At 40.6% G+C, this 63,188-nt stretch overlaps 1 protein-coding gene across 1 annotated transcript; it reads left to right on the top strand.

Annotated features, from left to right (window-relative positions):
* The first annotated feature begins 2,718 nt into the window (after positions 1-2,718).
* RAP2A (RAP2A, member of RAS oncogene family) lies at positions 2,719-38,694 on the top strand. The gene is made up of 2 exons (XM_019444048.2): positions 2,719-3,149; positions 34,819-38,694. The coding sequence occupies exons 1-2, from the start codon at positions 2,836-2,838 to the stop codon at positions 35,054-35,056; spliced, it is 552 nt and encodes a 183-aa protein (XP_019299593.1). The 5' UTR covers positions 2,719-2,835; the 3' UTR covers positions 35,057-38,694.
* Positions 38,695-63,188: the final 24,494 nt, after the last annotated feature.

Genomic DNA, 63,188 nt, shown 5'->3' with positions numbered 1-63,188 from the left:
ACGAACTGCCACTGGATCTTTTTTTGCTTGCAAAGTAAATGATTTTTCAGTTCCACTGTAATTAAGGTACTACACGGGTTGTAATGCTCTATACAAAGAAAAAGTTTGATGCTTCTTGGCTCCATTTAACCCTCAAAAAGCCTAGGAACTTATCACCATGATGCACAATTTGGATCTTAAAGAGACAGTCTGTCTTTGCTCTTAAAAGAGTGTGGCTGTTACTAAGCTAAAGTAATCTCAAATAAGCATACAAGTTTCACACAAAACATGAGACTTGTAAAAAGCTAGGTGCACACTGCATTCATAAACATCTTCTTGAAATATCCCTGCCAAAAAGCTCAGATATAATGCATCCATGTGAGCTCCTTTCATTTTAATTCACTTTTCCACACTACTAGTTTAGAATTCTCTTTAGTTTCGATGCTCTTAAAACGTTCCTCTGATTCTTAGTTCTTTTGCAGTTTGCTTTATCTGCAGATTCCATAAGCTCAGATATTACCTCTCATACTTTGACGATATTTAATCAAGAAATAAAGGCTGAGTTATATTTACTACACTTTTTGACAGGACACTTGCCCTCAATTATTTTAAGCCAAAACTTGGTATATGTTATACTACAGCAAGATAATGCAAACTTAAGTTCTTCATTCTAATATAATGGACAGACAGGGCAATAGAACACTGTTAAATCTGAGTACACTTTTGTAGTAGTTTGATAATTGGCAGAAAAGACGGTAAAGGAACACCTGGTTTTTCGAGAAACTCAGACCAAAATCCTCTCTACATGATGACCTTGTAGGGAAGGGAAAGGGCGAAGAGGTATGCCACGACTAAACGTAAGAACTGCAGAAATTTATTATTCCAGAGAAATGTGATTTAGCAACTTATGGGCGTAGACTAGTCTGAGAAGGACATAGTTTAAATCAAGTAAATCCAATAACCCATTATTACAAAATATAATCCATGAGTACTTGGGAATATAACTTCTCCTAAATTTAACATTATGGGCGTGAGACATTGTAACATACAAGGCTACAAAGACCTAACGGTAAGTTTTATAACTAAGTAGTTAAAAAAAAAAAAATGTTTCAGGAGGCACGCATAGAAGATCCGTGCCAACTGCTGCAGTACGTCTCCTTAAGTACCAGAAAATTTCTCACCCTAGAGACAAAAGTCCCTGTTTTCTCTATTCATCCCACGATTCAGCCCACATCGCTCAGCACCATTTCCAAGCCCATCACTTAGGCAGAATGTCAAGCAGACGACGTTAAACGTCTGAATTCATCACTCTCGCCTGCAACACACCTTGCTCCTTGCCAGCACAGGGCACAGCGACCGGTCCCTCATCCTCCGACCCCTCCCGGATCCCACCAGCGGCCCCGTCTCCATACCACCGGCTCTAGGTGGCAAGGGAATCGCGAATCCTGGTTGGCTCAGATCGAGCCTCCGTCATTCGTCAGCTCACCTACGATTGGTTGGCAGAGAGTGCTCAGGAACAAACGCCCAGCTTGGCCAGGCGAGGGGAGGTGAGTTGGTTGATCCTGCGACTAGAGTTTTCCTCATTGGCTGACGGGTGGGCATCACGTGGTATGAAGCGGCTCTCTATTGGCCGAGAATGGTACCATGGGGTACAGAAACGTGATCTGGTTGGTTGGAATGAATCCCAGCTTCCTACTAGGTGCCCCAGCTAGCTGTTGCTATGAGGTGGCCCTGGGCCTTCTTTTGCGGCTTGGAGCTCTGTTCTCCCGGTTTTCCAGGCGCCCGTAGCTGAGAGGGCGTGGGAAGAGCTCGACACCAGTCCGGCGCTGGAGAGGGGCGGGGCTGGAGGCGGTGGGCGGGACCCCGGCGACGTCACCGGGCGTGGGCCTGACTTCCGCGGACTCGCCTTTGCCGCCTAGGGCAGTGGCTTTGGGGGCTTTATGTCCTCTCCAGTGTTCTGATGCTTAAAAAAAGGCTCACTCCGTTGTATTTATCTGCGCCCTCTTAAAAAAGCTTCTCTTCATGTTTATACAAGAAAACACCAAAGCCCTCAGGGGTACAGAGAGACTGGGTGGTGTCAAGCAAAATCCCTAATACCTCCTTTTGGACCTTGCCCGTTTCTTCTTTTCACTCTCAGCCTCACGTTAAAGCCTGCAGACTGCTCTGGCCCCGCTAACATCTTGCCTCCGCCCCAATGCCGAGCGTGGGATTCTCAAGTTGACCAGGTTCCCGGCTCAGGCAGACGAACTGCGCATGCCCAGTACGCAGGCCCTGGGGTTCGACGGGGCGTGCAGGGTAAGGTGTTGTTGCGTGGCAGAGGAGGTTGTTTATCTAAGCGCGAGCCGAGGCTTCCGCACCGCGCAGTCTCCCGGGAGCGCGCGCGGCCGGCCGCCTAGGCGACGGGGAGCAGGGGCGGGGCCGCGCCGCGGAGCCCCGCCTCCTGCCGCCGGGCCCCGCCCCCGGCAGCGCTGCGGCTCCCGCTCGGGCGCGCGCTCCGGCGCCCGAGGAAGCGGCGGCGGCGGCGGGCGGGGAGCTGGGCGTGGAGGCGCGAGGGGCGGGGCGGGCGGGTGGCACTGCGGGCCCGCGGCTCGGGCGGCTCCGGTGGCTCCGGCGGCTCCCGCTCGCAGCTCGTGCTCAGTGCCTGCCGGCGCCCGCGGGCCGGATTGCCGCCCTGCTCGGCCCATGCCCAGGGCTACTGCTCCCTCCGCCGGCGCCCGGGGGGCCGCGGCGGCCGTGAGGTGGGGGCGGCCGCGGGAGGCGGCGGGGCCGGCCGCCGGCGCAGGGTCCGGGGGCGCAGCGCGGCGGGCGTAGGTCTATGTCGCGGGCGGCGGCGGCGGCGGCGGCCGCGGAGGGACGATGCGCGAGTACAAAGTGGTGGTGCTGGGCTCGGGCGGGGTCGGCAAATCCGCCCTGACCGTGCAGTTCGTGACCGGCACCTTCATCGAGAAATACGACCCCACCATCGAGGACTTCTACCGCAAGGAGATCGAGGTGGACTCGTCGCCGTCGGTGCTGGAGATCCTGGACACGGCGGGCACCGAGCAGTTCGCGTCCATGCGGGACCTGTACATCAAGAACGGCCAGGGCTTCATCCTCGTCTACAGCCTCGTCAACCAGCAGAGCTTCCAGGATATCAAGCCCATGCGGGACCAGATCATCCGAGTGAAGCGGTGAGAGGGCCGGGGGCGGGCAGGGGGCTTCGCGATGCGGCCGGCAGCCGACGTCCCGGGGCCAGCACTCCCCAGTGCTCTGGGTGGCTGTGGGCAGGGGGAGCTGTCTAGGGAGATGGCTCTGGGGTCTCATGCTCTATAATAATATGTGGGGGTTTTGCCAGCATCACCACCACCATCATCTTGAATCTTAAATTTGAGTGCTTTGTTTCACAACTCAAATTTGGCATCCCGTGAACCCACAGCCCAGCTCTTTGTCTCTTGGATATTGTTAGTAGCACTTGTACAGAACCCCAAAGGAAACAAAGTTTAAAACTTGGCAGGGGGAGAAAAGGGTTGGGTAGGTCTGTACTGGGAAGAGGGGAGCTGTGCAAGCATAGTGGAGACATTTTCAGGTTGAGCAACAACAAAAAATCTACCTTTGCAATATTTGACAGCAAAAATTGCTCACGCATATACGGCAAAAAATGTCAAGTCCAGAGGACAGAGACCTTTCTCCTCTCTTAAAAGATCGAGTGGTGCCAAGGCGTTTTACAAAAATGAACTCTGCAATTAAGATGAAACTTTGAAGACGTTATTAAATTATTTGAAGACATCGTAACAGCTCAGTGAGATTGAGAGTTATTAGCATATAGGAGCACAAATATGCCATTCACATTAAAGAATGTGGCTTAACTTTTTTTTTTAAATCCAACTGCCTTACCCCCCTAAGAAAGGAAAAGAAAGGAAGAAAGAAAAGGAAGTGAAAAAAGCATTCCTAGAAACAAAACAGAAGTTTCTTCAAAGGTGTAACTCAGGTATTAGCTAATTTAAAGTTAATGCAAGTAAGCTTTTTCCTGATATGAACTCTTTTTTTAAGCATGCATTTTGAAAATACGGTTGGTAGCTTAAATGGTTTCGAGTATTTGTTTTCTCTTATGTTAACTGACTATATATTTTCCTAGAATTTCCAGCATCAGAAAGATAATAATATCTTAGTTCAAGGTTTTAGCAAATTTTTCTAATTACTAGTTACGCATTATTATTTTGTCTGATTCTTATTAATAATTGCTAATAATTTTGATTTAGTGTAATTTTTTTCCCTACCTAATTCTAGCTGTAGCTCCACATTTGAAGACACTTACTGAAAGGTAGTTGTAAGTATACTGTAGATATAATCACATTTCAAGTAGTCTGAAAGAGCAAAGCCCAAGTCACGTGTGTTCAGTGGGTACTCAAAAATTCATTACAAGACGTGGATTTTTAATGCAACATATGAAATCACAGGGGATTTTTAATGCAACATATGTCCCCATCCCCCTGTTAACTCATTGCACATGCACTTTAATAGCTAAACTAAAATTTTGTATATTAGTTTCTTTTAAATTTCAAACTTTTGAATAAAGTGAATATTTTCATGGCTCCTCTTGCTATTCTAAGATCTTCAAATCTGATAGCTTTTTACTTCTCCAGTCTCATTTTCTTAGAGTTAATTGCTACAGGAAACAAATGAACAGTTTTGGTGCTAAATTTAATAGGTGTCTGACTCTTAAGGCGCTACGTTGAAGTGACTCAAATCCTGAATTAATACTTCCCCCATACTACTAAAAACAACAACAACAATACAGAACAGGGCAGTCTAATACATTGTCACATGGCGATCTTAAGCCATAAACATATGTCAAATAGTAAAGTAAATGCCCCAACTGCTCCATATTTAAATGTATACTACTGTATACATTTAAATGTATACCTATAACTCAGACATTGATAAAGTCACATACAAAGGACAAACTTCTTGACAAAAGCCTAGGAGACAGAATATGGTAAAATATCCTTAGTTTAGTCCACATAATTTTGTAGTTTCTTATGATTTAGTGGAGATTACTAATAGCAGGCTAGTCTAAATTTGGTATACTGAACAATTTATTTGTTTGCCTATGAAAAGAGGAAAATTCTACTTGCCCAGATGTCTTTTTACTCACTAGTCTCAGTTCTTGAGGTAAAAAGACCAGGGATCAGCTGAAGTAGAGTTCATAAACTCTTTTCACTGGAATTCATCCATTGTATCTGTGAGGGCCCCGTGGACCCTTCTGTGTCCTCACATTTTATACCTCATCCTAACTTTATCATCTGGCCCCCCAGCCTAGAACATATTCTAAATAACTTATATAGAAAGAAAGAATCTGTGTATATTATATATATTTCAGTACAGTGTATAATGCATATATTATGCTAAAGCAGGCATTAAATGTGCTAGTTATTTAACTCTTCCCACTTAAAGAGAATAAAATATGATTTTCAAATAAGTGAACTTTCTACTCTTTTGGGAAATCCATTTTTAAATTAACTAGTTGTTATAGGAAGTATTCAGTAAGTGTCCCCTCCCTTCTGCCCACTAGCTGCTTTACATAATTACATACAGCAGTTTTTTGGGGATATTTAATACCACCATAATGCCAGTGACAAAGGTGAAGTGCAGAGATGTTGGGTCTTTAACCCAAGACTAGTCATTGATGGAGGGATTTAAACCGAGTTCTGTTAGAATCCATATACTCTTTTCTTCTATACCAGGCTGCCTTTGAACTTGTTGTTTACTGACAAATTCAGTATCCAGCTTGGGCTGGCACCGTTCAATACAAGTATAATGTGAGCCACACATGTAATTTAAAAATTTCTAGTAGCTTATTTTTTTTAAAGTACAGCAGATAAAATTAATCTTAATAATGCGTTTTATGTAACACACTATGTAAAATATTGCCATTTTAACATGTAATCAATATTCAAAAATTGAGAAATCTTTTTATGCTACATTTTCGAAATCTGGTGTGTAATTTACACTCACAGCACATCTTAATTCAGACTAGCCATATTTCAGGTGCTTAGTAGCCACATGTGGCAGCAGACTACCATACTGACAACACAGGTGTAAGGTGTATATATTGTAGGGAAACAATAAGCCTCGGTTTTCTTATCTGTGAGATAGATGCGCCTTTCAAAGTCTTTATTAGGATTAAATGAGATGAGATAACCCATATTCAGGTGTCTAGCACAATACCTTGAACAGAGAAATCACTCCAAAATTCCACCTGTTCTTTTATTAATAATGTTGTCACCCAACCTTCTTGAAATTTTATCCTTGATATAAATGTAATTTTAGAGAAAATAAATTGTGAGTGCATTTTGAAATTCATTACCTGGTGTAGACAAGATGAGAACAAAAAGCAATTGGGATTAAAACAACACCTTGAAAAAGTTTTGTTGGTATATTCTCAAAATATTTTCCCTTATTAATGGTTTTATGGGAAAGGGGAAGAGAATGAAGATTTAACTTCAAGTATAGCACCAATTCATGGCCAGATAGTGAAATAGAGCTTTTTATTGGATTGTCCTTGTATGGAGTATTGGGCTTTTAGAAAATGTCAAACAAGGCTGTACTGCCTTAAGTGTTGACAGTTGCAGAGACATTCATATCCATACACTACCTCCTGTCCGAGCCGAGGGGACCAACTAAAAAATGGCCGTATTTATAAATTCACGTGCTTTCCTTTTTTGCCCTGAGTTCCCTTTTTTGACATGACTTCAGATGAGAACACACACTCCAGGAAGTGTGATAGGGATACAGAAGATGTTTCAATTGAAATAAAACTAGTAGAATTTTTTCTGATTTCAAGTTGCTTTTCCCATGCCTCCTAGGGTAAGCCATCGTCCTGACTTGAAGTATCTTGGAACATGCTGTCCCAGGCCTATTGTTCTTAGAATAAAGCCCAGGAATCCTCACATGATCTTCCCAGGTGCAGTGTGCTCCTGCCCATCCCTGCCTTTCCGGCCTCACCTTGTGCAGTCTTCCTTGTCCCTTAGCTCTCAGCACCCACACCTTCTTTTAGTTCCTTGGAAGTGCTTGCCTGGGCTTCCCTTCTACATGTAGCAATCATTTACCTTGTGCAGTTAATTCCTACTCACTTTCACCCTTACTTAAAAGATTTCTTCCTCCTCAGGGAAGCCTTCTACGTCTTCCCAAACTGAGTTAACTCCTTCACACACAAGGTTAACCTCATGCCTCACTCCTTCCCTGAGCCGTCATACTTCAGACATAAGTGGCATGCTGTACTTCCCTCTTCTCGTGGCACTCACCGAAGTCTAGCTATTTGTGTGATAATAGACATGCAATCAGTCTTTCTCATTAAACTCTCATTCTGTGTGGCCAGTGCAGCTCCTGGCACAGAGGAAACACTCAGGAAAAATGTATTGGAAAAAAACAGTATTTGGAAATAAAAGTGTTTTTATTGTCCTTTGGCCTCAGTTTCTCTAGACAGTTTTTTTTTTGTTGTTGTTTAGTTTTATTTATTTTTATTTTGAGAGAGAGAAAGAGGGCATACAGGGGAGGGGCAGAGAGAGGGAGAAAATCCCAAGGGAGAGAGAGGGCTCCCACACTGTGAGCAGAGAGCCTAACACAGGGCCCAAACTCACAGACTGTGAGATCATGACCTGAGCTGAAATCAAGAGTCGGACGCTTAACCAATTGAGCCACCCAGGCGCCCCTCCCCAAACATTTTACTTTTATAGATGGAGGAGATGATTCTTCCAAGTCCATTTTGCAGATGAAGTAGATGATCTCCCTTCAGCTCTAATATTCTGTGACGGCACTTGTATCTAGTTAGGGTGACACGGAAAGGGTGAAGTTTAATAGGAACCTTGAAGAATCAGGAGGACAAAGTCTTCCGGAAGTGGCATGTGAAATGCATAGAATATGTTTACTGGCTGTTAAATAGACTAAATTGGCTAAACTAGGAATTCATATAGAAGTGTGAAAGGAGGTAAGGCTAAAAAAAGTGTAAAGCTAAGTTACAGAAGATTGAAGACTTTGGACTTGATCTTGTAGTGAAGGACCATGATCAAAATCGGTATAAAAAATGGTAACATGGAGGTGATGTGATTGACCGCTTAGTGGCAATAGACCAGAGTCAGAAGGAATAGTCGTGCCATATTGTGATAATCTAGTTTCTGTGCCAAGTAGAAAGATTCTGTCTTTCTTTCATGGAGGGATAGCTGGGGGAGATGATTTCAACGTTGGACATGGCAGTCATCCATATAGATGCACCTAATAAGTAATTAGAATATTTGGATAAAGCCTGAAAGATCTGTTCCCGTTATCTATGAATATAAAGACTCAGGGTCATCTCTGGTTCAGATGTGGAGAGTAGATGAAACCTCCTGGGTAGAGTATACATAAAGAGAGAGAAATGAATGGATATGGCCAGGAATAGAAATTGTAAATGAATATGGCCAAGGATAGAACTTGAAACTTGTAAGATATACAGAGGAGACTGCACATTACTAGAGGCTAGAAGGTGTGGGGCGTTTTATGATTGGGAAAAAGAACGGGGAAAGGTGGTTGATTTGTACTACCCAAAGTAAATTTTTTTTCTATATTTTTACTATTTTACTACTTTTTATTATTTTACTATTATTTCTAATATTTACTAATATTTTTATATCATTTAAGTGATCGTTTTTAAGTGACCCAGCTGATAGTTTGCACTCTTCCTCTTCACAATAAGTAGCTATAAAAACCTTCTCTAAAGCAGGAGCTGGTTGTCAGTTTCTACACATAGATCTTGACCCATGACAGTTTGGTGTTATAGAGCCGAAACCAGGGATTTGGGACTTGTTTGTCCCAAGTAAGTGAAATTTCTAGAGTCTGCCACCATTCTTTACTGTACAAACACATCCTTCCCCAGTTTGATACCTCCAGTAACCAAAATTATAATTGAAAGTTTGGCCTCCAAGGTACAGAGCCTAGAAGCCATGCATCACTTTTTATAGCCCCAAGTGTTGTTTTCCTGGAAGAGAAACTTGTTTTTGCTGCATTGTAAAATTAGAACATTACAATATTGTAGTTTTCTCCTTGTCATCCCAAGACTGGAATTTTTTAAGTTCACTTTGCAGGTGGAGCAGATGATCTCCCTTTGGCTCTAACATTCTGTTGGTTCTTCTCTCTAGTGGACATGGTGAGGGAAGAGGCACAGTTTAATATGAACCTTAAAGAATCAGCAGCCCATGACCTGCAAGTCTTGTCTGGTTAAGATTTGGTGACAGTTGTGTCAATGAAATCTGTAATCAGAGAGATCATTATTATAATTTTTTTTTAAGGGAGAGGGGTCAAAAGTAATTTAAGTAGCCAGCCAACCATTCTGCACACAGACAAAAGATACCACTGTCCCTGCATATTGGTAAGTCCTCTGACAAGAACAAACGGATGATTTGACCACCGACCACTGAATGAGAAATACTCCGGTCACCAGGCAAGTGGATGATGTTGACTTTCTAGTGTTCCTTTAGGAAAAGATCAGGTAATGAATAGGGTCACTAAGGAGGAGGTGGAGGAACTGGTAAGATAGTTCTAGATGACTCAACCAATAGGCAGAGCCAACGAGGCTGGAATCTTTTTATTTGTTAAAGTTTTTCAGTTAGTAATACACTTTTCTCTGTGTCCTCTTCCAGGAAATTATATGTGGCACACTACAATGCATAGATTATACATTTACACATATTTCTAAGCAATGAACTTGACATAAAGGCATGTATATCATACTGAACTCAAGAGATTTTTTTTTCAAGGATAATTTTTATGTTACACAGTTTTTTTTCTTAGCCATTGTCTTCAAACCTAAGCCCCTGGGGAAGGATGTGTGATTCCACTCTTAAGGGGGGTTTTTTGCTTCTGTTTTGACTTTTCCTTGTTATCTGTTTCTCTCCATCTGTTCTTACCTACTATTTTCATATATACTTATATTTTTCTGGCCTACAGAATAAAAAGAATTCTAAGTATGCTACTTTTTTTTTGGAAAAATATTTCAGTTTGGATATGAGTAGATTCTAACGAGATACAAATGATAGAGACAGAATAGTTACAAAAGTATAAATGTAGAGATATTTCTGTAAGAAATGCATCATGAAATTTTAATAGCGTGCAGAAATACACCATATATATTTGCCTTTTTGTTACTTTGACAGCTGTGCTTTATTATATTAAAAATTATTCTCAGGGGCACCTGGGTGGCCCAGTTGGTTGAGAACCGACTCTTGATTTCAGCTCTGGTCATGATCTCATGGTCATGGGATAGAGACCCTGCATACGGCTCTGAGCTTTCAGTACAGAGCCTGCTTGGGATTCTCTCTCTCCCTCCCTCTCTGTCCCTCCCCTGTTCAGGCATGCTCACACATGCATGCTGTCTCCCCCCAAAAATAAATGCACTTAAAAAAATTATTGTCAGCCTGACAGAGAAGTTAAAACATACCTTTATGCTTTACCAGATCAAATTGTGCCTTTTGGGGGAATAATACCAATAATGGTAATGCTATGACTTTAGATGACTGCATTTCAATAAAGTATATAAGTTAGATATAAACATATGGGTAAAGTTTTAAGATTATCAAAATACCTAAAAATAACATATCTCTAGTCGCGAAGATTTTAACATGGTATGTACTAAATACTCTTTGAATAGATTTAACTGTAAACCTCCAAAAGATTGAAATCTCGGGGCGCCTGGGGTGGCTCAGTCAGTTAAGCGTCTAACTTCAGCTCAGGTCATGATCTTGCGGTTCATGGGTTCAAGCCCCACATCGGGCTCTGTGCTGACAGCTCGGAGCCTGGAGCCTGCTTCATATTCTGTGTCTCCCTCTCTCTCTGCCCCTCCCCTGCTTGCACTCGGTCTCTGTCTCAAAAATGAATAAAGACGTTAAAATTAAAAAAAAGAGTTTGAAATCTCTTTGGAAATATGGGACCTAATATTCCAACTATTTCACCTTTTATTCTTGTAGGAAAACCCTAAAAAAAACAAAAACAAAACACCTACATTAGCCTGATTTTTAATATATTTCAGTTTAAATTAATGATCACAGCTGTGAAATAAAATTTATTTAGGCCTGTGAATCAAAATAAGATTATTGAGTTTCTGAATCAAATATCAACAGCACGTTGTATTGAAGTCATGGTTTGGTAAGTCCAGTAACAAAGCAACATTGGAAGTCTTTGGAATCTGAAGCATTTTGACCTGATGTTGAAAATATTACACATTGCTAAAAACTGTATCTGAATAAGCTATTTTAAATAGATTACAGTGTGTAAATTAAGTACACTTTGAAATTATACATTCTTTTTACTCAAAATGCTGAAAGATATTCACTGTCAGAATTGGATAGTTTGTTGTTTTTGCTTTGTTCTGTTTTTTAGTTTCTCTAATGTCTTAATATGTTTAAGGCTTGAAAACATACTAAAATTGATTTCTTAAGGGAAAATACAGTGATTTATAATTTTTCTGTTTCTTAAAAATTTTTTATAATATATTATAATATATATAATATAATACATATAATGTAATATGACTATAATATATAATTTTATATTTATATAATATATAAATAAAATAAAAAATGAGTTATAACTGACAGTTTTTTTCACTTAGTGAAATTACACAAGAAAAACATTGTAAACTGTTATTTAAAACATTTAGAAGTGTTTGTTACTCCTTAAACATGATGATTTGATATGTGTATATATTGCAAAACAATCACTACAGTAAGTTTAATTAACATCCATCACCACATATAGCTGTAATTTTTGTGTGTGTGATGACAATTTTTACAATTTTCTCTTACCACCTTTCAAATATAGTTATTCTAACTGTAGTCACCATGCTGTTATAACTGGAAATCTGTACCTTTTGACTACCTCTCTCTCTCTCTTTTTATCATACACATACGCACACACACACACACACACACACACACATTCTGCCAACCATCAATCTGTTCTATGTATCTATGAGTTCACGTTTTTGTTTTGTTTTAAGATTCCACATATAAGTGAAATCATACATTATTTGTCTTACTCTGACATACTTCACTTAGCATAATGTCCTCAAGGTCTGTCCATGTTGTTTCAGATGTCAGGATTTCCTTCTTTTTTTGTGGCTGAATAATATTCTGTGTGTGTGTGTGTGTGTGTACATACATACATGCATACATACATACCACATTTTCCCTGTCCATTCATTCATCGGTGGACACTTGGGTTTCTCCACGTCTTGGCTATTATGCCTCAGTGACCGTGGAAGTGCAGATACCTCTTCAAGACGGTGATTTCGTTTTCTTTGTATAAATACCCAGAAGTAGAATTGCTAGATCACATGTAGTTCTACTTCTAACTTTTTGAGGAACCTCCATACTGTTTTGCATGGTGACTGTATCAGTTTGCATTCCCACCAACAGTGCACAAGGATTCTTTTTCTCCACATCCTTGCCAACATTTGTTATCTCTCGCCGTTTTGATAATTACCATTCTAACAGGTGCAAGGTGATACCTCATGGTGGTTTTGATCTGTATTTCCTTGATGATTAAAGCACCATTTCATATGTTTGTTGGCCATCTGTACATCCTCTTTGGGAAAATGTCCATTCAGATCCTTTACCCATTTTTTTTTTAATTGAGTTGTTTTGTTTCTGTCAAGTTGTATGAGTTCTTTGTATATTTTAGATATTAACCTCTTACCAGATTTATGTTTGAAAATACTTTCTCCCATTTCATAGATTGCCTTTTCACCTTGTTGATGGTTTTCTTTGCTACGCAGAAGCTTTTTAGTTTGATGTGGTCCCATTTATTTATTTATTTTTCTTCTGTTAACCTTTGCTTTGGTGTGAAATCCCAAAAATCCTTGCCAAAACCAGTCTCAGGGAGTTTACTCTCTATATTTCCTTCAAAGAATTTTATGGTTTCAGGTCTTCTGTTCAAGTCTTTAATCTATTTGAGTTGATTTTTGTGTATGGTAGAGATACTGATCCAGTGTCATTCTTCTGCATGTGGCTGTCCAGTTTTTCCAACACTATTTACTGAAGAGGCTATCCTTTCCCCACTGTATACTTGTGGCTTTTTTTGTTGTGAATTAGTTGACCATGTATGCATATGTTTATTTCTGGGTTTTCTAGTCTGTTCCATTGATCTCTGTGTCTATTTTTTATGTCAGTGCCATACAGTTTTGGTTACTGTAGCTTTGGAATGTAGTTTGAAATCAGGAAGTGTGACACCTCCAGTTTGGCTCTTTCTCAAGATTGCTTTGGCTGTTCAGGGTCTCCTGTGCTTCCACACAAATTTTAGATTTGTTCTATTTCTGTGAAAAATGGCATTGAATTTGGTAGGGATTACACTGAATCTGTAGATTGCTGTGAGCAGTACGGATATCTTAACAGTATTGTTTCAATTCACAAGCATGGAGTGTTTTCCCGTTTATTTGTGTCTTCAGTTTCTTTCATCAGTAGCTTATGTTTTGTTTTTTAATTGTTATAATCTATCAAAAAAACCAAAGTATTGAAAAAATAACACATCTCTGTATCTGCTTCCATGCATTCACTCAGCAGTGGCTGTCACATTTTCTTAATCGTGGCCCTAAGTTAAGAGATACATTTTACATTGTGACACAGCACACATGCGCGTGCACAGCATAAATATGTCTAACTAAAACCAAAGTTTCATGAAATAATAGTTAACTTTCCTGTGTTGCTTGTAATATTTTTTCTACTTTATTCTTTTTTATTTCATTGTTTTTAAATGTTCTTCTTGATCCACTCAACTGATCTCATCACACAGTTTGAAAAGGGCTGTCCTAGAATGTCTGTCCTCCAAGAAAAAATAAATACAACGATCTCAGTAATAGTTTGAAGCAACATTTATCTTTTCTTCCTGCTTTCCCAGTTTCCAGCAGCCCTACATAAATGCTACAAAAATGAAACACTTCCTAACCTGAGTTAGTAACATGCTAACCTCTGTTACAGAGAAAGATAAAGTTCAGACACTAAACAAAAACATACACAGAGTCTGCCTTTTGAAGAAGCATGTGTTTGTGCGTGTTAAAAACATGACATTTTTCTCATTTCTTGTGTAATTTTATTCATTCTGGTAAGGCAGGATAGCTCCTGCCTCATGAAGACTTAAGACAGAAAGAGATGCTGTAGTGACATTCAGACTGGAACGTGTGATTGCAGGATGGTCCAGCTTTGCCACAGGCTGCCGAAGAAGCTTTGGAAAGTGATCTTTATAAGAGGTTTGCTGCCTCTGTCCAGGATGATATTGATTCAGCTCTCCCTGTGACAGTAAAAATAGATGAAGATGACCATAATTATATATATATATCTTGATATCACTTAGGAGAAATGCCCAAGAGAAACATCATAAACCCTTACTTAAAACATTTAGGAGTGTTATCTCTCATGCTTTTCTAAGGAGCAACCCTTACAAATTAATAATTCAAATGTGGAAATACCTCATCATATTAATAATTCATTACATTTTCGTATTTTCTTCTCTATTAGGGATCTTTACAGCTTTCTGTAAATGAAATCTCAGGTGTTTTTCTCTGCCCCAGGATGGAGAATTTTGTTGTTTTGTTCTAAACTCTAAATACATCCATCCTTAGATTTCCAGGGAATATAACAACTACCGTATATATGATAATTGCTCTAATTTGGCATTTTATTTTCTTATGCAAACTGATCTTATTTATAAAGACGGTAAGTGTTAATCTGGTTAAAGCTGAGTTGCAGTACTTAGTCATGTAATTAGAGGCAAGTTAACATTATCTGCATCTCAACGGCCTCGTCTGTAATATGGGTATAATACTGATGAGGTAACGAATGTAGTGTTTCTTTACATGGTAACCCTAAAATATCAGTAGTAAAGTTTCGCCGAAAATCACACAAATAGGAATGAAGTCTAAGTATTCATCTGACTTTATAAAACAGTATACTGCCCCACGTTTTCTTCAGAGTTAGACTTGCCTTACCGTATCTAGATAGCTATATAGCTAATTTAGTATTGCATTTCCATTTCTTTCCCACTGCTTTCTCGTCTGGGTGTGAAGTCCTAGTACAGTATGTTATAGAAATTATAGCATAGACTCTGGGGGTTTTGTCTTTGCCTTCCAGTAGAGACTGTGTTGGCTATAATTGGTGACAGTATGTTTTTGTGACTCACAAAGAATTGTGATGATTTTCAGTACATATATTTTAAGTACAAAGAACACATTACAAAAAGTGATGAGGCATATAGTAAGTATTTGTTAAATAACACTTCTTGAAAATGTTGGTAGTGGTAATAGACCTTTTTATGAATACCAGAAACTATTCCTGGGGTAAAGATCATTTTAACACTCTTCAATGGCCAGTTTAGATAGGTAGGTAGGTAGGGATAGGTAGTTTAGAGACCGAGAAATGTTGACCGAGCTTTTTAATAAATTGATTCCAGAAGTTTTATTTGTCTTTGTATAAAAGTCATCACCGTCGGGGCGCCTGGGTGGCTCAGTTGGTTAAGCGTCCAACTTCGGCTCAGGTCATGATCTCGCGGTTCGTTGAGTTCGAGCCCCACATCGGGCTCTGTGCTGATGGCTCGGAGCCTGGAGCCTGCTTCGGATTCTGTGTCTCCCTCTCTCTCTGGCCCTTCCTCTCTCTCTCTCTCAAAAATAAATAAACATTAAAAAAAATTTAAAAAAAAAGTCATCACTGTCAACATTAAATACTATGCTTTAACCCGCTTCATTTGCATAACATTGCCCTGGGCATTAGGCAAAATCAGTACAAGATAGTATCTGGCCTTCTGGTATGCCAGCATGTACTGTAAGTGAATATATATTTGACAGTGTTGAACTAATTACATATATAGAGAGAGGGACAAAATGCTTTTTAAAACAATTTGATTTCCAAGTTCCAAAATATTTTTACACCAAAAAACATTGCTTTTACCAGGGCCTCCTTTTCTAAGGACTTTTTTCATGCGTTGTAACTCATCGTAGAAATGAAAACTTTGCCTGTAAGAGTAATGCCAACGATTATATATTTACTTCATTATGTTTAGTATATTTTGATCCTCCTTGGAAATGAAATCTTATTTTCTGTTTATATTTGGTTGTAAAATGGTTTGAGCAGAATTGTTATTTTAGAAAGCATTAGAAAAGTAAACTAATTTGTGGAAAATTAAGAACAGTAGATTAGCTAGTCTTCCGGGAAGATAGCTGGGGACTAGTTAAAGATACTAGCTGATTATCAAGGATAGTTGAACATAGATTAAGAAATGAAGAGTAGGGGCGCCTGAGTGACTCAGTGGGTGGAGCTTCCAGCTTCTGCTCAGGTCGTAATCTCAGGGATCGTGGTTTCAAGCCCCACATCGGGCTCACTGCTGTCAGTGCAGAGCCTGCTTGGGATCCTCTGTCCCCTCTCTCTCTGCCCCTCCCCTGCTCATACTCGCTCTCTCTTAAAAATAAATAGCCGTTAAAAAAAAAAAGAAATGAATAAGCTTTACCTTTGTATCTTTTTTGTCTTTGCATTTAACAAAACTGAAATATCCAAATACGGTATATGTAAAATTATACTATCCAGAATGTCACCCCCACCTCCACTCAAATGACCCACATACACTCAAGACTGTTCTTTATCTGCTTTTGAACCAACACTCCAAACAAACACCGGCCATCAGTACTGTCGGTACCGTGGAGGGCTGGATGCCATGGCTCAGACAGATAAATACATGTATGCGCACATGCTTCAGAGCTAACTGGAAATTGAGACAACTTTTGTCAGCATACTTTTGAAGAGCAGGAGATGAGGAAAGAATTTCTTCATGGTTAATTCAGTTTGTGCACAGTTCTAAGGACACACAACTTCTTTTTCAGTGGTCTCACGCTGAGGAACAGTAACGTTTGCATAAACTCTGTCCTTGCCCTCAAATGGTCATTAACTGGGTTCAGCGTGCTGCGGCCTTCAGTGAGGAAGGACCTGAGCTTCTGCGTGGGGCGCTGGGTGGGAAGGATCTTCTGGCTGCGTTCGGGCTCGGCAGGGACCATGCCGTGGCCACCAGCAGCAGTTGCCCAGAGGAAAGCAGCCCTCATGGCACGTTTACACCCAGGCCTAACAAGTCAGCACCCCAGTCCCAGAGGTACGTACCTTTGAAAGGCTACCCTTGATGACAGAAAACGCTTACTCCTAAGACCACCCTGAGCACGTCATCTGGTTTCGTTGAAAGAAACGCTTGGACGTTTATGGAAGAAGGGACTGTTTGGGGAAAGGAGACTGGGTCCATGGCTCTCATCAGCACATCCTGTTTAAATAATGAGTCTGGAAGCTTTTCTTTGTAGACCATACTGATTGGCTTCTCACAATCCCTTGTATCTTTTCCTTTGATTACGTATCACTGCTTTGATCTGGTCCCCTTTCTCCAAAGGGGACTACCTGGACAGTTCAGGTGTCTGCCTGTGTCCATGGCACATTATTTACAGTACCCATTTCTATCTCAGAAGTGTCTCTGGGCAATAAATTATATGCCCATTCTACACTCTTACCTCAAATTCCCTGTTTTTAGTATCACAATTTAAATAGATGTTCATGATGTCTAGTCTATGTATAGAGTCTCTTCCTTTGACCTGGCCAACATCCTTTTGTACTGCATTTGTGGATTTGGATCAACAAATACTGATGACGTTTTACTCAGTTTTTAAAGATGACATCATTTTCTCTAAGCATGCTGGATTAAAGATGGCTGCACATTCTTTGACACAACTCCCATTGAGAGGAGGATCCGTTTCCGTTCCCCTTGAATCTGGGCTGGCCTGCGACTACTTTGACCAACAGAGTATGGCCGAAGTGATGCTAAGCAAGTTTTGGGCCTAGTCACTAACAAGACTAAGCACCTTCCACGATGGTCATTGGAAGCCCTGAGCTGCCGTGCTGGAGAACGCATGAAGAGGGCTGAGACTACAGTGGAGACTATTCATGCCCACCAACATTCCAGGCCGGCGGTGAGGCCATCTCTGACCTTCCACTCAGCCCAGCCCTAACCGAGCACCACTGAGTGAGCCCCGCCAGAAGAACTGCCCAGCTGAGCTCTGCCTAAATTCCTGAAATACTAGGAAAATGGTTATGTCAAGCCATTAAGTTTTGGAGCAGGTTTTTTGTTTGGTTTTTAAATGCCACAATAATTATCTGAAACAACAAAACATGTTTAGGGAAACGTTATTTTAGAAGTTACTTTGATAGAAGAGCACTATCTTTCTCTGTGAAGGTCTTAAAATATTATTAAAGATAACAAGTGAATGAGTTGATGTTGTATCTTAACTCTTAAAAGATGGCAGGTTGATGGGAGCACCTACCACCTGCCCTCACAGCGTATGTGTCCTCACAGAGTACCTGCCCGTGTCATTTTACTGTTCCCACCTACATACAATTAACTTTGAAGAGCAGATTTGATTGTATTAAGAACATAATATATTAAAGTTTAGTTTCCACAGAAAACTCTAGGCATAGGTATATACCCTTTGACATAAACTACCATCTATGTTAACAAGAAAAGTTTCTTTCATGTATTTATTTGGTGCTAAACTGCTTCCATTCTGATATCCAGCACCTGACACTTAGAAAGTTTGCCAAATTAGTAAAGGTCCCTTCAGGTCATTACATTTCTGGAGTTTGGCCTTCTTGCTCCCAAATATCTGGAGACCCCTCCCCCCATACCACCATGAATCATGTTAAGCATTTCAGTATCTAATGCAAGGCATGATAAAGAACATAAAAGAAACTATTCTCAGTAGTATGCATCCAAAAATGCTTTTTTCAGCCTGGTGATCCTGGATATGCTTGCATTGTTTCCGTGACATTTCCACTGTAGTCTACATGCAAAAGCTGTCATCTTGGAAGATCATCATTTCATTAACTCATTCTGTTTATTTTTTATTTTTATTTTTTTCACTTTTTATTTTTTTTGAGAGAGAGACAGAGCACTAGCAGGGGAGGGGCAGAGAGAGAGGGAGACACAGAATCTGAAGCAGGCTCCAGGCTCCGACCTGTCAGCACAGAGCCCGACACGGGGCTTGAACCCATGAACCGTGAGATCATGCCCTGAGCCAAAGCCAGATGTTCAACCAGCTGAGCCACTCGGGTGCCCCTAACTCACTCTATTTTGTGTGTCTATAAGAGGATTGATTCCAGCACTGGAGGTAGAGCTATATATAGGACGTTCATAGCCCTCGTCCTTCTGAGGCCCCTGAGGTAACTGCAAAGGTAGCACAGCTGGTGTAAAGCAGAAACAAGACTTTATCTCAGAACTCCTCACTCGGCCTAGAGTTTTGTTTTGTTTTCTATTTTCTTCCATTAACTTACTAGGGCTTCAGAGCCATGGTTCATACTAACGACTTAGCGGTGTTTGGGGTGAGAAGGTGATTGGAGTAAGAAAAGAAACTTCGGTTTGGAGAAGATTGTCAGCCTTTGATATTAGAAGGAGTAGTATTTATCCTGTTTTTTTCGAAAACCAAATGGTCTTCAGTAGACGGTTAGATTTGGCCGTCCTTGCCAGGCGAATGGGAGCCAGACACAGAGGAGGTAAGATACTATGTCTGACATTTTTTGTACATTTTTACAGATAAATCACCACAATTAAGATTCTAGAACTGACTTACTGGCAGATGGTTTGAGAGAACTTAGAAAAGAGTAATTAGCATTTCTGTAGTATTTTACAGTATCCGTAATACTTTAATGGCTAATTCATGTAAAGTGCTTAGTGCAGTGCCTGGCCCCTACTAAGCCGTCTACAGATGCTAGCTATTATTAGTAAAGTCATCACCATCGTGTTCCTCAACATAATTCCTAAGTATCGTTAAAATTTCTGTCACAAATAAGGAACCTGCAGCTCAGAAAGGTCACATGACATCCAAGGGAGCAGAGCTCGGCTTTTTCTAGTTACCTGAAACCGAAATCCAGTTCTCTCTCCCTTATGATGCACTCCATGAGGATTTTAGCCGTTGACCAAATTGCGGTTGACCTTGACTCTCAGCCTAGGGATAAACTTTGTCTAGTCAAGTGGCTTGGGGGGATGGAGAGAAAACTGTGCAATGTTTTAAGATCATAGTTGTGGGAGTGGCATATAGGATAGAGTACAGAGGTGAAGAATTGGAGGTGGGACCAGTTAGGAAGCGATTACGTAGCTCAAGAATGAGTTATTTTGGAAATGGAAGGGTTGCTATAGCAGCAATGTAAATGAAGGGACAGATTGTCTCACGTCCAATAATCCTTGCTCTCCTCATCCTCTGTAATCACCACACTAGACCTACTACAGCCCCTCATCCCAAACCTGATGACTATTAAAGACTGTTGAAGACGTTTTTTGCTTACCAGCCATTCTCCCTTGCTGGCTCCCACAGAGACTTCTTAGAATGGTTTATAACTTCTTCTACTTCAGGGTTGGTTTGAATTCTGTCACAGTATCTGTAGCTCTTCATTTCCAATGGTTGCTGTCGGGCACCATAATCTCCACCAATGGTGATAGTTTCCAGCTCCTTCATTGTGCAATTTTTTAATGTTTATTTATTTTTGAGAAGGAGACAGAGCGCGAGCAGGGGAAGGGCAGAGAGAGACGGAGAGGGAGAGGTACAGTGAGAAGCAGGCCTCAGGCTCCTGGTTGTCAGCCCAGAGCACAGTGCGGGGCTCGATCCCACGAACCATGGGATCATGACCTGAAAGAAATCAAGAGTTGGACGCTTAACTGACTGAGCCACCCAGGTGTTTCTGGTGCTGTTTGTATTGTAATTTGGAAAGTAAGAAATATTTTAGTATCTTACTACAATAGTGGAACAGTCTCCCAAGGCAAATATTCTTTTATTCATAATTTGAAAGTTCCTAAAAAGTTTTAGCTCTTCATAGCTTTGCTGCATCTTTAAATCGTCTCCATTCGGAGAGATGGCTTCTGAAAAGTATTTGTAATTGAACTTTAACTGTGTACCAGCTACAGAGGAATTCTCATTCATAAACATTTTCACCAGAAATTCTAAAATGAAGAAGTGTCGAGAAGACGTATTCCATAACTTAATAAACGGAGAGTTAGGTAACCGTTCAGGCAACCTGCATGTGCCTGAGCAGCCGACTCAGTGTAGTCTTTTCAAGAACAAGAGCGGGACCTGTTTTGTGATGCACAGGTTTCGGATTTCAACTCTCACTAAAGGTAAAACGCACGTTTTATGTCTGGACACATTTGTTCCTTTGATAGATGAAAGCTGTGTGTTCTTCATTTATGTGTCTCAACGTGAACTTTCCCTGCTATTTAAATTATGTAGGAAGACCCATACTTTGTTGACAGATTTTTAAAACGATAGATTTTGATTTGGTAGACCGAATATGCATTAAAACACACACTAAAATTTAGCTACACATTAAAGTATCAAATATAGAGCAACAACTGCTTTCTAGTACCTTATTTTGGGTATCTTGGATATTACGCTTTAAAAAAAAAATAAGGCGCCTGGGTGGCTCAGTCAGTTAAGTGACCGACTTTGGCTCAGGTCATGATCTCACGGTTAATGGGTTCGAGCCCCACATTGGGCTCTGTGCTGGCAGCTTGGAGCCTGGAGCCTGCCTCAGATTGTGTGTCTCCCTCTCTTTTTGCCCCTCCCCTGCTTGTGCTCTGTCTGTCTGTCTCTGTCTCTGTCTCTCTCTCTCTCAAATATAAATAAACATAAATTTTTTTTTTTAAATAAGAGAATCAACTGGTTTATTCAGATAATTTTTTGCATTTGTAAGTGACAAGGCTTTAGGCTTCTAGTTGTGAACACTTACTTACATACGTTCCTGGGGTAGAAAATGCCCACTTCTAATAAATAAAAAGCCAGATTAAATGTAGTCATCAAGATTTTTTTTTCTTTCTAACATAGGTATTTGAAGTACTGTGGTATCTTGATATGCCCAGAAAGAACTAAGGTTAGATGGATCCAATTTATAAATCTGAGAGTGAAGAAAATGTTCAAAATTATCATTTTTATTTCCAGTGACGTGCTCTTTAGTATTAGCATTCCTTACGCTTTCAGTCCTCAGGCAATTTTGAATATAAATTAAACAGCACAGAACTTGGACAGAAATGTAAAATTGATTAGCAGTGTTCAGCTGAGTAATAAACTAACTGATCGACTGAATCCTGCACTTTCTGTGACTGAAAAACCCCGTAGCCAACATGCATGTTCGCTCAATTTGTCCTGAAGGTTATTTTCTGTTCCAATTTTAATGAGGAAATCATTTAGATAATTATCTTCTTTATTGATTTTTTTTTTCTGTTTCAATTTATTATTATTTTTTATTGAAGTATCACTTCTGTGCAGTAAAGTGCATACATCTTAGATGTCCAGCTGGATGCCTCTCCCGTATAGTCAAATCCTGGATGAACGTCCAGGACACAAATTTCGAGCAGCACAGCGGTTTCCCTTGTGTCCCACCCTGTCACTGCAGGCCCAAAGACCAGCACAGTCACGTCTGTTCCTGGGCTCCTGGCTTCTGTTGTTCCAGGTACCCTTTGTGAGATTCATCTGTGCTGCTGGTAGCAGGAGCTAATTCTTTCCTAAGCCGCAGTAGTTCCCCTCGTATGGACGTACCACGATTCCGTCATCTCTTCTGGGGGTGGGTTGGGGCCGTTACCATTAACGCTACTGTGAACATTCTAGTACATATCTGGGGTTACACGCATGTACACTTTCTCTTGGGGTATACCTTGGAGTGGGATTACTGGGTACGAATGCGTATTTGCAGCATGAGTAAATACTGCCAAATGAGGGGCGCCTGGGTGGCACAGTCGGTTAAGCGTCCGACTTCAGCCAGGTCACGATCTCGCACTCCGTGAGTTCGAGCCCCGCGTCAGGCTCTGGGCTGATGGCTCGGAGCCTGGAGCCTGTTTCCGATTCTGTGTCTCCCTCTCTCTCTGCCCCTCCCCCGTTCATGATCTGTCTCTCTCTGTCCCAAAAATAAATTAAAAAACGTTGAAAAAAAAAAAAATTTAAAAAAAAAAATACTGCCAAATGATTTTCCAAAGTATTTGTACCAACTTAATCTTGCGCTCACATTGTCAGTCGTCTTAATCTTAGCTAACCTGGGAAGATTCCCATGGTACCTCGTTGTGAGTTTAGTTTTTGTTTCCCTGGTGTGTAATGGTGTTGCGCGCCTTTTCATTTGCTTCATGATGATTTGGGTGTCTTCTCCTAAGAAATACCTACTCCAGTGCTTTGTCCATTTAAAAATTGTATTGTTGTTTTCTTCTCTTTTGTAGAAGTCCTTTATACATTCTGGATAGAAGTCCTGTGTTAGATACATGTATTGCAAATACCTTTTCCCAATTTTTGGCTTACCTTTTCACTTGCTTAATAGTTTCTTTACATGAGCATAAATTCTTAATTTTAGGGGCGCCTGGGTGGCTCAGTCAGTTAAGCGTCCGACTTCAGCTCAGGTCACGATCTCGCGGTCCGTGAGTTCAAGCCCCGCGTCGGGCTCTGGGCTGAGGGCTCAGAGCCTGAAGCCTGCTTCCGATTCTGTGTCTCCCTCTCTCTCTGCCCCTCCCCCGTTCATGCTCTGTCTCTCTCTGTCTCAAAAATAAATAAACGTTAAAAAAAAAATTAAAAAAAAAAATTCTTAATTTTAATGAAGCCCAGTTTATTAACCTTTCCTTTTGTGGTTAGTTCTTTTTTCATATCCTATTTAATATATTTTTAAGACTTTTAAGACTTCATTAAAGCAATAATTTAGGAGGAGCTTTAAAAATAGTACACTTAACAGTGTTGCATGATTATCATTCACAGATTTTCAGAAGTAAACAAAATGTCCAACTGGTAAGAGTTGAAGGCTAAAATATCATTCTCTTTTTATTAATAGTAAGTTGAGAGTATATGGGAAGACCTTTAATAAGGTAAAATTTGAGTGGCAAATGATTGTTACCTTACCCAGTAAGATAACATGTCACATATGGAAAAAACATACAGGCCTTTAAAGAGACTCCCAGGTATAATCAGTGAAGGATGGGTGGAAATCTAGAGTAATATTAATAGAAACATGACGTGAATAACCTGAGTAGGATATTTTAAAAATAAAAATTTTGTAGGAAAAGGAAGTAGCCAGTTCTATGGGAAAATCATCATTTTGTAAACTCTACGCTAAGAGGAGGTGGTCTTTAATGCTCATTAAGAACTCCATGATATACCAGAATCTTCTTTGTAAGAAGTAGTGATTTGGATAGCCAGGATCATTTTAAACACGGTCACAGTGAAAGTGTATTAGAAACAGGGTAATAGAAGGCATATGGTAGTTACCTTTGTGGTCTTATATTCTTAGTCATAAGATAAAACTATACTTATAAAAACAATAGTTTACCTATGAGTCATTTCTGATTTCTCTTTTTTTGTCAAAACCACTACCTGCTCTGTGTCTTGCAACCAGCCCTTAGTATGTCTTGTTGGTGCAATTTCCAAATATATTTTATGTCTTTTTTTTTTTTTCTACTGCCATTGCCATCATCCCAGTTCAAGTCCTTGCTGTCTCCTGCCTAGACCACTTCAGGTGTCTTTTATCTTCCTGCTACTTTTGTGACCCTAAAATCCATTTTCTGTATGTTAGCCACACTGATCTCTTAACACATAACGCCATGTAACTTCCCTGCCTAAAGTCCTTCAGTAGCTTTCTCCTCTTTCTCCTGTCCTTAGAATAGTAGCCATCGGTCCTCTTCATCCCTCCTGCTCTTCTCTCCCCTTGCTCTTTATGATGTAACCATGCTAGTCTCCTTTTTGTTCCTTGAATAAGCCTACTACTTTCCTACTGCCTATCTTTAAAATCTTTTTCTGCCTAAAAGGTTTCATTCCTGGTTTTTCCCATGGCTCATTCAACTCTCAATCCTCAAGCTTGTGCTTAGATTTCATCTTCCTGGAAATGCCATCTTTGATCACCCAGTGTAATTAATATTGGCCTACGCAGGTTATTACATAGTAATATTGATTTTCTTTGTAACAGCCATCACAGTCTTTCGTTATATTGTCTGTTTGTGTATAGTGTTTCCTCCAATTTTTGAATGTAAACTTCAGGGACTTCATTTGTCGTATATCTCCAGTGCCTCACACAATGCCTAGTGGGTACTCAAGAGATGTATTCATGAAAACCTATGCACCCCAAGTTCTTTTTTTTAATGTTTTATTCATTTTTGAGAGAGAGAGCTTAAGCATGGGAGGGGCAGAGAGAAGGGGACAGAGGATCCAAAGCAGACTCCATGCTGACAGCAGTGAGCCCAATGCGGGACTCAAACTCACCAACTGTGAAATCATGACCTGAGCTAAAGTCAGATGCTCAACAAAGAGAGACCACCCAGCACTCCTATGCTCAATATAAAATGTAAATAAGAGTTCAGACAACCGAACTAATTCGTTACAAAAGTAAGGGAAGATTTTAAAAGAGATGAAATTTGACCTGAGCTTTGAATGGCAGTTAGAATTTGACTGGTAGGAAGTAATGAATCACTAAATTCTACACCTGAAACTCATATTACACTGTATGTTAACTAATTGGAATTTAAATAAAACCTTGAAAATAACTTGATTGGTGAGGACCACTATAGTTAGATGACCACCATGAACAAGGAGACAGAATTAAGAGCAGAAGATTCTCTTTGGAAAGTTGTAGGAAATAAGGTTGAATTAGATATGAAGGGCAAGAGTTTGGATAGCTGAAGAACTAAACAGGAAAGTTTATATATGACATGGTTAACAGTGGAAAGCTGTTGTCAGCCCCTGAGTAGGGGAGCATGGATGACATCATGTAAGTTAATCATTGCAAGGAATTGGTGCATTTCACCTAAGTTTCTCTTTCAGGAGCATATTCTTCCAAGGTCTGTAGGGTCTGTAGTGATTTTTCCTATTTCATTCTGATATCATTAATTTGTGTCCTTGTTTTCTTAGTGTGGCTAGAGGTTTGTCAATTCTACTGATGTGGAACTAGTTTTTTTAGTTTTCTATTTAGGTCTATTTCTATTTAGATTTACTATATTGTTTATCTGTCTTTGATTTATTTGATTTTTCCTATTTCTTATTTTTACTTTCTGCTTAATTTGGATTTATTTTGTGCTTTTTCTAGTTTCTTAATGTAGAAGCATAGATCACTGGCTTGAGACATTTCTTCTTTTCAAATATAGACATTTAATGCTATGATAGTTCTCTGTGACCTGCTTTAACTGTGTCCCACAAATTTGGGTATATTTTTATTTTCTTTCCATTAAATCTTTCCTAGTTTTCCTTGTGATGTCTCCTTTAAGCCGTGGGTTATTTAGAAGTATATGGTTCAGTTTCCAAACATTTGTAGATTTTCTCATATCTTCCTGTTACTAATTTTCCATGTAATTCCATTATGGTCTGAGAACATATTTTGTATCATTTCAATTCTTTGACATTTGTTACAGTTTTTATAGCCCAAACATGGTCTATCCTAGTGAATGTTCCAGGAGCACTTGGGAAGAATATATTCTGCTTTTGTTGCATGGAGTGTTTTATAAATGTTAGATAAATGGTTTAATAGCCTTTTGCACTGCTACACAGTTTCTACAGTTGTGGTCATCTTCCCAGCAAAGTGGGCAGAAGATAGAAAGGAGAAAAGAAAAAGAGAGGAACATACAGAGATTTCCCATATAATCCCTGCCTACACATGCATAGCCTCCCCCATTATCAACATCTCCCACCACAGTAGTACATTTGTGACAATTGATGAACCTGCATTGACACATCGTAATCACCCAAAGTCCACAGTTTACCTTAGAGTTTACTCTTGGTGTTGTACATTCTGTGGATTTGGACGAATGTTTAATAACATACATCCATCATTATGGTATCCTGCAGAGTATTTTCACTGCCCTAAAAATACTGTGTTGCACCTGTTCATCCCTTCCCATCTCCCACCCCAACTCCTGGCAACCTTTGATCTGTTAACTTGTCTCCATAGTTTTGTCTTTTGCAGAATATCATATAGCTGAAATCGTACAGTCTGTAGTCTTTCCAGATTGGTTTCTTTCACTTAGTAATGTACATTTAGGGTTCCTCCCTGTCTTTTCATGGCTTGATAGCTGACTCCTTTTTACTGCTGAATGAAATCCCATTGTCTGGACGGACCACAGTTTATTTATCCATTCACCTACTGAAGGATATTGTGGTTGCTTCCAAATCTTGGCAATTATGTGTGAGGTTGCTATAAACATCCATGTGCAGGTTTTTATGTGGACACAAGTTTTCAGCTCCTTTGGGTAAATACTTGGGATTGCTAGACTGCGTGGTAAGAGTATGTGTAGGAAACCACCCAAGTGGCTAAACATTTTGCATTCCCACCAGAAGCGAATGAGAGTTCCTGTAGCTTCACATCCTTCAGCATTTGGTGGTGTCAGTGTTCTGGATTTTGGCCACTCTAGTAGGAGTGTAGCAGTATCTCATTGCTTTAATTTGCATTTCCCTGATGACATATGATGGTAGAGCATCTTTTCATATGTTTATTTGCCACCTGTATATCTTCTTTGATGAGGTGTCTGTTAAGGTCTTTGACTGATTTTTTATTGGGTTGATGGTTTTCTTATTGTTGAGTTTCAAGACTCCTTTGTATGTTTTGGATAATAAATCCTTTATCAGATGTAAAAATATTTTCTCCCTCAGTTGGTTTTTAATACAACATTTAAAATGCCTCAGTTGCATTGTCATGATCAATTGGTCCCTCACAAACTACGAGGAACCGATTCTTCTGATACAGTGCCAGCTCTTAATTTCTAGGAAAGCAGATTATGTTTATTAACCTTGGTATGGAGTATCCCTGATAGCTTTGAATGTCTTTTTAGTGTCATTATTCTCCACGCTTAATTTTTGTATTACATTTACAGATTTCTCTCTCTTCTTCAGGATGCATTCTGAAACCAGCAGAAAGTCAGAGCAGAGGACTGTGGTTTCATTACTCAAGCTAAATTACCAGAAGTGCCCTTTTAAGATGAAATATTTAGTCACTTCAAAACAAGTCAGTCTAGAGGAAGAGAGCAGCCTTACTTAGCTCATGGTTTCCATCCTTACAAGAAGTATTGATATTTCGTGCTAGCAAGCTGTGGTAGAAGCTGTCACCTCCTAGCCAAAAACAATCCTTTTTCTTCAGGACTGCCACAATACTTTACTGAAAGATTAAAATTATCAGTCCCACGGTTGCAGAAACAGGCACTCTTAACTTACACACTACTGGTTGTAATACAACTTTTGGGATGCCAGTTAAGACTCTGTGTGTGTGCACAACAATCTGATGAACTTAGAAATGTGATTTTTCTGGCCCACCTACACACATATTACATATACCTTTGAGACAGAAATCACACTTCTAAGTGTAGCTCATCAGACTGCTGTTTATGTTAGTAAAAAAAATGAATCAGTAAAAAAAATGCATTAATGGGGAAGAAGTAATTAAATTATGGTACAGTTAGAGTATAGAGTCTATAAAATGTAATACTACTTAGCCATTAATAAAACTTATATCATTTATTGAAATGGAAATTTCAAATATAATTGGTACAGTCTCCTTTTACAAAAACTAATATCTATGTTTATATAGATTCGTATAGGAAAATAGTCTGGAAGGATATATACCAGAAAGTTAGATTATTCTCATGGAAATGGGATTAAAAATGTCTTTCATTTTCCTCCTTACCTATTTAAATATCGCTGGGATTTTTATCATTATTATGGCTGACCCTTGAACAGCATGGGTTTGAACAGTGCAGATCCACTTATATGCAGATTTTTTTCAATAAATAATAAATAAATTTTTTTCAATAAATTTATTTCAAATAAATAAATTCAAAAAAAATTCAATAAATGTTTTTCTATTTTTTCAATAAATAGAAAAAAATAAATTTTTTTCAATAAATAAATACAGTACTGTAAACGTGTTTTCTCTTTCTTAGGATTTTCTTTTTTTTTTTTTTAATTTTTTTAACGTTTATTTATTTCTGAAACAGAGAGAGACAGAGCATGAGCAGGGGAGGGGCAGAGAGAGAGGGAGACACAGAATCTGAAACAGGCTCCAGGCTCTGAGCTGTCTGCACAGAGCCCGACACGGGGCTTGAACCCACGGACCGCAAGATCATGACCTGAGCCGAAGTCGGACACTTAACCGACTGAGCCACCCAGGTGCCCCTCTTTCTTGGGATTTTCTTAACATTTTCTTTTTTTAGCTTACTTTATTATAAGAATACAGTATATAATACATATAACAAAGTATGTGTTAAATGACTGCTTTTGTTACCAGTAAGGCTTCCAGTCAACAGGAGGCTACTAGCAGTTAAGTTTTGGGGGAGTCTATATGCTGTCAGCGCCCCAATTCCCACATTGTTCAGGGTCGACTGTACTTATTTAATTTGAGCAGGGAGAGGAGAAAGAAAACCTATTTGCATTCTGGAGAAACAGATTTCTATATTCTAAAGGGTACAAGAACTAGGACCTATGGGAAGGGCCAAGATGTTACAAATGACAGCTCACGAGACAGGGATAAACCTTTTAACACCGGCTTTTTAACACTAACGTTTAACAGAACTGACAGAAAGGACAGAATGGGTTGTTTGAGATATGAGTTCCGCATCACTAATGATGTTCAAATATAGCCATTTGGTGAGGTTGTCATGGAAGTGGTTGGAGCCTCGAGTGGTTTGACATTTTGCCTTGAGACTCTCTTGGTAGATGAGATTTTTAACATGAGGGGAAGGTTGACTAAGGGGATCTATAAAAATCTTCCTGATTTTCATTCCTGAATTCAGAGACAATTGTACTTCAACATGCTTGTGCAAAAGTGACTTAGAAGAATGCAGCATGACACAAACCATGAGATCGTGACCTGAGCTGAATTCAAGAGTGGTAAGAGCCTAACCGCTTAACCGACTGAGCCACCCAGGCGCCCCCGCACGGCCTTCTTTTCATACGCTGCAATACAGCACCCTCCAAAGGAAGTTAAAGGCGCTGACCGTAGTGGTTTCTGTCTACAGCTTATCACTGGTGAATAAACGAAGGGAAGAAGGAATTGATTCCGGATTTGCCGCAGTGGAAAACTGTGAACTATGTCAACACAGTATGGTTTGAGGTCACGAAGCAACAGATTAGGCCAGTGTCTTCAAAACCCTGCTGACCCGCACGAGTAGTCTTCAGAGCTTACACATGTAGATATATATATTTTTTAATAGCCTCTTTGTGGGTCTCTGGTCCCATAAGTTCAGATCCAGTAGGTCTGGAGTAGTGCCTGGGGATCAGTACTTTTTTTAATTCCCCAGTTATTTTGGCAATTGGCCAAGTTTAGGCACAACCAGAAGTAAAACATACATACACACATACATATGCATACACACATATCAGGAAAGTTACCAAAAAAGAGAAAACAACATGAGACTATTGGAAAGCCATTAAAAAACCACTGGAATCCATTGGCAAGCATCAAATATTGTGAACTCTGTGAAGCTACCTCACTGAGAAGCCTGTCGGCATTCTACAGCCAAGTGATGCTCAAGCCTGAGTGTCTGATGATCTATTCAGTGCATTAGGCAGAGCTAGTTTTATTCATCAATACATCATGTAATCATGCTCATGAGTACAATAAACACTGTAAAAATCATGTCGATAAAACAACTGTTTGCAGACTATAAACAAATATAAGATTATTTGAGCTGCATGACCATAAGCCTGCTCACGTTCTTAAAAGAAATACCAAGGAGGGGCGCCTGGGTGGCTGAGTCGGTTAAGTGTCTGACTCTTGATTTCAGCTCAGGTCATGATCTCATGGTTCGTGGGTTCGAGTCCCGCATTGGGCTCTGTGCTAACAGCTCAGAGCCTGGAGCCTGCTTCGGATGCTGCGTATCCCTCCCTCTGCCCCTCCCCCATTCTCTCTCTCTCTCTCTCTCTCTCAAAAATAAACACTAAAAAAAAAAAAAAAAAAAAAAAGATCATCCTGTTGGGTGCTGTGCCAAGAACAGTGCTAAGCTGTCAGCCATCACTTGGTCAGTGATATGTACTGATTGTGGGAATGGCCCACTAGGTCCTGATTTTTAACTTCGAAGCTGAAGCGCGCCTTGGAAACCTAGTCCAGCTCACTTTATAGTTCAAGAAACTGGGAAGCAAGAGATGAAGTTAATTTGCTAAATTCACAGAACTAGCTAGAGGCAGTTCAGGGACCGGAGTCCTGGTCTGGCTTTGTTGGTTTTTCAACACACCCTTGCTGGAGCAGGGAGCAGGGTTTCCCCACGCTCCCCCTCTGTTGTGTCAACTCAGGGCTTTTTTGCTTTTTTCCCTTTGCCTTCTCACCCGCCCACCTTGAGGAGGATCCTGGTTTCTCCAAATCTTACCTCCTCCACACAGGACCCGTCCCGTCAGCCCAACCCAAAGCCTCACCTCCCCTTCCGCACAGGTAGCTGTATCTGGAGAATGAAGGCTTTCCTTCTCTGCTTGCTCCTCTTCCCCTCCTGCTCAGCCCAGGGGACTGGAGAAGGTGAAGGCTGGCGGCAGGTGGCTGCTTCGTTCCTTGACTCGGGGTCAGTCTCTCCTGCCTGTCTGTCCTCAGGAGCTCCTCACCTCCCTTTTGACACTTCGAGAAGCTGTGTCCTCGCAGCAGCGGGCAGGTGGGACAGGAAAGAAGCACCGCCCCGCGTTTCCCCAGCACTCGGGGCTTTCTAGGGCATCCTGTGAGCTTTACAGCGACCTGTGCGTTCAGTGGGAACAGATCCCCTGACTCCCTTTTTACCAACAAGGAAGTGACTACAGGTGACTACGGTGCAAGGTTTGCTCAGTCTTGCAGCCTCAGTGGCCGGGCTGGAAGCCGAGCCTCCAAATCCCAGTTTCGAATCTCTTCTGCGGTGTCATGTATTAATGTTAACAGCAAGAGACACAATTTCTCACCGTCTGCTATTCCGAGATGTAGAGAATACTTCCTTTCCCCGAAGACCTTTGAAAGTCTTCTGAGGACATCAGTCTGAATTGCTCCAGCCTTTTTAGCATCTCGGTCTTAGAGAAGACCGCTGACCATTCAGATAGTGATGTAATGGCCAGGTTCTCTGCTGCTAAACTGTCACCTTCACTCGACAGTTAACTAAATGCTGTTACATACGGACTTATGTTTGCAGTGTTCTTGTTGCCCTTTTGAGAATCCGTTGGCAACATTTATTCAGATTCTTGATTCAAACGGTGCGTGATACAACTGCTAATGATTTGATACGTTTGCAAGTTTTGAAAATCCACACAGCTGTAGCGTTTAGTTAGAAGTGTAAGAACTATTTCTTTACCTATAAAACATGATTTCATACTTTATTTAAACTAAAAACATAGTCTCTAAAACACTGCTTAACTAATAAGAGAAAGTGATGTCATCACTTTCCCTGTTAAGGATGGTCCACAGAGATTGAAATTAATTTTTAACCCGATTAAATTCAACCAATACATTTTTCGGGATTGCATTCATGTTTATGTTCTTTCCCTGCCAAACAAGGTGATTTAAAGTAACGCTGCGGTGTATATACTCTCATAAGGAAAACCGAAATGCAGTTAAAAGCTTGCGAGTAAAATAAGTTCGGAAGGCTGAGAGGGCTCGTCTGCAAAGCAGCAGGTCTGCACCGTTTGTAATGCAGCTTCACCTTGCTGCCACTCGTCCTTGCAGAGGCCACCGGGCACACGTAATTGTTTGTAGGGAAGAGTCCTAGAAGGTGTGAAAAACCCGTGTGTCGTACGGCCAGAGCTCGCAGTAGGATCTGAGGCCACAAAGCACAAGGCCCAGCTGGGCCACAGTAAATTCAGATAAAGCCACTGATACACATTGGAGTTTGTCCAAATCCATTTCCTGCAAAAGAATACCCAAGTTCTAGATTTACCTTTGATACGGTTGTCCCCACACATTTTTAAGTTGTTTTTATGTTCCAGATTGCTAAGTGGCGCACTGCTGGGAGCCCTCTTGTTGAAACAGTTCTCAGTTTGACCGAGTGCCAGAGACAGAAGTGAGACTCTGGTGGGAATATAGTTTGCTTTACAAGCGTGAGTGAGGGGAGAGAACCAATTTCACCGAGTGAGGAGACCGTGGAAGGATTCTCACTCATATTAACCACCTGCCCAGCACTCAGTTTCCTGAATGATAAAAACTGTGTACGAACCCCGCCTCAGTGAAGTCCTATGTGGTAGTTTTCTCTTCTCATGGAGTGGCCGCGTCCTGTCATATTTGTTATCCTTATGTGCAATGGTGTGCTTTACTTCCTTTATAGATTAGAGATGCATTCTGCTTAGAGGAAGGTACACACACATACACACACACACACACACACACACACACACACACTGATTTATACTAAAATCACAAGAAGCTTTTAAAATGATGTTTGGGGCACTTGGGTAGCTCAGGTGATTAAGCATCTGACTCTTGATTTTGGCTCAGGTCGTGATCTCATGGTTCATGAGATCAAGCCCCTGTCTGGCTGGGCACTAACAGCGTGGAGCCTGCTTGGGATTCTCTCTCTTCCTGGCTCTCTGCCTCTTCCCTGCTTGTGCTCTCTTGCTCTCTCTCTAAAAAATACATAAACTTAAAAAAATTAGAAAATAAATAAATGATGTTTAAAGTAAAAATGATAGCCTTAGGAAAATATATTAGCAACATTCCTTAGAACAAACATAAACAATATTAGTAAATAACTATGCAGAGTAGCACCATGTATTTTTACACTGTGAGTAACCATCGTAAAGAGAATCGATCAGCCTTAGGTATCAAAATGATTTAGGGCCTTTTTACTTTGTTCTTTTCATACCGTTTTGTTATCCTTATTAGTCTAGCTTTTTTCCAGATGTCATAACTCACAGACGCCTTATCTTTGTCTGGCTGCTATAACAAAAAACCTCAGAATGTGGGGCTTAAACAACAGTTTGGAGGCAGGAAGTCCAAGATCAAGCCTCTGCCAGCTTCTGTGTGTGCTGAGGGCCCGCTTCCCTCGTTGTTGGACTCCTCTTTTTGCTGAGTCCTCACTTAGGGTCGGGGCAAGGGAGCACTCCCCTATCTCTTTTCCATATAAAAGGGCACCAATCCCATCCATGATGAAATCACTGCCCCAAAGCCCCAAACTCTTAAATACAATCACAGTGGGGCTTAGGCTTCAACACTGGGAAGAAGGGGGCACAAACATTCGGCCTATGGCACACTTGTGCTGGTTAGGAAGGAAGGGACGGCATCAAATAAAGCTAATGACTGAAATGTTTACTCCTTGCAGGCTGTAAAGAGCCATGATGTCTTTCAACTGGCTAATCTGGAACAGTTTTATCAAAGGGATAGAATGTAGTCATATTTGATAGTTTCCATCCTAATGATTTCTACTGTCTTTTGTCTTAGGAACTATTCCAACATGACCGGTTTTGTATATTTATGGAGCTGAGTAAAATGCTGACAATTATAAATCGTTTGCTTGCTCAGTAGAGCTATTACTTCATCAACTGAAATTTTGAGTAAGCATCTCTTAGAATGGAAAAAGTTTAAATTAAGCCACCTAACAGGATTTATTCTGAGATTCTGAGAATAATTTTCCAAATATATCTGGAAAGGTAAATTGATTTTCGAAGATGTAGAATTGATTCATGTAAAGCCTCGTTTCCAAAACCCCATTTACTATCCACTGTGAGGGCAGCACCTGAATGCCCTCAGGGAGATGTCAAGCCAAGTGAGGCAAATGACGTTTCGGGCAACTAAAGAGAATGTTTGTGGTAGAATAGAATGAAAAGAGAGAAGATACGTTTTAGCCTCTTAACTTAGTGCCAACTTTTATAATGTCTGTGTCTCGTTTGCTCTCTTGTAGGTATGAGAAAGTGCCAGTCATCTTGGTTGGAAACAAAGTGGACCTGGAAAGTGAGAGGGAGGTGTCATCCAATGAAGGCAGGGCCCTCGCCGAAGAGTGGGGCTGCCCCTTTATGGAGACTTCTGCGAAGAGCAAAACGATGGTGGACGAACTCTTTGCCGAAATCGTGAGGCAGATGAACTACGCCGCGCAGCCTGACAAAGACGACCCGTGCTGTTCCGCCTGTAACATCCAATAGCGTCCGATGCGGCCGCCCCGGGCGGGCCTTGCCCGGTAGCGCAGGCGAGGGCGCACCTCGTCCGGGCGACTGTGGAGTCCGCAGGGTGTGGGGGGTGACTCTGCAGTGCAACGGCCACCCTCGTTCGGCGTCGAGCAGTGATTGTCAGTTGAGGTCTCTGAGTACCACTTGGGGTCAGTAGCTACAGTCTTCACCGTTGTCCTCGGCCTCCTGGACGCACCTGCCACTTGAAGGCATAGCCAATCTACAGGGTGATCTCCTTTGGAAGCTGTGGTGGCATTGTCACCGAGTTGACAGAAGCAACTATTGTATAAATTCAAAATAATCATGAGAGAGAAACCAGAAGAATCCCTATGACCACTTGCGGTTAAGATATTTTGTCTTCTTTGAAAAAAAAAAATAAGTAAAGGAGAAATATTTTCCTACGGAGAGTACTGAAATTTCAGGACTTGAGATAGTGCTTCTAACCAATGTATTCCGTCAAGTCAGTTACAGCTGACCTGCCAACGGCATTACAGGGAGAGATTCTTTCCTCAGCTGACGCATTTCTGTTCCTCAAAATTGATGCTTAACTGTAGATGTTATCCTAACGTGTGACGCAGAACTAACTCGTGCATCGATCCTTGCTAGAGCAAAAAAAATCAGAACAGGTTGTGTATGAATACGATCTGGCTTTCGAATGTGTTAAGTCACCTGCTTTGCCACCCAAAATGGAGGCTCTCACAAGGGTTTGATCCGAATTTAACCCCCAAGCCCACCCTCTGTTAACAAAGCGGGCATGGTCTTAATTGACAAGAAGAAAGCGATGTGATGGGAAGATTGCCTCGCCTTACTCACAAGAAGCGTTCTGGTAGATTAACTAGTACCATCGTGTAAGGAAAATGAAGCCATGTTGCATCCACGTGTTCCCGTTTGCAGAAACCTCACAGGACAGTACACACATCTTGCATTTTTTACGTTCGTTAAAGCAGCAAACCTTCTTGCCTTTAAGGGCTCTGGTTGTGGTGTGATTCTTGGCTAACCTGCTTTCGAAATCACGTTTGCTGTAGCAGAGCTTTATTGCAGGCATCTAAAAATTGAATAACCATGTGAAATAATTTGGGCTTAAAAGTAGAACATAAATTATAGAGTGGAAGGTAAGGGACAAAAACAAAAACAAAAACAAAAAACCACCAACCCTTTTATCTTTAATTTTCCTGGGGAATTATATAAAGATTTTCTTATAACAATTTTGCCCTGATTACTGAAGTGGCAAATAAAGCTAGAGAGAATATTTTCTTTTGAAAAGGTGCTCAAGCTCTGACATTTTGGGTTTTCATAGCCGTGAAGTATTTATCATTTGCATGACTAGTGGCACAGGAAAAACCTATTCGTAGGTTTTACAATCAAGTGCAGAAGGGTTTTGAACAAACTTCAGAGCTGTAAATGCTGAAGAGAGTATCCTGAGCGAATCCTCTGGAGATAGATTTGGCCTTCAGAACTGCAGTAGCGCTGAGCCTGCGATCTGCTTCCTGCCCCACACTTTGTTGCTTTCACACACTTGTGCAAGTAACCGCTGGTCTTCTGTGGGTACCTGAGAGAGGAGTGTGTGTTTGCGTGTGCATGTGTGTTTATTGTTCCTGAGAATTTGGCACAAGTCAGAGATCATTGCCTACACTGAGCATCTCGACTGCAGAATATAGTGTATCAAAAACATTTTTTAAATTATTTGCGTGTTTTTGACACTTTCTGAAATCCTTGGTAACCCCCAAGTGTTTAGTGAGCTGGCATTAAGCTTAATGGATAGCAGAAAGGTGGATAGTACTTTTCATAGGTGAGAAAACAGAGATATGTGGATCCAACCAGGCTGTGATTGTTAAAAATCTTTGAATTGTGAATATTTGCATTCTTCAATATAGGTTTTGGTTTTGGTTTTTGTTTTTTTTATAACCCCCAATTGTGAAGCACCTTGTTTACAGGATGGAAAGTTCTAACCCATTTTACTGAAACAGATTTCAGTATGTAACAGTTGATTTGACTCAAACCTTTAGAGAAACCAGAGATTCAAGAAGTACGATTTATCTACTGAAAAATAGAAATATTTGTTAGTGAATCGGTTGAGACTTGAAGCGTCTAACTTCTCAGAATGATTGTTTTTTTAGAATTCCATATTTAACAGACAACTAAGAGCACATATTAAAAACATCTGTAAAGACTCTACAGTTTTACACTATGGATTGCCATGCAGACAAGAAAAAGAAGTCAAATATGAAAAGTATGGCAAAATGTAAGGTGGAAAGATTAAGTCAAAATCCGGATTTTCGTCCCCCGTGTTTGCGTCAGACAGTAAGGTGGGTTTTCACTGTAAAGATGTTGATAAGAACTGATTTGGCTGCCTGATCAGCGTCTGCACACAGCCCTTCATATTTAGTGACAAAGCATCAAAGATATCCAGAAACATGGGAACCCTCTTGTGCTCTTAACTGTTGGTATTTCATCTGGTATGAATATAACTCGGTTTGAATGAATGTGTTTGTTGAGATGTTAATAACAAGCTTAAGAACGGGAGGATTAAATTTGTTGGCACACAAATCATCGTGGCTACAGAGAAAAGTTGGTGACCTTGTGTCGCTATTTATTTTATGCCCTGATCAGACTAGCACCTAGATAAGTGAAAGTTTTTCTAACATGCCTTAAAAATGTTATGGTTTGATCCAAAGACCCACTTTTTCTTTAGCTATTTGTGATAAGCTTTTTCCTTTGTTTTCCTTTTGTGTTGTTTTACTTTCAACACAGGCAGCGTTTTTTAAGATCTTTTTTTTTTCCCCTTTTATGTTGCAGCTTTTGGGGGGGGGGGTGGTTCTCTTTCAAGCTGTGATAGTGATGGTAATGGATGCCTTTCATTTTGTTCAATTTACAACATACACGCCAGCATCGGATCAAAAGCGTTACGTAAAATCTTCCTTAAACTATCGAAAGGTGCTCCGTGATCTTTTCCTTTGGTTCGTAGAACTAGAACTGAATTTTTGACTAAGTGCTAGAATTGCCGTCACTCTTCTGTGGAAAAACTACTGATATTTTATGCTTTTCTTTGTGAAGAAATGTTGCCTAAGGATGTCTGCTGTGCGTTTTCAGGAGTTTTCCAATGGGAATGTTGTCCGTGTATGTCTGAATGTGAAAGTGCTTATTTTGTTTGTTGCTGTTGGTTTTCCGCTGGTTTGTTTTGGTTTTTAGTTGTTCTTCTCACTAGCCTTGTGTTCACGCTGGTAAGCTTTACCTGTCTCCTTGGCCAATCAAACGTTTGAGACTATGGGGGTCTTTTTTTTTTTTTTTTTTTTTTTTTTTAATTAACGTGTCATTGTGCATCTATTAAATCTTGATCAGGGTTTCAAGAATGACCGCAGTGGGTTTTGGAAACAGACTTATCATTATTGATTTGGGGTTTCCCAGAGATATAGTTCACAGTTCATTGTTGAGCTCTAATACAACTGACCATTTAAAATTGAACAACAGTTTATTGTTTTGTAACAATGTCAGTTGTTAAACCTTGACATTTCGATTAAAACATGGATTGTAGTTATAACTCAATGCAAATTCAACAGTTGTATTTGGAGTTAAATTATTTTAACAAATAAATTTATTTAATGAAACTTCCTCTGGATTGGTTTGGTTCGGTTTTTGTACATGTTCGTGACGGAAATGTGTTCAATATATACGAAAATAACTAAGAATTGCCGTAGAATGAATTTAATACTCTTGATACAGAAATATCCAAGCTGAATTAAATGGACGATGCGTCATAAAAAAAGGAAGGTTAATAGATCATTCTCATACCCTTTATAAATAATAACACAAGAAAGACTTTAAAATTAGTAATTACAGGGGTAATTACTGATTTTACTGGGTGGCACAGTCGGTTAAGTGACTGACTCATGATTTCGGCTCGGGTCGTGATCTCATGGTTTGTGTGTTCGAGCCCTGAGTCGGGCTGTGTGCTGACAGTGCAGAGCCTGCTTGGGATTCTCTCTCTGTCTCTCTGCCCCTCCCGTGCACTCTCTCTCTCTCTCTCTCAAAATAAATAAAATTTTAAAAAATAAAATAAAATCAGTAATTACAAATACAAACTTGTCTCCATAAATAGTGTTTTATATTTTTGAGGACAGCTAGCTAATTGGAAGTCTCAATGCTAATGTGAACACAATCATTCCAGGTAATTAACATTAATTAGCAGTTGCTCTGTGGTCCTGCTAGTGTAACTAAAATGTATCCTTCTAGTGAGGGGTTGGGGCTGTCTTTTTGTTGAGGTCTTGTGGATTTTAAGGTGCCAGAAGCTGTAGGTTGCTGCTGGGTAGGGCTGTAGGGGCCTGCCTGTTCTATATGGGGCCCTGTGAATGTTGACAGAGGCTGTTAATTATGTACAGCCTTCAGCTGCCCTGATAAGGAGCCCATTCATTCCCTAAGCCAATTTAAACTATGCCTTTTGGTTATGTTGCCTTCAGACTCTGTTGAAATCCTCTGGCAACATTCCACCAGTTTAGAGGCTTCATTGTTTTAGAATATAAGAATAATCTGAATGAATATAACGGAGGCACTGTAGATAGGATCTCAAATATTTAAAGGAAAACGTGCCTATATTTTAGTATAATAAATCAGTATCTGGTTAGCCTCATGATCTCACTTGAAGCTTTTATAAAGTAATTAAACCTATCAAATTATAATTTCAATTGGGAGAATTTCCTTATGGCCGAAGAGCAGTATTTTGAAATTCTCCCAAGTTGTACTATTCACTGATTGCTGGAGGGCCGTGAATGGAAATCTAGGTAGCTGGAGGAGTAAAGTGCCGCGCAGTTTGGAACCCATCTGACCCCTGGAACCTGTGAAGCAGACAGAATGGTCACAAGTTCCCTAAAAAAGCTGCTCACCTATTTGTTTCTTAATTTTCAAAATATATGTTACATGTAAGTACTAGTAAACCATAGTAGCACTCATTTGTCAAATGGATAAACTGGTTTCACATTTTTTAATATTAACTTCTCTGGTTTTGTTTTCTCTTTGAGGTATTGGGGGTTTTTTGGGGGGTGGGGGGGTTCAGAGAGCGAGAGGGCACAGTGAACGAGGGGGAGAGGGAGAGGGAGAGGGAGAGAAGCAGGGTTCACCCGATGTGGGACACGAGCTCACAAACTGCGAGATCATGACCTGAGCCAAAGTCAGATGCTTAACCGACTGAGCCACCCAGGCGCCCCGAGGTATTAGATTTTTTAAAAGATCTGCTGCTTTTCCAGGTAAGATGATGTAGTATATCTTTTGATACTTTCTTAGAACAGTAGTCTTCAGGTTACCTTCTAGGATTTCTCTAAGATCTATTAGTGAAGAAAAAGAAGACTATCAACTTGGAAGATTAAATACAAAGACCTATTTAGTACACATCAACTAGGAAAAAAGAAACTGTAGGAATGATACTTGGTTTAGTTTATGGGAATTTTTTACAAAATCTTCCCATTTCAAAGACTCAGAAGTATCAGAGATTTCATTGTTTTATCATATGATTACAATTTTACATTGACAGTATTTGGGGTATGATTTACATTTTTATCTTTTAAAATATCAGGTATCAGGGCACCTGGGTGGCTCAGCCGGTCAAGCATTCCACTTCGGCTCAGGTCATGATCTCACGGTTCGTGAGTTCGAGCCCCACGTTGGCTCTGCACTGACAGCTCAGATCCTGGAGCCTGCTTTGGATTCTGTGTCTCCTTCTCTCTCTGCCCCTCCTCCACTTGCATTCTGTCTCTGTCTCGTTCTCAAAAATAAAAAAAAACTTTTTTTTTTTTTTATTTTTTTTTAAACGTTGATTTATTGAGAGACAGAGCATGAGAGGGGCAGAGAGAGGAGGAGACACAGAATCCGAAGCAGGTTCCAGGCTCCGAGCTGTCAGCACAGAGCCAGACACAGGGCTCGAACTCCCGAACCGTGAGATCATGACCTGAGCCAAAGTGGGACGTTTGACTGCGCCACCCGGGCACCCTGTTAACTCTTCCTGAATGGTGTCCACCACTGAATGGTGACCTCTGGTCAGCTATCGCTCATGGAGGGTTACTGTCACATCAGGCCTGGTGTGGCAACAGACAGGCATCCACACATAATCCCCGATCCCAAAGACCTCTTTGCTGTCTTACCCCATTCAGGCTGCTCTAACACAAGCATAAACCGGGTAGCTGACAAACAAATGTGTATTCCTTACGGTTCTGGTAGCTCGGAGATCAGGATCAAGACCGGCAGATTTGGTGCCTGGCAAGGGTCCGCTTCCAGCTGCGCTGACTGCCCACTGTGCCCTCCCGTGGCAGAAGGGAGAAGGCGGCGCTCAGGTGTCTTCCGTGAGGGCACTAACCCATGACCTCATCCCCTCCTAGGGGCCTCCTGGGGGTTAGTTTCAACATCTGAATTTTGAAGGGATGCACACATTCAGTCTATAGTACCAGTCTTTCATCTCGCCTTTTCCTTTAAGTCAAGACAGATACAAATTAGCCCCCTGGTAATAACATAATTAATTTTTTCCCTACTTGTACATACCAGAATCCCAGTAACCTGGGCCAAGCCAAAGTCCTGGGCGCAGCCCATAGGGCTGTCACTGACTCCGTTCTTTCTTCCCAAGGCAGGTGTGACCAGCCTGAATGAGTCCATGCTGGGGACTTTGAGGAGTCTGTGATGGATGGGAGTGGATGACAGTACAGCAGGGCTCCAGGGCTGTGCTATTTACAGGGTGTGTCTACTTCCTCAGGAAACACTCAGGCTAACAATAGGATCGGCCAGGGGCTGGCCTGGGGGGTAGGCATTGGAGGCACTGTGCTAGTTTGGGGACACCAGCAAAGCTGAGAGGGGCAGGGAGCTGTATTGCAGATACTCCCTTGAACAATAAACTCTGACTCCCCAGTATCCTTGACCTCGGCCCATATCAGGAAATGGTGAGTTAGCAGTGGCACTGAGAGAACATTGTCCAAAATACCCAGGAATCCCTGGATCCTATCCTTGAGGGAGGTGTAAGCTCGTGTGAAAGCAGCCTCACACAATGACATGTGCACAAATGCACACACATATGCACACACACACACACCCTAAAACACCGGGGTAAGGGAATGGCAATTACTTGCTGGAGATTTTATTTTTATTTTTTAATTTATTTTTATTTTAGAGCATGAATGGGGCAAGGCAGAGAGAGAGAGAGAGAGAATCTTAAGCAGGCTCAGCCTGGAGCCGAACTCAGGGCTTAATCCCACAACCCTGGGATCATGGCCTGAGCCGAAATCAAGAGTCAGACACTCGAGGCACCTGGCTGGCTCAGCGGTCAAGCGTCTCACATCGGCTCCGGTCATGATCTCACAGTTTGTGACTTCAAGCCCTGCATTGGGCTCTGTGCTGACAGCTCAGACCCTCAACCGACTGAGCCACCCAAGCACCCCTGGAGTTCCAATTTATTTTTTTTTAATTTTTAATTTTTTTAACGTTTATTTACTTTTGAGAGAGAGAGAGAGAGACAGAGTGCGAGTGAGGGAGGGTAGAGAAAGGGAGACAAAATCCAAAGCAGGCTCCAGGCTCTGAGCTGTCAGCCCAGAGCCCGAGGCAATGCTTGAACTTGAACCTTGAGATCATGACCTGAGCTGAAGTCAGATGCTTAACTGACTGAGCCACCCAGGCCCCCCAGGAGCTTTCATTTTCAAGCGGCAGTACAGAGCTCTGGTGCACTGCCTGAACCCCAACAGATTCAGGTCTGCTCGAGGAGCTAGAAGGAGAAGCGAACCAAAGTCCTCTGTCTACATCTAGCCTGAAGCCTGAATCCAAATCCTGAAGGTTGCCTCTGCTAGCGAGTAGAACCAAAAGAGGAGAAGTGAGTTTGATCCAGTGCCCATCACAGCGTTCCCCTGGGCTGTCCTCCCAGGGCCTAACTGCGGGGAGGAGGAGGAGGCTCGCAGGAGGAGGACGCTCCTGGGGGAGCTGCCTCCAGACTCCTCCTCTCACTTCACAAGGGAGGAGAGGGAAGGATCGAGAGGCCCTGGCCTTCATCCTGGAAGGGCCATCTGGGCAGCCTGCACGTGGCTGAAAGGGCCTTTAATCCGACTGCTGTCCAGCAGCCCTCCTCCTTTTGGGAGTGAAACAGAGACGAAAGTGAAAACCAGTACAGGTTAGAGGGCAGCTTTTTCTCCACCAGAGCCGAAAACACCTTTCTTGGAAGCAAAGTTTGAATGTTTTCCCTTGATTTATTTTGCTTGCTTCTTTATTCACTATGTTTTGGTTCATTTACACAGTCTGTATTCATGATCTATTGCTGTGTAACAAATGACCCCAAAGCTTAGAAGCTTAAAACAACAAACATTTATTACCTCACAGTTTCTGTGGGGCAAGAGTCTAGCCATGGCTCTGATCACTCCCAAGTCTGCAGTCAAGCTGTGGGCTGGGCTTTCAGTCATCTGAAGGCTTCACTCGAGGTCCATCTACCGCTAAGCTCCTTCAGTGGTTGTTGGCAGGATTCGGTTTCTCTAGGGCTGTTACAGTGAGGCCCTTACTCCCTTGTTGGCTGTCAGCCGGAGGCCTGACCATATGGGCTTCACCACAGGGCAGCTCGCAATGTGGCAGCTGGCTTCATCCTAGCTGGCGAGAGCAAGAGAGGAGTACCAGCAAAATTGAGTCACAGTCTTCTGTTTTTATCTCAGAAGTGAAACCTCACCATCTTTCCCTGTTTGCTTCGTTAAAAACAAGACACTGGGTTCAGCCCACACTCCAGAGATCACACCAGAGTCTCCGGGTGGTTCATTTTATGTCAATGTGACAGGGCCATGGGGTGCCTAGATATTTGGTCAAACATCATTCTGGGTGTTTCTGTGAGGGCATCTTTGGAGGAGATTAAATTGGCAGACTGAGTAAAGCAAGACTGCCCTCCCTGTTGGGGGTGGTCTCCTTCCAACCCATTGAAGACTTAAATAATACAAATAGGCTGACCTTCCTCCAAATAACAGTGAATTCTTCCTGCCTAACAGCACTTTGAACTAGAATATTGGCTTTTCCCTGCACTCAAACTCAAACTGAAACATTGGCTCTTGCTAGGCCTTTAGTCTGCCAGCCTTCAGACTGGGATCATACCATTGGCTCTCCTGGTTCTCAGCCCTCCGGCTCAGACTGGCACTGCATTATTGACTTTTCTGGGTCTTCAGCTTGCTGACTCACCCGCAAGTCTCGGGACTTGCCAGCCTCCGTAATCTCATGAGCCAATTCCACGTAACAAATCTCTCTATATATAAATAGACGATACATGCATACAAACATACACACATACATCCTGTTGGTCTATTTCTTTGGAAAGATTCAGCTAATATAGGTGAGAATGCCAGGAGGCAAAGATCATCGGGTGCCACCTTAGAAAGCTGCCTACCACATGTTATTATAAATTTTATCCCATACTATCTCCCTACTTAGAGAATTATGATCCCAATCTAAGGATTTCAGTGTATGCCATTTTTTCCCATTTATCTTGATTTTAATTCCTCCCCTACCATCATGTGTACCACTATATCTAGAAAAAATGTCCAGGGCACCACAGACAGGCAAGAAGTCCTTACCTACTATGATACTAACTGGAAGGGCAGGAACTAATTATGTTTCAGTATTGAATATTACATAGGCATAAGTTAAATTTAGTTTTTCTGATTAAAGCAAAATGATTTCCCAAATACCCAGACGGAATATTTCCCAAACTGTATTCCCAAATCAATTCCCAAATACATTTCCCAAATGTGCCATACCAGTACAGTTTTCAGAGGAAATTGATTGGCCTTCATTAAATGATAAACCAGCAATCTGACAGAGTATTCTTCCACGGGTAGATTCTAGAAGCTATTCTGCCATCTGCAGTCAGGGGACGGGACGGTTGAGTCTTGCTACCTCTTTAACTTCTCTTAGTCAAGGCTGATTACAACAAATTAATAAATTAATTTAAAAAATAGTTGGGGCGCCTGGGTGGCTCAGTCGGTTAAGCCGCCGACTTCGGCTCAGGTCATGATCTCGCGGTCCGTGAGTTCAAGCCCCGCGTCGGGCTCTGTGCTGACAGCTCAGAGCCTGGAGCCTGTTTCAGATTCTGTGTCTCCCTCTCTCTGACCCTCCCCCGTTCATGCTCTGTCTCTCTCTGTCTCAAAAATAAATAAACGTTAAAAAAAAAAATTTAAAAAAAAAAATAGTGAATATCTGATTTGGTTTCTTTTTTCTTTGTGAAGTTTTTTCATAATTGTCAGTAACAAAGCAGGTTGAGCCTCTGGTGACAGTTGATTTACTATCAGTTTACTGCATTTACCTGGTTGTGAATTGACTGGTTTGGTTTATGGACTATTCTAGCAGGCCCATGAAATGAGAGGATCTTCCTCCCCACAGAGATTGTCTCTCAGAGGGCCTTGGTAATTAAGGAGGAGCTGATGAGATCTGGTGGGTAGATCTCTGAGTGGGAGGAGCTGTTCTGATTAAATTAGGAGCATGAAACGTGGAGGGTCCCTCTCTTTCCCCACTAGACCACAGGCCCCGAAGTTTCTTCTGTTTTTTTTTTTTCTCTGCTACAGAGAAGCTAGTCACTGCAGTAATCAGTACTAATTACCAACCCTACTCCCAACCCCACTATTCCCAGGCGATGACAATATCATAGGTCACTGTAGTACCTTAACCAAACCAAATAGTCTATAAAACAGTTTCTGCAACAGGTTAATAAAGAATTTACTGTAGTTTGAGGTTTGTTTGGTTTTTTTTTACAGACCCATAAACATACCTACAGTAAAATGCCCCAAATTTGTGTGCATACCTCAATGGACTTTTACGGATGTAACCACCAGCCACATCAAGATACAGAACATCCCTGTCACTCCAGAGGGCTCCTTCTCAGTCATTACCTGCACCCCAGCGGTAACTACTGTTCTGACTTCTTTCACCATACATTATTTTTGCCTTCTTGAACTTCACATAAATTAAATCGTATAGTGTGTACTCTTGTGTAGACACACAATCTTCTGCTCAGCACTATGTCTGTGAGATCCACTCTTGCTGCTCCTATGGCTGTAGTTTGTTCCTTCCTATCATTGTATATAGCGTTCTTGCTTACGAACATACTGTGTTTATACAATCTATGGTTAAAGGACGTTTGTGTTTTTCCCAGTTGGGGTCCGTTGTGAATAAAGCTGCTGTGAACATTCTTATACATAACTTTCGTGGACGGGCACCGTGCTCATTTCTCCCAGATAGATATCCAGGAGTGGAGCCTCTGAATCACAGGTGTGCTTGCTGTTTGCTTCGGTAGACCATTTTCTCAAGTGGTTGGACCAGTTTATACAATAACAAGCAATGTGCGACAACTTCGATTGCACACATCATAGGCCGGGCTCCCTGGGACGCAGGTTCTGCAACAGAGCTTAGTGTGCAGGATTTTTGTAATGAAGTGCCATGGGACCAACTTCTGGGGGATAAAGTAAGATTGGACAGAGGGAGAAGGTGAGCTACAGTGTGGGGCTGACAGCAATCTGGGAGAAGGGTGGGGAATTAGAATGGCCCCTCATAATTGTCCCCAGTTGGGTCAAGTTGGCTAATCCTTTACGCCCTCCAGCCATCAGTCACTGTGACCTTGGATGAGATGCAGCCCAGACAGTCTCTAAAGGATTGAGAAGGAGGTTGTCAGCACTGCCAGCAGCTGGGGCAACAATCACTGTATTGAAACGAGATCCAGGCAGTGCCTCACGGTGTCTATCAGCTCCACGCACCCACACGCGTACCTAACGCCGTCAGTGTTTTTCATCTGAGTCCTTGTGGTGGGTGTGTAGTTGTATGTCATTGTGCGTTCTACTTTGCTTTTCTCTAAGGCCGATAATAGTCACATGCTTATTGGCCATTGGTGATCCTTTTTTGTGAAGTACCTGTTCAGGTCTTTTGCCCATTGCTTAAATGTGTTGTTTGTCTTTTCCTTTATATTTGAAGTTCTTTGTATTTTCTGGATATGTCTTTGTAGATATACCATCCTAGTCTGACACTTGCCTTTTCACACGCTTGTTCGGGTCTCTTGACACAAGGAAAGTAGTCAATGTACCGATCTTTTCTTTTATAGTTATTTTTATTCTTTTAAAGAAATCTTTCTTACTTCAAGGATGTTCTTGACCTCTTTTTCCTCAATAGGTTGCTGAGTTGGCCTTATGCATAGAAAAACTGTAGAATAGTTACTTTAATCATAGAGTTTGTTGCACAAATAAACATGAAGCTGCCATCATTAATTAGTCTTTATTTCATATTGATGATTTATTGAAACATTTAACATTTAACATTTAATAGAAGCTATTATCCTTCTATCGGTACTACTAATAAACGGATCCTTTACATTAGCCACACTAATTATCACCCAAGAATATATGTGACTAATTATCCCTGCATGACCCCTAGCCATAATATGATTTATCTCAACACTAGCAGAAACCAACCGAGCCCCATTTGACCTAACAGAAGGAGAATCAGAACTCGTTTCCGGATTTAATGTAGAGTACGCAGCAGGCCCCTTCGCCCTATTCTTTCTAGCAGAATATGCTAATATTATTATAATAAACATCCTCACAACAATCCTATTCTTCGGAGCATTCCATAATCCCTACATACCAGAATTATATACCGCTAACTTCACAGTAAAAACCTTACTTCTAACAGTCACCTTCCTATGAATCCGGGCATCCTACCCACGATTCCGATACGACCAATTAATACACCTCTTATGAAAAAACTTCCTGCCTCTTACCCTAGCCCTATGCATATGACACGTATCCCTACCCATTATTACAGCAAGCATCCCACCTCAAACATAAGAAATATGTCTGACAAAAGAGTTACTTTGATAGAGTAAAACATAGAGGTTTAAATCCTCTTATTTCTAGAATTATAGGAATCGAACCTAATCCTAAGAATCCAAAAATCTTCGTGCTACCATTATTACACCATATTCTAAAGTAAGGTCAGGTAAATAAGCTATCGGGCCCATACCCCGAAGTTTGGCTCTTGGTCAGTGGATCCCCAAATGCATTTTACCAAGTACTAAGTCTGTGTTAAATAGGAAAAAGAATTTCATGATCAAATAAATTTGAAAAACACCTGGTTAAACAAAATTAAGCATGTTTTCTCCTGTAGAACTCCTTGGAATCTTCAACATTTTAATCTACATTATGCAACTTCAAGAGACATGATAGATGCATCCTGTCTCTAAATTATTTGACCATAGAAAGCTTTTTTTTTCTCAGAACACTTCATAGGACTAGTGTTTCACAGGTCACGAGTTTAGTAAATATAAGACAAGGGGTATGACATCTGACAAAAAAAGAGGTAAAAAAAAAACACTAAATCCAAGAATCCATAGGGATATATTAAAATTTCACTAAGAATAAGAAGGGGTTAGTCTTTTTTTTTTTTTAAGAGAGAGAGAGTGTGTGCACAAGCAGGGGAGGTGAGGGGTAGAGGGAGAAAGGGAATCCCAGGCAGGCTCTGCACTGTCAGCATGGAGCCTGACACAGGGCTCGATCCCACAATCCTGGGATTGTGACCTGAGCCAAAATCAAGAGTCAGACACTCAGTGAACTGAGCTGCCAAGGTGCCCCAGCCATTTTTTTTTTAAATAGGAGGATACTAGTTAATAAATATAGGAAGACTGATAGAACCAGGAAATCATCATTTTGCAATTTTTCACATAAAAGTAGAATCAGGCAAGGATCAACAATGAATGCTAAGAACATTGGGTCAAATTGTTATGAGGAAATGGGACCTTCACATGGTCTCAATATATCATTACACAAAATACTTCTTCATTGTGAAGGGAAACAGTTAGCTTTTCGGTGGAAAGACCTGGTTGACACTAACTAAACCAAAGGATCCAACTTAGCACCACCCACAATGGGATGAAACCCGTTATAGTCCCTGCTGTGATGCAATGGGAAGCAGCCCATGTCACTTATATGGTGTTCTTGCCAGAAACATTCTCACCCTAAGCATAGGAAAGCAATCAGACAAATCTTCATTGTGAGGCATTCCACAAGAATAGGTTTGGATGCTTCAAAAACATTTGTCTCAAAAGACAAAAATAGTGGAGTGGGGATGGGATGCTGCTCTATATTTAAAGTAGATGTTTAAGAAGAAAAGAATGGAAACAATGCCTCAACATTTCCCCTGACTCCTGTCCTTTGCAGGTACAATGTGGTTCCATTAGCAAAAATTTACTGCACATACAAAGTCTCAAAGAAAAGGAATATGGGTCTCCACCCCCAAGGGAATGCATCAAAATCTGCATGTGGATATGCATAGAAAAAGCCAGTATTTCTCCTGATCTGGAAATTCAGAAACCTCCTTCCCCTGAACTGTGTACTCCACCCCTTTCTTGCTGAGAATCACCAAATTAAGTCAGGACTCTTCCTTTAACATACATGATGCCCATAACACTCGCTACCCAAATTTTAAAAAAAAATTTTTTTAACATTTATTTTTGAGGGACAGAGAGAGACAGAGCATGAGTAGGGATGGACAGAAAGAGAGGGAGACACAGAATCCGAAGCAGGCTCCAGGCTGAGCTGTCAGCACAGAGCCCTACGTGGGGCTCAAACCCACGAACCGTGAGATCATGATCTGAGCCGAAGTTGGCACTTAACCAACTTAGCCACCCAGGTGCCCCAACGCACTATCCAAATGGTCCAACTTTTGCCACCCTTATGGCTGAATAATACAAACTAAAGATGGCCCAGGGTACTGCTGCCCTGTGGTAAGTAAGAAAGCAACTAAGTAATTTTGGAGTCTACCCTGTGAACCCTAATGAAAGACTTAAGATAGACATCAATTATTCCCTTAAACCAACTCAAAGTTTCATTATCCCCTCCCTTCCTCCCTCCCTACCTTCCTTCCTTCCTTCCTTCCTTCCTTTTTCCCTCCCTCCCTTCTTCCTCCCTTCCTTCCTCCCTTCTTTCTTTCCTCCCTTTCTCCCTCTCTCCCCTTCCCTTCCTTCTTCCCTTTCTCCCTTCCTTCCTTCCTTCTTTTCCCCCTCCCTCCTTTCCTCCCTTTCTCCCTTCCTTCCTTCCTTTTCTCCCTCCCTCCTTTCCTCCCTTTCTTCCTTCCTTCCTTCCTTCCTTCCTTCCTTCCTTCCTTCCTTCCTCTCTCCCTCCCTTCCTTCCTCCCTCCCTTCCTTCCTCCCTCCCTCCTTTCCTTCCTTCCTTTCTTCCCGCTCTCTCCCTTCCTTCCTTCTCTCCTTCCTCCCTTTCTCCCTTCCTGCCTCCCTACCTTCCTGCCTCCCTCCCTCCCTTCCTTCCTTTCTCCCTCCCTCCCTTCCTTTCTCCCTCCCTCCCTTTCTTCCTTCCTTCCTTCCTCCCTCCCTCCCTCCCTCCCTCCCTTTTTTCCTTCCTTCCTTCTTTCCTTCCTTCCTTCCTTCCTTCCTTCCTTCCTTCCTTCTTTCCATCTCATTTACCACCAGTATTGTCCATGGACCCGAACAACTCCACGTCCTAAATCCAGACAATTGCTATTTAAGTCATTAACAGTATTTCCTTTTGAGAATGATTTTGGTCTAGTGGCCGCTCTGGTTGTTTTCTCTAGTAATAAATTAGTTCACTTTAGCAACTCCTGGCATTTTCATTCACCACTCAGGGACATGTGATTTACAACTATAGCAAAACACACTAAAATTTTTCTACACTCTTTTCATTCACTCGTACAACAAGTATTTCCTTGTATAATTTTTTTTAAATGACAAAGTTTTTTTTGGTTGTTGTCGCAAATATCATAGACAACCACAAGGATTTCTCGGCATTAACTTTAAACCGGATGACAGTGATGGTTAATGTTTGTCCTAGTGTCTGTGGGGACTCTGTCAGAGTCTATCAAAGCTGCCATGGTCTGCGGGAGGGGGTGGGTGGAAGGGCGAAAAGAAGCCCACGGCCCACAGGCAGGTTTGGCTGGGATGCTGGAACTTGCCAAGCACAAGCAGGTCCTTCTAGGGACTCAAGGGATGGTCTTTGGAGGCTAAGGCCTGGCAGGAGTTCTCGACAGAGAAATGTGATACTAAGAAACGGAAAACCCTAAAGTAATGGCCAGCCTTCTCATCACTACTTGAAGGAGTTCCAAAGAGTAGGAAAAGAATACATCTTTTCTTTTTGTTTAATTGTCCCTGCAGAATTCCTAATGTGCCTTCAAAATGACTGTGTCCTCTTTTCTTTCTTCCTACAATGACTTACCAAGCCTCAGTCCTGAACAAATACCATCTGACATTTTAGCACATCCGTGGCTTAGAAAAATATAATTAAAGGTAAAATGTACTAGAACTGAACAATATAGATACCCTAGTCACTCACTTTTAATTACATTTGGATAGATCCTCCGTTGCCATGGAAACTCTCTCCTTGGGAAATTTTGGAGGCAGGGATCTGCTCCAAGTTTCACAGTTGTGTATCTCAAAGAAATTTTTTGTTCTATTTAGAAGTTTCAAAGTTATGCTGCAAATTTCCACTGGGATAACATGCAAACTTAGCTGTTGTTAGTTGCACAAAACAGTTAATTATAAAAGGCATTGTTTGCTTTTCATTGTTACAAATTGTTACAAATTTTATGGTTACAAATTCTTCCTATATGGAACTAGTTTCTTTATGGTGAATAGGTGGGTTGATTCCTTCAACTTCTATGTCCAATATGGCAGCCATTAACCACATCCTCATGTAGCTATTTAAATCTATGTTAATTAAAATTAAATACAGTACAAATCTTCGGTAGAACTACTTGAATTTCAAGCCACACTGGACACATTTTAAGTGCTCAATAGTCATAGGTAGTTAATGGCTGTGTTCTAGACAGTATAGATACAGACCACTTCCATCATAGCAGGAAGTTCTATCCAACAACCCTACATTACAGTAATGATCATTTGTATCAGCCCTATTCAGTTTTCTTTGCTCAGAAACAGTAAGAGACCACGAACACATATGCGAGGCTAGTTTCGTGAGCTTGCAATCTGAATAGTCATAAAGGGACTTGCACTTAAGTAGGACCTCAGGACCTTGGGCTGAGTTTAATGCTCTGTTGCCACAATCTTGCAATTCTTAATACTTTTGAACAAGGGACTCCCCACTTATGCATTAGGCTTCTCAAATATGTAGCCAGTCCTGCATATAGGAGATGGAGCTTGGATATCGAGTTATTTCCGTTCCCTTGCGATTGGTTCATTTCCAGCCTCCTCTCCTATAGTCCTTAGAGAGTGAGGGAGAGCGGTTGGCACACAAAGTAAAATTCAGGTGCCTGCAAACCTTTAGGCTGTCTCCTCAGAGACCCTCATCAGGGATTCAGTTTTGAGTACATCTGTTCACAGGAATGCTTGAAGCCCAAACTGTGTCCCAACACCTCCAACATTAAGAGAAAGTTGGATTCTCTTTTGAACAGGTGTTTTCTAACATGGATTCTGAGTTGCCCACAGTGGAATCCCCTTCCCTTCAACAGCCTTGCCAACGCTTGTGTTTAAGCTTCAGCCTCGTTACTTCCACTCATCAGTTATTCATTCCTTTATTCTCCGAATCATTCATTCAACAAATATGAAGTATCTAGTATATACGAGACACTGCTGCAGATAGGAATAAAAAATTATATGACACGGATCTACTGTTGCCATCTGGTAAATTATGTGCTGCAATTAACCCAACATTAACAGCAGATATGGGAGGACAGTAAAATCAAACGCAGCCCGAGTATCATCAAGGATTTATTAGCTGCTCTCCACGTTTCCATGGTCACATTCAAACAAAAACAATAAAAACAGGATGAACGTAGCAACAATATGACTGATTCATGTACTGTGTTATGAAGTTCTCTTCCAGAAAGTATGTACCACTCAGAAAAAGAAAAAAACACAGTAAATACCGAAGTCATTTTCACTTGCTTCTGGAATTCACTGTGTGACATGCTTTTCTGAAAACTTTGACTCCTAATTACGTTTGAGTTAAACTAACATTGCAATGGTGTTGCATCCTGTGAGCATATATGATCCAGGTATGTACCAAACAACAGAGGGAAGACAGTACATAACTGGCCAAACAGAAATTTGCAAAGGCAGAGACATTGAGCTGTCATTTTACAAAGTATTATTCTTTCCCTTCAATATCTTGGGGGGACTTGCAAGAATTCATACCATATAAATTGACTAGGAAATAAGAGCAAAGGGAATATAAAGAAAAAAACTTGAGGAAAAAAACCCCAGGGGTACAGTTATCCACAATGCATGCTGGATGGTCCTATATTTCTGAAAGTTGAGCCCTTCATACTTGATTCTGAGTTCCCTGGCAGCCAAAGCCAAGAGGAAAACAAAACTATGGGATTTGAAACATCCTTGGGTTAAAAATAACCAACTCTGGAGATTTGTTTTAGATATTTCTGTGGATCCCCATAAAGGGCACGCTGTATGATGTAGCAAATGATACCATCAACTACGTAGTGGGGCCTGTTCTGTTGTTAGTCTAGTGATTCCCGCCACTCATCTATTCTTTTCAATGCTTCATGTTTATACAATGATTTTCTGGATTTTCAGCAAAGGGGTGAGTTTTGAAATGTCCTATTTAGAGTATTCCAGGAAGATGAGGACGTTTGTTACTTTCAGGCACCACGCGATAACTAATCGATGGTAAGTGAACTTTTTGAAGGGAATGAGGAAAGGACCTTCGTGAGGTAGCTCAGAATTTAGGGGTCAGATTATTTGACAGAAAGACCCTCCTCAGATCCTTCATTATGAGAATGGTGTGCACGGAACGTGCAGGAATAGAAGAAACAGAGGGAGAGAGAGGCAGCAAGACAGAAACGGAGCAGAGAGCTGTCCTGAGAAGTTAGCCCTGTTGGATTCAGAGTCCTCCACCACGACCCAGAGGACGTCCTGTGAGAAGATGCTAGACATTCAACGGAAGCAGTGCTGGAGTCTGTGGGCTCTCTGGGCACGGCATCGGGGTAATGCTTGGGGGGTAGTAAGCGCATATGGACGATGTGTGTGTGTTCTCTTTTCTCTTTTTATTAATTAGGTATAACTGATGTATAACATTATATGTTTCATACATTTTTTAAGAGACTTAATTTTTTAAAGCAGTTTTAGGTTCACAGAAAAAGTGAATAGAGCTATAGAGATGTCCCATATACTCCCCACTGCCCCACATGCACACCCCCGACTATTAGCATCCCACAGCAGAGTGGTATATTTGTTACAATCAGTGAACCTGTGTTCACACGTCGTTATCACCTAGGGTCCATAGTTTATAATAGCGTTCACCCTTGATCTTGTACATTCTGTGGGTTTTGACAAATGTATAATGCCGTGTATCCAACACTATAAGACTATATTTGTTTTAAATTGAGGTATAATTGACATATAACATTATGTTAGTTTCAGATGTGTAATATAATAATCTAATAATTGCATATATTGCAAAATGACCATCACAATAGCTAATCAACATTCATCACCAAACATAGCTACAAAATTTTTTCTTATGAATCTTCTTATGAATCTTTCTTATGAATTTAAAATCTCCTCTCTTAGCAACTTTCAAGGTCCATCCATGTTGTCACAAAAGGCAAGATTTCATTCTTTTTATGGCTGAATAAAATTTTGTTATATATACACACACACATATACATATATCACATTTTTTTAATGTTCACTTATTTATTTTGAGAGAGAAAGAGAGAGAGAATGAGTGGGGGAGGGGCAGAGAAAGAGAGGGAGACCGAGAGAATCCCACGCAGTCTCCATGCTCAGCGCAGAGCCCATCACAAGGCTTGATCTCACAACCATGAGATCATGACCTGAGCCAAAATCAAGAGTTGGACGCTCGACTGACTGAGCCACCCAGCTGCCCCTATATACATCACATTTTCTTTATCCATTCATCCCATTGATGGACAAGGCTATCTATGTATTTTTAACTTCAGAAAAATCACAGTTCCTTATAGTCCTGTGGCCAGACTTGACCGTGATGTCATCAAGAGCTCAGGATTTGAGAACAGCCAGAGCCAAGTCCTCCATTTCTACAGCAGAAATCCATGGGTTCTAGGGCACTAGAATGAGGTGAATGGTGGACTTTCAGTTCAAGAGCTTTTTCCTGATTAACTCCAAGTTTGACTTTCTCTACTCCCAGTCTGCAAAACTATACATTCTAGTGGGAGGTGGAAATAGCATGTATAATGAAAAATAATGGAGTGTGGTGTAAATTTAATTAGGAAAAGCCAATTATAATTTTACCTCAGAAGACTGAGATGCTTAGGGAAGTGAATTGAATTTTAAAGTTAATTAGGCAATAATATATTGCACCATTTGTTGAAAATCTTTCTAAAATTTATGTGTTCAATTTCAGAGTTATAATAGTAGCAAGGTTTTGGGTCCATATCACTTTTTCTAATTCCTCATTAAATTGCCCATGAAAATACTGAAAACTAAAAACTGATAAAGTGCCAATGTCAAAATAAATAAATAAATAAAATTAAAAAACAAACAAACAAAAACAAAACAAAAGTGCCAAAATCAAGGTGGGATTTCTACTAACTGCATTATCCCTATATTTCTATATTTTACCACAGTTTAACACACACACACACACACACACACACACACACACACACACCCTCATTAACTTAAAGGCAAAATACTAAAAGTAATCCCAGTACAGTAAAGGAAAAAAAGAAGAGAGCAATTTCTTATAATTACCATATCATCAATATTTAACACTGTTCTACAAGTTTTACCCAATTCAATGAAAGAAGAAAAAGATAGATAAGAAATAGAAGAAATTAGGAGACAACAATATCAGAGGTACACCATCGTCTATTTGGAAAACCTTAGAAAATCAATTAGAAAACGAGTGTAGCTAATAAAAAGGAACATAAATAAATACACACAATTCAGTGTTATCTATAGTCAATCAACATATAATAAAGAAAAGATCCCACTCATCATTGCAGGGGAAAAAAGCAAGCAAACTAAAACACCTAAACAGGAGACACAAAGCCACGCAAGAAGGAAACCATAAAATGAAATGAGGTTCCTGAGAGACGTCTTGACATGATGTTGCTGAAAAATCCAACACTGTTAAGATTTCATTTTTCTTACATTTAATGTATACCCATAATGCAACATCGGTCAAAATGCCAATTGGGGGAATGATAAAATGATTCCATAGTTCATCTGGAAAATAAAAGGAAAGGAAGAGATCAAAACCTTTTAATAATGTAGAGAAATGTCGAGGGGGAGCAAATCTTGGGTGCCTGATCTTAAAGTGTTTGATGATAAATAAATCACATTTTATATATTTTGAAGTCAGACCTGGTTGAAATTATACCAACTCCTAACTGGGTTATCTTTGGGCAAGTGACTAAGCTTTTCTGAGACAATTTTGCTTCCATTTTGGAATATATATGTGTGTGTGTGTGTGTGTGTGTGTATAATGGGTGGTTAGAATTAAGAGATTATTTTCTCTCTTAGTACAATCACTGCCACATTTTCACTGTGATTACATTAGACAACAGAACCTTTAGGGAAACCCGTTTCATAAACCAAAAGAGAATCACTTTTCAAACCTGGTAATAATTGACATTGAAGCCACACTGTGAATCTTTACAGGTTACAATAATACCCATGGCGGGTAATGGGGTGTGAGGTAGATCCTAGAGGGAAAAATGGTGCAAAATTACTGGAGACTAATTTAAAAATATCTATAAGGATCCTCAAAAATATTTCTACTTTTAGAGGTACCTGGGTGGCTCAGAGCATCTGACTCTTGATTTTGGCCTGGGTCATGATCCCAGGGTTGTGGGATTGAGCCCCACGTGGGGCTCCTCACTGAGCATGGGGTCTGCTGGGATTCTTTCTCTCTCTCTCTCTCTCTCTCTCTCTCTCTCTCTCTCTCCTTCTGCCTCTCTCCCCCCTTGCTCTCTTTCTCTCTCTAAAATTAAAAACAAAAAAATTTTTTACCTTTGATTCAATAATTCTGTTTCTAGGAATCTAACCCAGAAAAAAAATAGATAGGAGTAAATATATTCATTGCTGTGTTATTTACAAAACTCAAATGTTCAAAAAAGAAACTGTTAAGTAAAATAGACCCATATGAGAATTTTTAGGCTACCTATATTTATGCAAATAAGAATGATAAATGACACGGTACAATGATCACAGTAAAATAAAGAATGTATATAGGGTATAATCTCAATTTTATAAATTAAAATCATGTAGATACCTGTATCTGTTTATGACAGGAAGAAATAATATAATAAGCCAGATAATATAGTATCTCTGGCTTGCTGAATTTCTCTTTTGCTGTTTTCTTAATATTCTACAATAAGTGATTATTGTTTACAATAGAAATTATGCTATTTATTTTTTTTAAGTTTATTTATTTATTTTGAGAGAGAGTGCACATGTGATCAGGGAAGGAGCAGAGAGACAATCCCAAGCAGGCTCTGCGTCATAAGCACAGAGCCTGATGTGCGGGGCTCAAACTCACGAATGATGAGATCATGACCTGAACTGAAATCAAGAGTTGGACGCCTAACCGACTGAGCCACCCGGGCACCCTGAAAATACATGTTACTTAAAGTAACATATTTGAAAACAATTAGGCTGCTGTAAATCAAGAATTTAAAGAAAATTATAAGATCTAAACATTTTTAAATGAAATAAAATATATAAGACTACTTCTCTGTGTTAGTATTGTTTAACCAGTGTAATTAATGTTGAGTTAATTGATTAACTCAATTGATTTGAGTTATTTAAAAGCCTTGAGGGTATCTCTGAAAATATTAATCATTCTATTATATTTATAATATTAAAGAATAGGATGTTAGACTTAATATGTTTTAGGTTAATGACAGACTATTCCCTGAAATTGTATATATATACATGTTTTAATTGCTACTAATAAAGTTACCATTCCTAAAAGTTTTATTTTTCTCTTAGAAAAGAAATTCAATTAAAAAAATGTTGTGAGTCACAGTTATCTGGGCTCTTGTTAATGAAAATTCTATAAAATGAAAATTAGACAGTACCTGCATCCAATAATTTCCTATACCATTGAGGAACCCAGACTGGCCCTTGAGATATGCCAAATCGGGGTGAAAATTCCAGTTTGCTCACTTGCTCACTGTATATCTTGACTTTACTCAAATCATTTCCCCTCTACCAACCTCAGTTATCTCAACTAAACAATGAGGACAATTGTAAGACTTGTTTTGAGTAATTCCTGACATACCTGTGGCTAGGACTAGAAAATCCAGGTTTTGCACCCCCAAAGAACTAAATTTAGGAGACAAAATTTGAAATAGAAAAATAGAAAACAATGTGCAATTTAAAGATGTGTTGTATTCAGAAGATAAAATACACTCTTACAGCAGCACAGGAAAAAAAACAAACTGCATTTATGACAGTGAATACAAATAGTGAAAATTGGAATAACAGACCAGAGGGTGTGTTTGAAGCTAGACTTACTAGTTTGGCTTCCTTGGGGTTTTCCTGCCCCACCCTGCCACACCACATTCCTCCTTCCCACCAGGGAGAGTCAGAAATCAAATTTTCTGGTAAATTGAATATTCTGATTCACCAACATGACCACAAATACCAAAGACAGCTTAAACATCCCCAAATAACTGACACCTTTTAATAAAATATACCTTATCTGAAAATGCTCTGAACATAATCTTAGATTGTGAATCACAGATTGTATCTGAATCTCTATAGACTCAAATGTTAGCTCAAGATCTTACACTCACGGTGCCTCAGGTTGTCCATTAAACATCACTGACATTAAACGGTAAATGAAAGCCCGGTTGTTTTCATTTTATGGCTTTCTGTGTCCTTTGTGAATAAGAGTTTGTGACAACAAATGTTATAATTACAGCTATTGAAAAAATAGCAATACATTACAATACTTTGGGAATCTCCTGTATTGGATCAGAAATAAACTGAAGCAGATTTTGCTGAGCTTAGTGACCGTGTAGATATACACAGAGGACTTAGATATTTTAAATGACTCTGTTTTAGACAGTTACCTTAAAAAGTGAATAAAAATCAAATACTGTGGCATTTTTATTTTGGTTATTTGTGTTGTAAATCTACACACTGACCTTTAGAAAAGTCAGAAATCTCCAAGGCTTGGGCAAATAAGTAGGACAAGAGCAGACCAAATCTTAAATCCACACCCGTTGTCTTTACAACATGCTGGAAAAGTAGAAAGTAGTTAGGGAACTCAAGAAGAAGAAGAAGAAGAAAAAGACTTAATACAAATAAAATATTCAGAAGTCTGTAAAGAAATTAATATTAAGAAGGGGGATCAATATGAAAAACACAGTATTATTTGGCACTGATCTTTCTGACTTTTCTTAGCCCTGGGCAGAGGGACAATATTGATAGAAAAGGAGCTAAAACATTGACTGCTGGCATGTAGATGTATATTTTGGTCCAAGATTGTACGAGTTAATCGTCCAGGGGGAGGAAAAAGATAGCGTTTGGTTTTGGCAGAGAGAGCTGTAGAGTTTGCAAAGTGTTGGGCTTAGACAATGGAAACATTGGCTCAAAGGTAGAAGGTGGAGACTAAAACCAAAGAATCCAAGAGCTGAAAGAGATTTGAGAGATCTCGTTTATCTGTTAGAGGTAAACAGGGTAATCAACCCACCAGGCCTGCCCTAGTTGAAAAATGTCTTGGAAACCATTCCCAACCTCTCTTAGAATCCGGCTACAGATATTAAAAGAATAATGTCCAGCTAAGTTTTGCAACATGTTGGACAAGTATCTCAGGAACTGTCTGCTAAAGATAAATTAATTTGAATTCACGTTAATTTAAGCACAAATGGTACACATCGTTTTGTAGAGTGGAAGAAGGCATCAGAAAACCAAATATTTTAGTATGCCAACGCCCAGTTGCCTTCTCGCCGATGACTGAGCATTCTCACATTTTAAACCATTGTTAGACCTTGGTAAATTCTAGTCTGCTTCATCTTTAATCATTATACTTATCCAGTATCATAGAACTGGAAAGTAACCTGGAGATCACCTTGTCCAAACCCTCAGTTTATCCATGAGCCCAGAATTGTATAATTGCTTTAGACTCATAGACATGCCACAGAACCACAAATGTTTCATGTCCCAAATAGAACTCACTTTAGTACAGAAAATGTGTTCCTTTTCTTACACCCTTTATTGCAAATAATAGTAGAAGCATTCTCTTAGTTATCTTAACTCCTTTCCTTAATCCCAAACTTTTTAAGAGAAGATTGAAAGACATTTTGAGATTTCTCTCTGAATTCATGTAACACTTCGCATACATTCTTGGCTTTCAGATTTTTTTTTAAATTATTGAAGTATAGTTGACATACAATGTTATATTAGTTTCAGATGCTCAATACAGTGATTTGACAATTCTCTACATTACTCAGTGCTCACCATGGTACGTGTAGTCACCTCACAACGTTATTAGAATATTAGTGACTATATTCTTTATGCTGTACTTTTCACCTCTGTGACTTCTTTGTTTTGTAACTGGAAGTTTGTGTCTTCTTCATCCCAGACTTTATCATCTTCATTCATCCATCCATCCATCCATCCATCCACCCACCCATTTGTCCATCACAGTTTACTCAGCATTGACTATGTAAAGACACTATGATTGGCTCTCTGGACATAAAGATTAAGTAGAATACAGACTCTGCTTTCCAAACCTTGGACAAGAGAAAAAAGGCTGATCCAGGAGATCCAGGTAAATCAGGCATTACCGTCCAGTGATCCTTTTGCTAGAAGCAGGAACTTTTTCTTCTGTTAGAGAACGAGGGTGGAAGTGGAATGGATCAAGATATTTAGATTTTAAGTGTTGACTTCAACATTCTACAAGCTGTTCCCAAACCAAGCCAATGAAAAACTGTTGTACAGTTTTAACTGCATTTTCTGCAGATCTTATGGTTTGATTTATGGACAAAAGTATTTTTGTTGACGTCGTCATCTTCCTTGTAGATGTTCTTATTTCTTATGTGTACCTGCCTGAATGACCTTCAACAGTCTACCCTTCCTCCTGGGGCTCTCAGTTCTCAAAGTTGAGAAAGAAAGCATGCACACTTAAGAATTTTCCCACTTGGTTTTAGACACATCATTAGTGTCAACTTGTTGTGTGTTTTACTTATAATGTGCTTCATGAGACTTTAAGAAGGATATTGCAACTGCAATCTTTTTTTAATTGAAAAATCTTTAGTTCTCAAAAGGAAAACAGTACATGTTCATTATAGAAAAAGTAATCAAAAGCCTTCTTCTTCTGATTCTAAGTACTTAAAACTGAAAATCCATTCATGCTGCTAGAAGACTCCCAAGTAGAGGTGCTAAGGACCTGTGATCTTCTATTTACTCTCATATCAAGGGAATCTACAGAAAGAACATAAGGGTCTTGATGGGAAAAGTCTGAGTAAGTCGCAGCTTGATTGCAGCTAGCTGCCCTGTGTTAGGGAGATGACAGAAGGCCAAGCTTACCAGCTGAATTTTCTCAAGTGGCTTGATTTTAAATTAAATGTAGTTGTGAAGACATTTGGCTCCCAGCCTGAGTTGTGTTTTTCCACTTTCTTAAAGGTTGGCACTGGGCCTTTCTTATTCACAGCTGCCTTCTCTAGTGTGATGAGACACATAGGATGGGCACATTCTTCCCTCGCGGACTGAGAGTTGAACTAAACCTGGAAATTGTGGCCCAATATAAAAACTTCTGAAGAGCAGACCATGTCATTGTGCCTTATAATGGGTCCTTTAATTTAAAAAAAAAGGGGGTGCAGGGGCACCTGAGTGGCTCAGTCAGTTGAGCGTCCGACATCAGCTCAGGCCATGATCTTGTGATTCCTGAGTTCGAGCCCCATGTCGGGCTCTGTGCTGACAGCTGAGAGCCTGGAGTCTGCTTGGGCTTCTGTCTCTCTCTCTCTCTGCCCCTCCCCCATTTGTGCTCTCTCAAAATAAATAAACATTAAATATTTTTTTAAAAAGGGGTGCATCTGGGAATGAGAGGTCTTCCAAGCGTAAACAAGCAGATTTCAACACAAAAGATGGTAAGGAAAGTTTCTCCTTCAATAATAGTAATAGTTAATGCCTACAGTACTTCCTATGTATCAGGTACTGTTCTAAATATTTTACCAATATTATTTTAATTTTTTTTTAACATTTATTTATTTTTGAGACAGAGAGAGACAGAGCATGAATGGGGGAGGGGCAGAGAGAGAGGGAGACACAGAATTGGAAGCAGGCTCCAGGCTCTGAGCCATCAGCCCAGAGCCCGACACGGGGCTCAAACTCACAGACTGTGAGATCGTGACCTGAGCTGAAGTCGGACGATCAACCGACTGAGCCACCCAGGTGGCCCACCAATATTATTTTAGAAATGAGGAAACAGACTGACAATGGTTAAGTCATTTTGCTTAAGGTCATATCACTGGTGCGTTCTGAAGGTCACATCACACAATGCTGGGATGGCACACAGCTGGCTCCAGAATCTGTCCTGAATCACCACACAACCAACCTCTTTAAGGGGCCCTGATGGTAACATCTTTCAGCTAAACTCTGCAAGTTGTTTCTAGAAAGTGTTCTAGGGTCTACCTTCTCCTTTGGGGTCTACAAAGAGGCTTGAGAACTGTGCTTGGCTTGAGAGTCAGTGGTGCTGAGTTGCTAAGGCACCTGAGCTCTGTCTCATGAGTAGGAGCTCCTGGAACTTTTGGTTTATGGTCATACTCACGGACCTGTAGACTGGCCACTGAGTGTCACACCCTGCAGATCAACATGACATGTAGTTTGAGGCTTGTGCTTGTCTACCCTTGGCGGGAGAACACTGTATTCAGGAGGACTCAAGGTTTGGATGACTTAACAATTAGAAATGCTGTATTGGAGGGAGCCTTTGTAGGAAGCTTTTTGAAGTCTCTCCATAGCCATTGGGCTCTCTGTGAGAGGGCACAGTAATGGTGCAGCCAACAGTCTACATCGGTTTCAACAATCAGTGTCTACACAGGAACCGATGGTACCACCAAATGAGGATGACCCAGGAAAATTTATTTATAAAGTGACAAAGGTACAAAGGTATGGGTGAGGTGTAGGTGAAGCTCAGACACC

This window comes from Panthera pardus, unplaced genomic scaffold, assembly GCF_024362965.1.
Source record: "Panthera pardus isolate Hobbes unplaced genomic scaffold, ASM2436296v1 HiC_scaffold_1, whole genome shotgun sequence".
NCBI classification, from domain to species: domain Eukaryota; kingdom Metazoa; phylum Chordata; class Mammalia; order Carnivora; family Felidae; genus Panthera; species Panthera pardus.
The sequence above is the reverse complement of the archived record's forward strand: the minus strand, read 5'-3'. Positions and strand labels throughout refer to the sequence as shown.

Coding starts and splice junctions, on each gene's coding strand:
- RAP2A (XM_019444048.2), top strand. CDS start 2,836: ATGCGCGAGTACAAAGTGGTGGTGCTGGGCTCGGGCGGGGTCGGCAAA. Junction 3,150..34,818: donor CAGATCATCCGAGTGAAGCG/GTGAGAGGGCCG, acceptor GCTCTCTTGTAG/GTATGAGAAAGTGCCAGTCA.